Source organism: Akebia trifoliata, chromosome 15, assembly GCF_017979445.1.
Source record: "Akebia trifoliata isolate Shusen 1 chromosome 15, ASM1797944v1, whole genome shotgun sequence".
In the NCBI taxonomy this organism is placed as follows: domain Eukaryota; kingdom Viridiplantae; phylum Streptophyta; class Magnoliopsida; order Ranunculales; family Lardizabalaceae; genus Akebia; species Akebia trifoliata.
Genome location: NC_141389.1, coordinates 26,900,067 through 26,965,054, shown reverse-complemented (window position 1 = coordinate 26,965,054; position 64,988 = coordinate 26,900,067). Strand labels below are relative to the sequence as shown.

Sequence of the window (64,988 nt, the reverse complement as noted above, 5' to 3'; positions counted from 1 at the left end):
AGCTAATTATCATGGATATTTTTGGGTAAAGTCATAGTTTGACTTTGACTTTTTAGGTAGATGATTTTGACCAAGTCAAAGGAAGGCCGGGATGGTAAGTTGCTCGTAGGCAGACAATTCAATCGAGTGATCTCTGAGGCCATACTAGTGAGGCAGATATTCATTCGTCCGTCGCAGTTAAATTGATTAAAGTTTGTGAGTTTTATCAATGGATCATATCGTACCTGAGATCCAATAATTCCAGGTCTGGATCGATGTTTTAGATTCTGATAAGGATCCAATCTGATAATGTGTTAGAAAGTATATAAATTATATTATATATTTGTTGAGATATATAAAGTTTACCTAGATCGGACCTGATCCGATTGTTAATGGAATAGAACTGGATCTTAATATTTAGATTCGATAATGAACCCAATCTAATAAGGGTTTAATCCGATCCTTATTGGATCGGTACCAAATCGACCTCAATCCAATCCGAATCCGATCCATTGATAGTCCTACTGAGTTTAAAATCCGCCTGCACCTAATATTACTCATCACTAACCTACTTGCTTATCAAAAGAAAACTATATTACTATATGACAATTATTTATCAATTAAATCAATAAAAGATTGAGGGTTAATATTTTATTCTATAATTGCCATCCATATGGATCCAATTCAATTATTTACTCATTCAATGAGATGGAATTTGATCAAAGAAATGGAGCAAAAGTCAAGGCCAAAGGTCCCATCTTGACTTAGATATATGGATATGAAATGAAAATGATGATGTCATACATCTATTGCTCCACTCCCTTATCAATCAAATTCTTTCCTTTCCCCTTAAAATCAAAGATAAGTTGTCATGTTATATTATGATTTTTTTTTTATTTTTTTAATTTGTGTATCTTTTGCACTTCATAGAATTAAGAACATTTTTGAGAACTTCTATCCTACCTAAGTTAATCAGAGAAGTACCTTAACTACATCTCAATGTGGCATCCAGAAACACGATCAAATGCCACAGGGATGTATTGATAGAGATAAGGTGTATGTATTATAATAATGTGCATGAGATACATAAAATCAATGCTATGGTGTATCTCGTCGTATATCTTGCAATTCTTAAATTTACATCAATTTAAAATATTATATTTTATTGATTGATTATCTTTCCATATTCATGAATATTTTGAATTTATATAAATCTAATGGGATATGTACTCAAAATCTGAGAATTCTTAATGATTTCATTTTTCTTCATATATAACACTAAAATTCAAGAACTTTGAAGAAGAAAAAATCACAGTTGTATTTGAATTTTAAATTTGATAGTTCAACCGTCATCGATTTTGAAAGCCTTTGACTCAGTCAAACAATTCTATTTTTTTCCCCCCTAGAAATCAGATGTAGATCATATTGAGCTCTAGAGGGTTGAAGTGTTATTTTGGTGACGTGGATCCTATAAGCATTAATAAGAGTGGAAGCGAGGCCTAACTCGATATCATTTTCAAGCCAACAATATTATATGATCATAAAATTCATGGTCAAATATGCCAACATAACTGAATATGACATTTCTAAACTTGGAAATTTTAGAAAATATTATTAACTAATTTTATTTATGGGTTAAAAAATAACCATCTACTTATAGAAGTACAATTACTTAAGACACTTTTATGATGGGGATCATATAAAAATGTACAACCTCAACATATAAATACAAAATCGAGCAGTCGAGATATATATTTAGAATCGTACTAGAGTGACCTCATGATTGTACCTCATATCACACATCCTGATGTGAAAGTGTGTAGGAATTATATATATATTTCATATGAATAAAAAAAACATCTATGGTTCTTACACACTTTCACGTCAGAATGTGGGTTATGAGGTACAATCTTGAGGTCACTTCAGTATTATTCATATATTTATCATAATAATACATGTAAGAGTGATTTCTTTCCTTTGATCATTCGTGGATAACTAGATCTCTATCATTTTCAATTGTTTGCTTCATTTCTCTTGCCTAGGAAATTGGTATGGTACTTGCTAAAGAACCTTTTATGCCAAGATTAACTAAAGAAATAGAAGAATCTCATCAAAGAAAAAAAAAAAGCTCCCTCATACTTACCATTCGATTTCTATTTATAGAGATTTCTCTCACCCCTATATTAATTTGACAATTTCCTTGTACTATGCATCCTTCCCATAATGATCAGAATCTCTTTCGTGATAGATTCATTATTATCCAATTAGTGAATCTCCGATGAAAATTCTTAATCAATATTAGGGTTATCATTGGATTAGGTTCGAATTAGATCTAGGTCGATTTGGCATCCATCCAATCGGATCAGATCCGTGACTAATTAGATAAGTATCATATCGGACCTTTATCGAATCTGGTTTTTATTGTATCTCAAAATTAAGATCCAGATCCAAATTAACAATCGGATTGGGTCCGGTTCATACCACACCAATTTTATATATAAAATCTAAATAAACTTTATATATCTCAATAAATATTTAATATATGTTATATACTTTCTAACATATTATTGAATTGGGACATGGTTGATTTGTATCCGATCTAATAAGATATCAGATCGAATCCTTATAGTAATCCAAAACATTGATTTAGACTCAGAGTTGTCGTATTAAAATGGATTAGATTTCAGGCCTGAGCAGATTCATTGATAACCCTAGTCAATATCATATTTTTCTTGTGTAGGTACCTACCTAATAAAACTTTCTCATGTGAACGACTTCGACTTGATTGAAAATATTAGGATAAGCAAAACAAGTAAGATTAATACTTAAAACCTTTCAAGATAAAAAGAAGAAGAGATGAATAAATGATCTGGTACTTTTAGATGTGTGTAGTAAACAATGGAAATTAAAATAGATTTATTAAGTTCGTTGAAAGAAATATTTTAACTTTAAGGTTAAGTATCATAAGTAAGTGGGTGAAATGAGTCATTTCGGTGTGTGCAAATAGACCAACTCTAATATTATGGATTGTAGTAAGTGGGTGTTAAGCTTTTTTTCAACTTTAATCTTCTTGTATTCGGTTTGATAATGACTTTCAATTATTAATCCCCAACTCTTTTGAGTGTGCAATTGCACTCCGACATGTGTTCCTTTACTTTAATCATTCATGTTTGCATAATATTTTCAAATTGCATGTTTTGTCTTACTTATATAAGTTATGTTGAGAATTGCAATAATGGCTCTTTATAGATTTCATGAGAACTCCTTTGCATGCGACAATCACGTGTTAGTGTTTGGTTCATTGTTCTTCAGATCCTAAAGTTCAATCTATTAAAACAATTCCACAAATTTTACATAAAAAAAAATTAGGATTTTCAAATTCCAGGTTTTGAAATGATGGATGAAGATTTTATGGGTATAACGAAATACAAAATTCTTTGTTTCGAAACTTTTTTTTATGTTCTTAATTGATGCTACAAAGAGGAAACCCAAAGAGTACAATTGACTCTCCTTCTACTCTCCTGACATGGTATGTGCATAGAATCATAGATTTTTCCTCGAGATACACATGCATATATTTATGGAATGTGCAATTGTGTACCCCGAGAAAAAATCTATGATTATATATGCACATGCCACGTCAGGAGAGTAGTGGGGGAGTACGTCAAATGAGGAGTCAGAAAATCATGCCTCTTTTGTTTTTTAACCAAGGTGTTTAGACCTCCTAAAGCACTTGAATATTCCTTGAGTACATGCAATCCCCTCTTGGCTCCACACATATCGTGTAATTTCTAAGATAAATCCTTGAAAATGGCCTTTGAGGGGGATATTCAAACTCAAGACCTCTGATTCCTGAAACATGGACTTGGCAATTTAACCATAAAAAACTATCAAGAATAATCTTAACGGTCAAGAGAACATAATATAATATATTAATATAGATTTTATTATATTAAATAATTGTATTTTTTTTTTCTACTAACATTTTACTATCTACGAAAGAATTTAAAAAATAACGAGTCAAATGTGAAAGTAGGGAAAAATATTAATATTCCTCTTTATTATAAATATCATTTAACCAAGTCATTATGACTTGGTTTGTGACTAATCCAACAACTTGATCCAAAACTTTGCTTACACCATCAATTTTTTAATTAACAAGAGTATCTGAACTTAAGGAGCCAAGGGCCTGATCCAAGGGTACGTACTCGTGGGTGGTCTTAAGGAGCCACTGCTCATACTAGGTATCAAACACATAACCTACGAACTCTGATCACTTATTGGATTCAAAATTATCATTAAGTCAATTCCTTGGGATTCGTACACCATCATTTTTATGCGTTCATCGGTCATATTCTTCTAGATCAAGAATATGCTAAGAATCATCATCATAATCAGAATAATTGCCTTATTTAGGTCAAATTTGGCGTAGAAGACTTCCAAAAATGGAACCCCACAAATATAATAGACTTCAAAATTATCACATAATTAAGTATTCTCATTTCTCTCCATTATATATATAATAAAAATAATCTAATTCTATTACGACCAGGGAAATAAGAATTATTTTATTCTGGCCGACTTGTCCTATTAGCCAAACGGTCTTATTCCTTTTTGACTTTTTACCTTCCCTGTATTGGCGGTAGTTTTGTTTTTTGTTTTTTTAATTTTTTTAATTTTTTAAAATCTTTTTTAGGTTTTAATAATCAATAAAAAAGGGTTCACATTTAAATGCCGCCAATCATACCGCCCATGTGAACAAAACAAAGAAAAAAAGAAGCCATTGAAGTCAAACTTGTTGGTTCTCAGATTTCTAGAATAACTCGTCTGAGTTGACTCGTCTTGGAACGATTATCTTTCTTACTTAATGGATAAGGCTGTCATGTATCAATCCGTGTCAAGAGACAGAGATTTCAGCACTTAACAGAGACAGTTACAAAACTCCAAAACTCTGTTAGATTCGTAAATGTGAATGTGAATGCGAATGTGAATGAGGGGGACAGGTTTTAACGAATTTTTTTCCGTCTTTCTTTTGTTAAAGTTTGGCAACTCGACTCGGATGTTCAACGAGTTAAACTTATGGTATAAGAGTTGACTCAGTTAATTAACTAATATGAATGGGGAATTATAACCCACTCAATAGCTATGTTACTTGATGCATTGGTTGACTTTCTTCGAGATACACAAGAAAAAGATTTATGATTCTGTAATAGATAGGTCGGGGGACATATGGGGGCCGTCTGAAAAAAGAGCGTCAGATTATCAAGGTAAATACAAATAATAATAATAATAATAATAAATTCTAAATTATTTCTTTATACAAATGGGTCTTGTTCATATGTGTCCTAATGGCACTCGTTAAAGTGCAATAAATAAACTTTGGAAATTGGATTTTGTACTGAAAATTATTTTTTACCAAAATACTCTCAGATGCTTATTCTCAATGTGTATTTATTGCACTTTAACGTGTGCCCTAAACAATACATAATCTTGATTGTGTAAACACAAAATCCCACTGTCGGGATCACATGTTTTCTTATGATTCATTAGAACTCGATTGATAATTAAATATTTATATGCATAATTAAATAAATTTCTCATATAAAAAAATATTGTATCTTCACTCTTTGTTTCGTGGACTCAATAAAAAAATTAAAAGAATCAGAATGATTGGATTCACAAATTGGTTTGTATCAATTCTTTGTATTCAACGAACATAGTTGGAATCGTATTGCGTGTTGATTCGCTTCGTACTAGTTTACAAGTCATTCTATCAAAAAATAATCTAGCGTTACCGGTCTTAAATAGGTTCCAATAGACCTCAACCACCACTATATAATAAAAACAAATAACCAATAATTTATCAAAAAAATATAAAATAAATTATCTTATTATAAAATATAATTCATTGGGATCAAACTCTCAACCTATAAATAATAAAACAACCAAATGGTTGGGACTTTGTGTATCCCAATTATACACATCTTGATAATACTTATCTCGATGATAACAAGTTTCAACTGTTGGATTTTGTGACTTTGTGCTTAGATAGTCAATCGAATCCAATTTAAGTTCAATTTGTTTTGTGACTTAGAATATTTTCTAATCTGATTTGAAAACTTTCCGAGCCGACTCGCTAAATTGAGTCAAATCGAATGGATAAAATTCTAAAAAATGAAAGTTGTTAGGCTTAATAAGACAAAAGAAAAAAAAAATCTCTTATTAAAAAAATGCTTAAAGGTATGTTGACTAGGTCAAAGTCAATGCCTAAAACTTAACAAATATTCGAATTTCGATGGCTCGACCAATTTCAAGCAATTATGTGGTAGATGGGGATGGATCATCGACACTATTTCATGTTTCACGTTTCATGTTTGTGCCATGTTAGAGTCCTCCTGTCATCCTAAGGACCCACATAGTGAAGAAAGTCTTGGTATGAAGTATGAACACTAGGGCTGCAACTAAGGTGGGCTGGCCTCAAAGCAACTTGATTGATGAGTTGAGTCTGGGTTAGAATATCTCATCCCGATTTTAATTTAGATTGAGCTTGAGTTGAGGGTAAGAGCAACCCAATTCAATCTAAACCCGATGTTATATACTAATATATAAATATTTTTATATTATTATGATTTTTGGATAATTAGTTAATATTAATGTCAACTTTGGTTTAGTATGGTTTGTTTAAATATTCTCTCAATAATGGATTAGAAGAGTGTATGAATTTTATTTATTAATAATTTAATTTTTGATATTGTATTTTTTTTAATATAAAATTTATTCGCTAATCAAAATGAAATTAGGGTTATTCAACTCACCCAACCCGATCAAATCGTACAAAATTACATAATTCGGATTAACCCGAACTCAATTCGATTTTAGAAGATCAAGTTTGGATTAGTAAGCTTAGGCCCGATGGTTGGGATGAGTTGAGCTCGGGTTGAGGGTTTTACTACTTGAGTTGAGCCTGACTTAACCCTCTAACAAACCCAACTTACAGTCCTAATAAACACCCAACAACCATATACGACATCATCATCCTAAGGAGGACTATGCTCGTCAACGCTTAGAGAACTCTAATCATTTCTTCATGACTTTGCTTTGATTTGATTCTCATGATTTCATCTAACCCTAGTTTACAAGTTGAAGAATCATGGACTGTCTATTTTTAACGTTAGTTGGTAGACCGCTTTTCATGAGGTTAGAAGTTTTGAACTAAGCTGATTTTTTGTTGAGGATAATCTCCTCACCATAGAGATTATCCTCACAAAAAACTTTGTCTACCTAACGCTTTCCTATATATATTATTTTTATTATCTATTTAGGAGGATTTCAAAAACATGTACGAGACAAGATTTATGCTACATATGAGCAATTCTTATCAAGGTCTTCTTCTTATATCTCGAACTTTATACCATTGAGATACATCTAGGGGTGTCAATGCATACCCATTTAACTGAATCGAAATCGGAATCGAATCGAAAACCTCAGTTCCGATTCCCTTTTTATTGGAACCAATTAGAGTCGAGTCTAAAATGGAACCGAACCGATAGGAATCGACAAAGTTAGGTTCTATCCAATAGGTACCTAGAACCAATTTATTTACCCATTTATTTCTATATTATAGATTTTTTGAGGTGTTATTTTATTTCAAAATCAATACATGTTATATAATAGTATTCAATTTTTCGTATAAACTATCAATTGCAGCTTAAAACGAGCTATCTCTTCTAAAAAAAATTATTGTTTTTAAAGAAGATTAAAATTTATTTTTGAAAAAAAATCATTAACTTATATGTTTAGTATTTAGTATAACAAATATAACTAAGTTAATAATTTTGTAGATAATATGTTAATTTTTTAAAAGTAAAAAAGTTTATAATGATTTTAAATACATTTTTTCTTATTTGATTCTTGAAAATCGAAACCTATGAGTACCGGTGTTTTTTGGCGGTTCCAACTTTAGTTCCGTTTATCTTGGAAATGAAACTGATAAGAACCAGAATCAACAAAAATACAGTGGGTATAGTTCTAAGTGTCCAAGTAACCGAACAAGAACCGACCCATTGACACTCCTAGGTATAACTCTTTGATGCTCAAGTTAGAGGCACAAATCATACAATAATGAAAAAAAAAAAGGGAACATTACTAAAAGGACCCTTACAGAGGAATTTCTTTCTAATTAGTCCATGAGTTTTGTGCGATTGCTTGATAGTCCATTTAGTAAAAATTTTATTTCTTAATGGTCCCTCAACCTCATCTTAGGTTATAATGTTTTTGAAATGACCAAACTACCATTTTTTCATCTTCTTCACATACTTAGGTTTTCCAACAACGATTCCAATTATTTTTTACGCTTAAAAAAATAATCATGAATGATGAATAGAAATGACGAACTTCTAATTTATAACATTTAGATGTATTTTTTGATTTATTTTAACTATTTATAACAAAAAATGAAGAACGAAGTTGTGATACAAAATTTTTTATACAATGTCGAGCTCACCACTTTTTATTTATTGTCGAACTCTACAATAAAATTTTTGAATTCGACAATAAAAAGTGGTGAGCTCAACATTAGTAAAACCTGCTCATTTTTGTTTTTTTAAGTTTTTTTTTACTAAAATACATGGAAAATTTGACGAAAAACGTGAATGACTTCATTTCCCACGATTGAATGCCCTAATCATTCAAACTTGTCATTTTCATTCTAAAAAATTGGATTTTTAACATCTCAATCGAATTTCGAATATTCCATTATGTCATAATGGATTTAAGAAGGAAGAAGAAAATATTTTCAAGGATTTTTTTCAAACATTTTGAAGATGTATGTGAAAAATTAAGATTTTTTCACTTTTTTTTTTCTTTGTTTTTGGATGAAAATCGATCAAGAATGGTTCCTTTGAGATGAAATCATCTAAACAAGTCATTATCAAAGTTTTAGTCGATCTTTCTATGTATTTTAGTTGAAAAAACTCAAAAATTGAAAATGGGTGGGTTTTACCACTGTCAAGTTCACTACTTTTTATTTAAAAAATGGTGAACTCGACAGTAAATAAAAAGCATCGAGTTCAATAGTAAATAGAAAGTGTTGAACTCGACAATAAATAGTGGTAAGTTCGACAATAAATAAAAAAGTGGTCAGTTCACCAATAATGAAGAACCATTAAGAAATAAAAAAATTTACTAAATATCCTATCAAACAATCACGCAAAACTCAAGGACTATTTAAAAATAAATCCCTCCGTCTAGGTCCATTAAGTAAGAGTCATGATTTTCTAACTCCCCCCTAACTCTCCTGACGTGGCAAGTGCAAGAACCTTAGATTATTTCTTCATGATACACAACTGCACATCCTAAGGAAAAAAAATCTAAGATTCTTCCACATGCCACGTCACGAGTTTATCGAAGGGCGAGTTAGAAAATCATTATTTATTCTTTAAATAATTTTCCCAATAAAAAAATCTCTTGATCCATGTATTTGTAGTGTGTCTCTCTTTAGGAAGTTTCATTTTTCTCCCCATGTCTTTTACCGTTCCCATTTGATTAGTCTCATTCTTGGCAAGTTAGTAGGCGTTTGGATAGGATTCCTTGGCTACTTCTGACTTTTGCGGGGAGTTAGAAGTCGTTTGGATGCGTTTGGATGAACAACTCCTTCGAAGAGTTACTCCGCGCAAGAGCAAGAAATTACTCTTTGTGAAGAAGTCGAGAAAACCTATTTCTCAAAACTCATCTTGCGGGGAGTCAAAATCTAACGGTTCGTTTTACCAAAATACCCTTAACTTTATTAATTTTCTATGAAAATATTCCTAATTCATTTGCCCTTAATCAAATGAAAGAAACATTTATTAATATTAAAAAAAAAATTTAAATTTTGAGTATAATGGATTTAAACACATTATATAATATTTAATATTTAAAATATTATATTATATTATATTATATTATATTATATTATATTATATTTATAGTTAAACACATTATATTAATATTTAATATTTAAAATATTATATTATATTATATTAATATTTATTATATTATATTATATTAATTTATAGTTAAAATATCAAAAACAATATAGTTTGAAGGCATATTATGACACTAAAAGACAGTCTGTTAATTTTTTTTTTTAATTTTGAGTATAATGGATGTAAATACATTATATTAATATTTATTACATTATATTATATTAATATTTATAGTTAAAATATCAAAAACAATATAGTTTGAAGGCATATTATGACACTAAAAGATAGTCTGTCAATTTTTTTTTTAATATTATGTCATATTATGTCAAAAACAGTCTGTCAATTTTTTTTAAAAATTTTGAGTATAATGGATTTAAACATATTATATTAATATTTAATATTTAAAATATTATATTATATTATATTATATTAATATTTATAGTTAAAATATAAAAAACAGTATAGTTTGAAGGCATATTATGACATTAAAAGATAAAAAACAGTAACTGGTATAATATAAGGGTATTCTGGTCTTTTTTCTAGAAGTCATGAGAAGTCAGTATGGTTCCCAAACAGACTTCCAGCACAAAAGTACTTCTGCCAGTACTTCACAGAGTTGATTGCCAAACGCCCTTCCTGCACAGAATTACTTTTCCAGCTCCTCCATAGAGTATTTCAGCTCCTATTCTTTGGAAGAGTAGTTCTGCTCCTGGTATCCAAACATGCCCTTAGTTTTCTTAATGGGACTCTTTCCATCGTTTCTTTGATTTGAGACGTGGGACAAAGGGTTCCGTTCCCATAGATATCCATGCAATTGCGATGTTGACTAACAATTAGGTTCGATTCTCTGAATCAATGTGTCTTTATCAATCATTCTAATCTTGAGACGACATTGTTGTCCAATCAAAATGGGTTAAATTTTTTTTATCTATTCCCTTAATTTATACAGTAATAATGCATAAATATTGTATGATCTTTTAACAAACTTTTTTACTTCATTAAAATTTGACTTGAATTTGAAGAAAATCATTAATTTTAAGGAATTTTTTTAATATTGTTAATAATATTAGAATTTAAATCATTAATCATTTGGATAAATGTAAGGTTCTATCATCGAAAATGTTTACGAAATGGACCTCACCAGTTCAAGTACAAATAATTTCAATGATGCAACCGTACATTAATTGATTCTCACCACGACCACCGTCATCACAAAAAGATTAATATAGTGAAACATTACTAACTATATTTTAAAACAACCTTAAATTAATAATGTAAATAAATAGTTTATAAACTCAAATCAAGTTCTAATAAAGTATGTCAAAATCGATTGAAATTTCGTGAGGATTTTCTTCAAGGCCAAGGAAATTCACTGCATAGTTGGAGGTTTGGGCTCTCCATGCAAGTATATGGACGTAGGGATAATAGGATTAGGGAGTTATTGTATCTTATAAGAATAATGCTAAAGTGACCTCAAGGTTGTATTTCACATCTGAAAGTGTGTAGGAATTATAAATGCTTTTCTTTGAGCTACGCGTCAAAAAGCATCTATGGTTCTTACACACTTTCAGGTCAGGATGTGTGATATGAGGTACAATCTTGAGGTTACTCCAACACGACTCGTCCTCTCTCTCTCTCTCTCTCTCTCACACACACACACACACACACACACATTTGTGGATTAGGATCGGGGGACAACTATTTGTTATTGAATGTTATCGATTCTATAAGATTCAACAGCATCTAGTGATGTTATAAAAAGCATATATTGTGAAAAAAGGAATGGCATCGAGGCAGTGTTATTATAAAAACATTGTAACAAATAGTTGTCCCCCGATCCATATATAAATCAAGAAAGGGAAATAGAGAGTAAAAAAGGGACATAAGAGTTTTTTAAGAAGCTAATCATCTAAACCCATGATAGTTAATATATCCATGAAGCCATTTTCATCAAGTTTTGGGTTATTGCCCTTCTCCATTTCTCATGTGAGAGACTGGATTTTAAAAGAGTCGTGATGAATGCACACGGTTTTTAGTACACGGTTGATGCAACAAGGGCATGGAACCATAGATTATTTTTTTCGGGATACACATGAAAAAATCTACGATTCTGTGCCCTTGCCACGACACTGTGTGCATTCATCATTATTCTTCTTAAAATATACAAATATATGGAGTAAAGATGGTACCAACCCTTATTTGATGAAGAAATTGATTCCTTTTTCAACTATACCTTTTAGAGAAATTTACCAAAATGGAGCACAAATTTGAAGCTAAACATAATACCATCCTAGCAATTTTCATCCTCCAATTGTGAACTCTTTGCTGGTACTAATACACCATAATAATTGTATAATATAATGACTTGTACAACTATCAATGTATCACAATTGGATTGGATTGGGGTTGGTTAGAGATTGATTCGATAAGAATTGGATTGGATCCTTGTCATATCGGGTTTGGATCTGATCAAATCGAAATTGATAAAAACCTAAATAAACTTCACATATTTAAACAAAATTTATAATTTAATTTAAATATTCTTTCACATTTTAAAGTATAGGGTTGGGTCGGAGTTTATTGGAGCATAACATGGTTGATCCATAATCAAACAAATTGGATCCTTATCCAAATCCAAATAACCAAAAAATAAATATCGTTGACCAAATTCCTTATATAACTAACTATATATATAAACCTTAGGCCCATAGGCAAGGGTTCTTGTTTCTTTTCATCTTGGTAAGTTTTTCTAGAAACAGTGAAAGAGGAGAGGAGACTTTTGGGTTGGACGACAGACTTACATAGATGGTCCCAGGTCATCCAGTAGACCTTCTAGAGGGATAGAAAAATGTGATTCAGTCTTACTTGGTGTTCTTTTATTTTGGAGGCCACCCTGTCTTTCTCCTCATCATTTAAAATATATATCAAACACCACTGTAACACGCTTAGAATTTATTTATTTATGGTAGAACACAATCATTTTTAATTTATATATGAAGATTTGTTTTTAAATTAATCCAAATTAAATGAAACCAGCTCATACTTTGATCTTAATCGTCAATTTTATGGGGCACGATCATCGTAATAATTGAATGGTCAGAAATTTGTTCAAAGTTTTTTAGAGTCAGTGATAATCTGACTCCCCCCCTCCGACATACACCCCCATCACAGAATCATAGATGATTTAACTTGGGATACACAAGGAAAAGATTTATGATTCTACATATCCCGAAGCGAATGATTTATAGTTCTGTGATGGGGGCCTGTATGTCAGAGGGGGGGTGTCAAAAGATCATTATTTTTTCTTTAAAATATAATTTGACCGTCAGGTAAAGTCATTTAATACAAAATGAATACAGAAAGTGATGTGGGTTAAAATAATTTTTTTTTTTTTTTTTAAATCGAGGATTAGGTGAATACTATTTTGATATTCGACATAGTTTCAATACTATTTTGATATTCGACATAGTTTCAAAACCCACATTTACCTCCCCCCCCCCCAAATGACCTATCCTTTTCTTCAACTTTTCTCGTCCAAATTATTCATCTTCAAATCATTAACTATAGTTTGCCCCCACTACCAAAAAAATTCTGGCTCCACCCCTGGTCTTACAATTGTCTTATAATTTTTTTTTTTAATTTGATCGATTATGCATTTGTTACAAAGTACTCTAGAACCACAACAACTCTACTTTAACCATCATGATTTAATTATAAGGAGAAAACTTTCCTTAACCTCTTCATCCTTATATTTAATAGACTCAAGATGACGAAATTAATCACTTCAAAGTATTTTTAGACTATCAATTTTAATTAGGTTTTATCAAAAAAAAAAAAATTTAATTAGGAATTCCTCTTCTTAGGTGTCAGTGTCCAATTTATATTTCACATACTTAGTCTTGGTTATGCTTATCCTAAAATCCTTAACTCTAACAATTTTCTGTATAATTTATTTCTCTAGTGATTTCATCAACCATTACAAATAATGTATGTACTTCTCAAGTTGAATTCCATCCATCCACCCGCATCTCGAAATTCACAACAACCTCAACCCTCTTTCGATCACTAATAATGAGTATTGATGTGCTACCTGCCAAAGTAATTTTGATGCCAAAAGTAGATTACCATTATGTTAATTGGGATAATATAAATAAATAAAATGAGTTAAATCAATCAAAAATCCTCTCATATATAGACTTATCACCACTCTTTAGTGTTTTCTTTATTTTTCCTAATGGTATACCATTATCTTTTCCCTAGAAATACGGTGGTTGTTATTATCGTTTTATGAAATTTCACCATCAATCGTGGATTCATTCAATGTTATCTTTAATGTTTTGTTACAAATTCCATTCCCGTATTATATCTCGTGATGACTCTAGTGGCAGTTATCTTCCTTACTTTTCCTAATATTGCAAGTCTACGAATATCCTCATTCACACATAAAATTAACGACCGTCCTACTATTAATCCACACTTCCATTCCTTGGTAGTATATCCAATAACAATCCTTGAAATTTTTTATTTATTGCTTGCACAATTTGCTTAAATATGAACAATTACTTCATCTATAATTAAGTAAATAAATACAAACTAAAAGTCAATCCTTGTAACATTGTTCAATTGAACAAATGTTTGATTGGGCCATCAAAATAGACGTCAGAGATGTCCCATAAGTCAAATTGTAATTCTCCTCCATTACACACTAATATGTAATAGTCGTGATTTTCTGACTCGAAATTTTTCACTCAGTCTGTACTTAGCTGACATGATAAGGGCGCAAGAAAAACGATCAATAATTCTCTACCCTTGCCATGTCAGCAGAGTAGACCAAGTGAAAATTTTCGAGTCCAAAAATCATTAACATATATAATATTATTAAAAAAAAAAATTACGTTAATGATATAAACCATCAAAGTTAATTTATGTGTAATAATCAATCAACATTGAACACAGTTCTCGTGACCGTACAACTTTATGTCACGAAATTATTATAATAAAAAGATGTTGTAAAAGTTTTTAACGTAATGTAATTTTGATTCATTCCAAGAGGAAATATAAAATGTTGATCATATATACCTTCCCTATGTGTTGGTTATTGGAGATTCTAGAATTCTTTGGCCCCACCAATTATTTAAATACATGTAAAAATCAACTTGATGCCAATGTTAAGACGTGGCACTAACTCAAGGTATTAGCATTTAGTTGTTGGCAAAGACAATAAGCAATCTATAGCACCAAAAGTTCTAAATAGAGAAGAAAAAGAAAAATGATATTGTACTACAGGGAGTTGGGCAACTATTAAACTAGAAATCAAACCCGTCGGATACATCTACACTTCTTGATTGATAATATATGCCTATGGATTCAATTATTCCTTACCATGTGCTTGTTCAATTTGGTTTGACCAATTTCTTTTCACGAAGAAACCCCGAGGGCTTGGCTTAATGGCAATTTTGGATCGATAAAGAGTTAATGTATTTAGGTCGTGAGTTCGATACCCAGTATGAACATTAATTCCTCAGAGGCCACCACGAGGGTAGACTCTCACTTACTTGGGGTGTGTGTGTGTGTGTGTGTGTGTGTGATGTGCGAGCATTGCACATGCCCCGAGATTATTCTTTGGACAAGACTATCGTGAACTGGGTAAAGTGCAGATACAGGCCTGGTCCGGTCCGATATCTACAAGGATACCCGATTATCAAAAAAAAAATTTATATTCAATAAGAAACTTTAAAATAAGTATAGATTTGTATTAATCCTTAAGTGATTGTCTCAACGATAAAATTAGCAATAAAGGTTTGTTTCCTCTGATCGTATTTTTGAAATTAGATTATCTCTATACTTACTTTATTGCACGTTGGATAGAACTTAAAGTGAGTTAAACTCGGATCAAATTTGAGTATATTCATATTTAGATTTGATTTTTTTTTTTTTTTTTTTTTTTTTTTAAGATCCAAATTTGAATATGAATCCGACTAGAATTCTACTAAATAAAATCATGAGTATTGCTGGAGTGACCTCAAGATTAGATCTCATATAGCACATCTTGACGTGAGAGTGGATAGGAACCATATATTCTTTTCACTCGTATCTTGAGGAAAGCATCTATGGTTCCCATATGCTTTAATGGCCAAGGTGTGCAATGGGAAGTCCAATCTTAAGGTCACTTTAATAACATTATTCTAAAATCATATCTGAATCATTTAACTTTCGTTGAATCAAGGCCATCACTTTGTTCTAGTTTCTAAAACAATGTATAAAATCCATGCATGGTTCAAAGAATAATGTTGAAGCGACCTCGATTCACACTTTGCTAATGCTAAGGTGTATCCAAATCCATAGATGCTTTTCACGAAGATACGAGTGAAAAGCATGTGCACATCTCCCTTTCAACAAAGTGTGAATTGAGGTCATTCCAGCGAAATTCTTTCAAAATGAATAAGGCTGAACATTGTACTTCATATCACATCACCGTAGATTTTCTTCATTGAGATACAAGTGAAAAAGCATCTATGATTTCTACACACTTTCACATCAGAAAAGTGTGATATGAGGTACAATCTTGAAGTCACTGCAGCACGACACAAAATCGATTGACTTTAATCTCACCAAACTCTCATGAGAAGCCGCGGTGGCTGTATATCTAGCATACTCCATGAAGCAGTATCTGTAACTCAAAAAATTAGTTAAATCTGTTAGTTCGTTAGGACGTTTCGAATATAGCAAAACAATTGCTTCATCCCTCTTTTTTTTAATGTAAATTTAAAGTGTAAAATATAACAAATATCTGTTTGGGGCCATATTAGGGGCAATTTGGTCATTCTACTGTCGGCCACCCATTTTCCTTATTTTTTGCATCTAAAGGCGCCATCGTTGAAGCTTCTGCAAACACACACAGAGCTGATTCTAAGGGGAAAAAAAATAATAAATTAATTAAATTTCAATTTCAAAGATGCTGGCCGGAAAGATTGGACCGAATCGTAACTTTGACCAACAAATTAGGGTTTGAATTTGTTCTTCCATATTTAATAGACCTCACTCACACCTTAATCTTCATCTCTCTCTCTCTCTCTTCTCTTCTCTTCTCTTCTGTCGGTAGAACGTTTTCTTCATTGCCAACCAATCTGAAACACTAAGTTCATCTCTGGAAGATCTTTTAGGGATTTTGATTGGCTATTCTGAGATTTCTGATTTATGAATTGTGACGATTCGATTCTTGATGATTAGATGAAGAGAAAGAGTAAGATCTGAGGGAAATTCTGTAGAAAGATTGAAACTTTTTTCAGAATTCAGATTCAAGATTCAACCTTTTTGTGAAAAAAAAAGAAGAATTCAAGGATAAAGATTACAGTTTGAAGTCGGTAACAATGGCGGCGGCTTTAGCCGGAGACGATCTAATGAGATCGACGAGTAGTCGACGGAGTTGGTCTACGACGAGTAGGGCTAGAGCGAGTATTCGAGAGGTTTGGACAGCTCCACCAGATGTATTTCAGAGGAGTGGAAGGGAAGATGATGATGAAGAGGAGCTTAAATGGGCGGCAATCGAAAGATTGCCAACTTACGATCGAATGAGGAAGGGAATTCTGACACAAGTGATGGATAATGGTAGAATTCGTCGTGATGAGGTCGATGTTACGAAGCTCGGAATGCAAGACAAGAAGCAACTCATGGAGAGCATCCTCAAAGTCGTCGAGGAGGATAATGAACGCTTACTTCGCCGTCTCAGGGACAGAACCGATCGGTAAATTTAGCTAAATTCATCTGTTATATCTTTGTTTGTGTGTTTTAGTTATCTTGTTAAAGTAATTAATTTTTTGTTTTAAATAGGGTTGGAATTGAGGTTCCGAAGATTGAAGTTCGATTTGATCATTTATCGATAGAGGCGGATGCATATATTGGGAGCAGAGCACTTCCTACTCTGTACAATTCTACAATGAATTATATAGAGGTAATATATCTAATTATCAGTTCTTGATTAAGTAATAGATTCTAATTATATTGATACCTGTTTTCCCCTTTTGGTAAAACATCTTTATTATCTTTTAATAATGAAAAGATGCAAACTTTATTATCTTTAATTTTGATTTTGTCATTGAAATTTGGAAACAACCCATTCATCTTCTTTTTCGTTTTTCGTTCTTTGTGAATTTTGAAATCAACCCATTTAATTTATTTATTTTATCTTCATTTCTCATTTTTGCTTTTCGCTGCAAATTTGCAAAAGGTTTGTCGAAAATTTATATATATCTATATTGTTAGTCTAATTAATGATCTTTGAAACATAATATTCATGTTTGATTTTTGATAGTTTCTTTTTGTCAATGAATAATCTTTTTTCTTTGTTTCAATTTGTTATTTTTGATAGGATATTCTTGGTATGATGAAACTTTCCCCATCGAAAAGAAGGGTTAAGGAGATACTTCATGATGTGAATGGGGTAGTGAGACCTTCAAGGTGTGTTACAAACATCTAAAGTTGTTTCTTTTTTGCAACATTAGCAATCTGTTCTTCATGTTGATGCAATGTTTTAGTACAAATATGTTAAATCAGCTTTTCTAAAAAATCATTTTCGTGACGAATTTATGGATTTTGTAATTTTCAGGATGACACTACTACTTGGACCTCCGGGTTCGGGGAAAACAACACTATTGAAGGCACTTGCAGGGAAGCTTGATACAACTCTAAGGGTTTGTTCTTCCCTCTTTTTCTTTTCTCCTACATACATACACATACACATGTATGTGTCGTGTAGACTAGTTTTCAGTCTGTTACTAACTTGATAAGATAAACAGGTAAATGGGAAGGTCACGTATTGTGGTCATGAATTGACAGAATTTGTCCCTCAAAGAACATGTGCGTATATTAGCCAACATGATCTTCACTATGGTGAGATGACGGTCAGAGAGACGTTAGATTTCTCTGGACGCTGCTTAGGTGTTGGAACCCGATATCAAATGTTGGCAGAGTTGTCGAGGCGTGAGAAGGAAGCAGGAATTAAACCAGATCCTGAGATTGATGCATTCATGAAAGCCACAGCAATGGCTGGCCAGGAAACCAGTCTGGTTACAGATTATGTTCTCAAGGTTTGTTAATTTTTACCTATATCAGTATAGTTTCCTTCGTTTCTTATTTAATAAGCTGAGTTTAACGAGCCTGTTTGTAACGATTTTCGTTTATAGATACTTGGATTGGATATCTGTGCTGATATCATGGTGGGTGATGAGATGAGAAGGGGTATCTCTGGTGGACAAAAGAAGCGTGTGACTACTGGTATGTATAGTAACAAAATATTACATTTATTTATTTATTTAAAGTCTCGTTTAAAACGTGTTTTGTACCTCTAACGATTAAAACAATGAAAAAAAAACTCGACTTTTAAAAAAAAATATGTGTTTTTACATTTTAAACATGTTTTTTACATTAAAAAAAAATTAAGAAGAAAAAGAAACGGTCTAACAGTAATTGGTTTTTTCCAATTCAGGGGAAATGTTGGTTGGACCAGCGAAAGCTCTCTTCATGGATGAAATATCAACTGGGCTGGACAGTTCCACCACTTTTCAAATTGTCAAGTTTATGAGACAGATGGTTCATATCATGGAAGTAACCATGATCATCTCTCTTCTACAGCCCGCACCCGAGACATTTGAACTTTTCGACGACATTATTCTACTTTCAGAGGGCCAAATTGTCTTTCAAGGTCCACGTGAGAATATCCTCGAATTTTTCGAATTCACGGGTTTCAAATGTCCAGACAGGAAAGGAGTCGCAGACTTTCTGCAAGAAGTAACGTCTAAGAAGGATCAACCACAATACTGGTTCAAAAAGAACCAACCTTACAGATATGTCTCTGTAGCAGAGTTTTGCCAAGCCTTCAAATCTTTCCACATTGGTCAACAACTCTCTATGGATCTTCGAGTTCCTTACGATAAATCTAGAGCTCATCCTGCTGCATTAGTGACCGAAAAATATGGAATCTCAAATTGGGAACTCTTCAGGGCTTGCTTTGCAAGAGAGTGGCTTCTGATGAAGCGTAACTCTTTTGTATACATATTCAAAACTACCCAGATAACAATTATGTCGTTAATTGCCATGACGGTGTTCTTGAGAACAGAAATGAAGCATGGTCAATTAGAAGATGGAGGAAAATATTTTGGAGCACTGTTTTTCAGTTTGATCAATGTGATGTTTAATGGGATGGCAGAGCTTGCCATGACTGTTTTCAGGCTTCCTGTATTCTATAAACAAAGAGATTTTCTATTCTTCCCTGCTTGGGCTTTTGGTTTGCCAATTTGGGTCCTTAGGATTCCCATCTCATTTCTGGAATCAGGGATATGGATTATTCTTACATACTACACGATCGGGTTCGCTCCTTCTGCAAGCAGGTAATTGCCACTAAAAATATGATTCCATTTAAGTTGGAAGGTCTATTGTTTGATTTTCTTTTTCTTTTCTGACACATCTTCTATATATGTAGGTTTTTCCGACAGTTCTTGGCGTTCTTTGGTGTACATCAGATGGCTCTCTCTCTCTTTCGGTTCATTGCTGCCGCAGGTAGAACAATGGTTGTTGCAAATACGCTTGGTACATTTACCTTGCTAATGGTTTTTATCCTCGGAGGTTACATTGTCGCCAAAGGTTAGTATTTGATTCTTGTACTGATGTGTACTTGGATTCAGTTAATATTTGATGAAAAATATTGGATTCTAAGGAGCTTTTTCTTTCTGTGTCTGCAGATGATCTTCAACCATGGATGGTTTGGGGCTACTATGTTTCTCCTATGATGTATGGACAAAATGCCATAGCCATCAATGAATTTCTTGATGACAGATGGAACAAAGTAAGATCTCCTCGTAGTTTCACAATTATTATTTGTTTTCTTGATTGAATGCTAGCATCTACATCTAAACTATAACAAGCCTTCATCATCCAAGATTAATGCTATTTTGTTTTTCTTTGATACAGCCCGTCAACGACACTCTGACTCGTCAACCCACAGTTGGAAAGGCCCTTCTCAAGGGAAGAGGGTTGTTTGTGGATGAGTATTGGTATTGGATTTGTATTGGGGCTCTTATGGCGTTTTCTCTCTTATTCAATATTCTCTTTATTCTAGCATTGACTTACTTCAGTCGTAAGTGATCATTTCTCGTTTAATAAATCCAGCTTTTTTTTTTCCATCAAATTTTATTCAATATGTTAACCTTTCTCCTAAAATTTCTTTACAGCTGGCGGTGATTCTAAATCTGTAATTGTGGAAGAAGATGGTGATGAGGGGAGAAAGAAGAGGACATCTAATGGAGAAATCAGTTCAGCTTCTGCTGAAGGTTAGATATTGGTCTTGTTGTGATCTTTCACGCCATTGTATTTGATATTTGGAACGCCTTATAGATATTGCTTCAATGATTACAGGTATTGATATGGCAGTAAGGAGAGGTCCAGAGAATTCCGGTGGAGAACAAAATCCGAGAAGAGGAATGGTTTTGCCTTTCCAGCCTCTGTCACTCACATTCAATCATGTGAACTACTATGTCGATATGCCCGCTGTAAGTCACTTGTCTCAAGTATTTGGTGATCAATTCTTTGAGACTTTCAAGATATTCTTATAAAAGATTGATCGAAATTGTTTTATTATCAAATAATGGTTTCATTCTTACTTGGAGTACCTTAGGATCATTTTTTGTTAGTGGCCCACTTTGCACCATTGTCTTGCCTTACCACTACACTGTTGGGGGTCTACCATTTATCCAATTTTTTCCAAATTTATAATCTCATCATGTATTTTATTACTATAGAAGATTTTGAGTGTATAAGAAACATAATAAATATCATTACGTGGGTATGATTCACATTATTGCTCTTTTAGTTGTATCGAAATACTTGGATGTTTTCATGCATCAGAGAAGCTTAAATTCAGGTTTTCTTATACATTATTAGATGACATACATGACAATGGCATCCCATTATCGTTTTGAAATCCAATAAAATAAAAAACTTACGATGATTATTTTGCTTTTAATCAGGAAATGAAGAGCCAAGGAATTGATGAAACCCGTCTCCAATTGTTACGAAATGTTAGTGGTGCTTTTAGACCCGGTATTCTAACAGCTTTAGTTGGTGTCAGTGGTGCTGGAAAGACCACTTTAATGGATGTGCTAGCTGGAAGAAAGACTGGTGGGTACATTGAAGGAAGTATCAACGTTTCCGGTTACCCAAAGAACCAAACAACATTTGCTCGGGTTAGTGGTTATTGTGAACAAAACGATATCCATTCTCCACATGTTACTGTCTATGAATCTCTCTTGTACTCAGCCTGGCTTCGTCTTGCTCCCGAAGTAAAAGTAGAAACACGAAAGGTATAATTGCATTTACTTGAATATTGATCAGTTAGACTTAAAAGGGAAAGTTTGTTGATTGTGATTTTTTTTTTCTGTGTTTTAGATGTTTGTTGATGAAGTTATGGAGTTGGTAGAGCTTAAACCAATTAGAGATTCACTTGTTGGCCTTCCTGGAGTAGATGGTCTTTCAACTGAACAGAGAAAGAGACTCACAATAGCTGTAGAATTGGTTGCTAATCCATCAATCATCTTCATGGATGAGCCAACATCAGGACTTGATGCTAGGGCTGCAGCTATTGTTATGCGGACGGTGAGAAATACAGTCGATACTGGAAGAACTGTTGTTTGCACAATTCACCAACCGAGCATCGATATTTTTGAAGCCTTTGACGAGGTTTGTTTCCATTTTATAGAATTTTTTATTTTATTTTTTATGAAGTTAAATATCTATGATTATTAACTTGATGTCATTTTGATTGCAGCTACTGTTGATGAAGAGAGGAGGACAAGTGATTTATGGTGGACCTCTCGGTCGTCAATCTCACAAACTTATAGAATATTTTGAAGTGAGTATCCTTTTCTCATTTACATTGTTTGGTTGCATTGAATTCTTGGATTTCTATGGAGTTAAACATGCCCAATCGTTGATTTATTAGTTAAACTTGGACCAGAACGAATAGAAACATGTTAAAAACAAATTATTGAAGATATGGACTAGTAAATTTAGATAATTTTAAACAATTACAATAGTTTGCACAAACATATGGAAGGGTACCACCAATCGGGAGTCCACACCACATGGATTCTTTGAATATAAGTCTAACTTTGGATTAAACCTCTTACAGGCTCTCCCAGGGGTTCCAAAGATCAAAGATGGTTACAATCCTGCTACATGGATGTTGGAAGTCAGTGCTGCTTCTGTTGAAGCCCAACATGATATAGACTTTGCAGAAATTTACTCCAATTCCGCCCTCTATCAGTAAGTAGAATGTGATAATGTAATTAGAACGATTGTCTAACCGCATGTCTTTCCGATTATTGTCTTACTATTCTTTTGATGACTTTTTCAGGAGGACTCAGGAACTTATCAAAGAACTAAGCACCCCGGCCCCAGGTGCCAAGGACCTTTACTTCCCAACTCAGTACTCCCAAGGCTTTATTACTCAATGCATGGCTTGTTTCTGGAAACAACACTGGTCATACTGGAGGAATCCACAATATAATGCAATTCGATTCTTCATGACGATCATCATTGGAATTCTCTTTGGTGTCGTTTTTTGGGATAAAGGAGACCAAATGTAAGTGTCACAATCCTTTATTTTTCTATTGTTGCTGCTGATGTAGTTATTGCTAATAAATGGATAAAAGGTTAAAATCAATAAGCATTTTAGACGTAAATACCATCTATAAGTGGGATATAGGAGATGTGCTGCAAATGCAGGGTTGGATCCCAACTACAGGTCACAGCATATAAGAGACATACTATGTCAACCAACCAACTACTCCAAAAGACCAATCTGTTGGAGATGGGGAGAACTATGAATATTAGAGGGTCACGGGGCTTAACTGGGGTATGACACACCTGAGAGTGGTGAAAATATACACTCAACACTCCCCCTTATCCATAAGGGTGGAAAGAATCGAACCCGTGACCCTATACGAACCTAGCGCTCTGATACCATGTTAACCAACCAACTACTCCAAAAGACCGACCTCTTGGAGAGGGGGGAGAACTACTAATATAAGAGGGTGATGGGACTTAATTGCGGTATGACACACCCAAGAGTGGAGGAAAATATACACTCAATACTCCCCTTCATCCATGAGGGTGGAAAGAATCAAAACTATGACCTATACAATCCTAGCGGCTAGCGCTCTAATACCATGTTAACCAACCAACTACTCCAAACGACCGATCTCTTGCAGAGGGGGAGAACTATGAATATAAGAGAGTCATGGGCACCCGAGAGTGGAGGAAAATATACACTCAACATTCAAGGCTAGTTATATGGGTATTTCGAGCTATAAAAGAAGCCATAATCTCAATTCTTAGTAAACTTGAAATCAGAAGCATTAGTCTGCTCACTAGCTGAGACTTTCATATATCAATCTGAAGTTGATTAAATGTTTTTTTCTGTCAAAACAGGAACAAACAACAAGATCTGTTGAATCTGGTGGGAGCTATGTACGCTGCTGTTCTTTTCCTTGGAGCCACCAACGCATCTGCGGTACAATCTGTTGTGGCAATTGAGAGAACAGTTTTTTACCGTGAAAAAGCAGCAGGAATGTATTCACCATTGCCTTACGCGTTTGCTCAGGTAAGAGAAACTGATTGCTTTCAGTTCTTTTATTTCTTATAGTTAAACTGTATGAGTTGGTAAGCCAAATGGCGCATTATGTGGTCGTGTTCGTTCAATATGATCCGAATGACAAAGATTTGATGGTTACATGATCACATTATTCTCTAAATGGGATGGTTTCCATCTTTGTTTCTACGACATATTGTTTAAAGGAATTAATTCTGAATATCTTTGTTATGCAGGTGGCCATTGAGACGATTTACGTGACAATTCAAACCCTTATCTACACACTTCTCCTCTACTCTATGATTGGGTTTCATTGGAAACTCGATAAGTTCCTCTGGTTCTACTACTTCATAGTCATGTGCTTCATCTACTTCGTGATGTATGGAATGATGGTTGTCGCATTAACTCCAGGACACCAAATTGCTGCTATTGTTATGTCGTTCTTCTTGAGTTTCTGGAATCTGTTCTCTGGTTTCCTCATCCCTAGGCCGGTACGTAATATCAAATTCAAAAGTTAGCCTGTGTGCGGTTATATATAGAGAACCCATCACCAAAAAAATTAGTACACTTTTCTCTAAAACAATGGCCTAAAATTTACTAATTATCCAAAAAGATGCAGAGAGAGAGAAGTAGATGTTGAATATCATCCTTTGGGTCTATTTCGGATGTAGTTACCCATTTAATGGTCTATTCCGGATGTAGTTACAACCCATATAATGATAGAATCTATTTAAATGATCCCATTTCATGCATGATTCGTTGCTACTGGAATCTGACACTTTTCGACTCAACCTTTGCAGCTAATCCCAATATGGTGGAGGTGGTACTACTGGGCTTCTCCGGTTGCTTGGACTCTTTATGGTCTTGTGACTTCTCAGGTGGGCGACAAGACCAACCTAGTCGAAATCCCAGGGCGTCTAGAGCGTCCAACAGTGAAGGCATACCTGAAGGAAGCGTTTGGGTGGGAAGAAGACTTCCTCGGATACGTTGCCTTGGCCCACATTGGCTTTGTACTTCTGTTCTTCTTCGTCTTTGCTTACGGTATCAAGTACCTCAACTTCCAAAGAAGATAAATTGAAAGCTAGAAAGAAAAAAAAACCAACGTTCAATCCACAAAAAATGTGATTCAGAGATGAGTTTGTTGTATAATTAATTAGAGAGGGAAAGAAAGAAAAAAAGAAACAATTGCCTCTCGTTTTTTTTTTTTTTTTTTTCTGTATTTTTGCTTGGTTTTCTTTTGTTTTAAGTTATTCTTGTATTGTATTTCTTATGAAAACAGCTATTGTTTTGTATTTTTAGGGGATAAGCAGCTATTGTACCTTGTAAAATGAATAACAGACATATATGAGCAACTGTTGTTACATATAATGATTTGTTGTTTACAACTATTTTTAGCTCTCAAGATTCATTGAAGGCACTTCTCTTGACATAATTGCTCGTTGGGGGCGAGACTTTGATTACGATGTTAGTTTTTGACCAAAAAAAAAAAAAAATTCTCAAAATTGCTATTTTAGGCTGATATAAACTCAACCAATACAACAAAAACACCTACGTGTTTAGTGGTGGATTATGGGACCTTTTTGGAGGGGTCAATTAGCCATTTTACTAAAACTTTGGGGTGCCTTTCAAAACGGTACCCTTTGCGAGCCCAAATTAGTCATTTCCCCAAATGCCCACTTTTCGATAACTTTCACTCTGGTACCCTTCTTTTTGAGCTCAAATTAATTATTTGAGGTTTGAATCCGAGAAATTGTACTAGCTTTGATACTAAATGATACGAACCCAACCAATATATCAAAAGCAATTAGATGATAGTGGCGTGTACAGTTATCCTCTTAGGCTATGTTTAGATTGAGAGAAGTGGACATAAAAGAAACTCATTATCGTTGTGTTTGGATTGAGAGAAAGGAGAGAAGAGAAGAGAAAATAAATGAGTTTCTCTCCATTTCTCTTTATTGGATTGTTAAGTAGAGAGAGAAAATAAAAGAATTGGAGAGAAATCCTTTTAAAATATTTTATAATGCCAACTCTGCCCTTAGATCTCTTTTAAGATATTTTAAAATTCCAAAGTTGTCCCAAGTTCTCTCCTGTCAATCCAAACATGGTAGAGAGAAATTGAGTTTCCCTTCTCTTCTCTTCTCTTATCTTCACTTAACGAGTTTCTCTTATCTCCGCTTCTCTCAATCTAAACATAGTCGAGAGAAACTCGCTAAGAGAAGAGAAAAGAAGAGAAAATCAATTTCTCTCCATCATGTTTGGATTGACTAAAGAGAACTTGGACAACTTTGAAATTTTAAAATATCTTAAAAGAGATCTAGGGCAGAGTTGAAATTATAAGATATTTTATAAAGGGTTCTCTCTCCTCATCTCTCCACTTTTGAAGAGAAAGAAAACTCCCATTTTTTCTCTCCAATTCTTTTTTCTTCTCTCCTCACTTAACAGTCCAAATAGGAGAAATGGAGAGAAACTCATTTATTTTGTCTTCTCTTCTCTCAATCTAAACATAGTGTAGACACCCCAATTTAAACGGGTTTGACTCGAAAAGGGTTCAAAAAAGACGTATTTCATCCACACAAAAAATCGTTAATAGGTCTAAGGGGCCAAATCTTTAAAATTCGATTGTTTTTATTCAAAAGCCTTAAGACTTCCAATAGCCCAATAATCCATCGTAGGACTAATTTATCATCTAAACCCTACCACTTTCTTAACCCCATCATCTTTTCAACCTATCATCATTCTAACCCTAACCTAATCAAATCCAACCCAACCTCTAAACCCAATGAACCTAAACCAATCATAAATATAACCCAACCTAATTCATTATTCAATCCTAAGCCCAAGTTCCCTTTAGCCCAAGCTCATACCCATGTTCATGATCACAACCAATCAAGATTCATACAACCCTTGATCATCAACACATACTTTCTTATCCCTACATTATTCATTACTCAACTCCTATTTTTATAAACAACTCCAAAGAAATAAATGTTTATTCATTAAAGATCAAGAAAAATAAATTCAAGCTTCAAGGTGGGTGTAGGAAAATAATTATCTTTCTATTCTCTTTTCATCTCCATCTTTTCTCTCTCCCTTTTACTTTTCTTTTTTCTTTTGATTTTGGAAGTTTATCTCCCTTAAAATGTAAGTCTTTATGGTATAATCATCATGAGAACTTTCTCTTAATAAGGTGACCCCCATAATCTACCTGAAATAAAATCCCTCAAAGATTGAGGGTACAAGTTTTATTTCCACTATTTTCTCTTTTTAGGTTTTTTAAAATGAAAAATAATCAATGCATAAGTACCACCCCTAGTGGAGGGAATAAGGTGTCTAACACTTTTCATATTTCCAAAATGAACCCCCTTACCTAGATCTTAGGTAGAGTAGTGTCAAATCTGTACGAGAGACACTACAAACAAAAGCAATTTTTCAAAACTATCTTTCGGATGTTCATTCATACCCTATTCTAAAAAGGAATGGTACCGACTCCAAGTCTAAGTAGAGATTGATTTTCAACGAAAAATTCATGTCTACACATAGCATTAGTAAATTTTTTATTTCTTAATGTCCCTTATTATTGGCGAACTCACTGCTTTTTTATTTAGTGTCGAGTTCACAATTTTTATTGTCGAACTCATCACTATTTACTATCAAACTTGACACTTTTTATATACTTTCAAGTTCACAACTTTTTAAATAAAAAGTGGTGAACTCGACACTTGTAAAAATCCACTCCTTTTCAATTTTCAACTTTTTTTAAACTCAACTACATGGAAAGATCGACTAAGAACTTGAGATAACGACTTGTTTTAGTTGATTTCAACCTAAAAGAACCATTCTTGATTGATTTTCAACCAAAAACTAAGAAAAAAGGTGAGGAAAAAACCCCATAAATTTGACTTCTTGTTCCTTCTTAAATCCTTTTCGACGGGATGGAATCTCCAAAACTCGATTAAGTTGCCAAAAATCTTAGATGAAAATGATGAATTCAAACAATCAAGGCATTCAATCGTGAGAAATGTGAGAGATGAGGTTCAAGGACCGTTAAGGAAAGAAAAGTTTACTAAATGGGCTTTATTACAAGACCAACCAAAACTTAGACTATTTAGAAAAAAAAATCCCTCCACCACGAGAGTTCTTTAAGTAGTTTTCCCTTAACATTAAGCTTATCTTTGCTATTATAACGAGAGAAAGCACAAATTCACTTTCAATAATATTTTAAATTACATAAATACCTTTTTGCATTAAATTAAATGGTACAAACTAATGTTTTTAAAGAAGTAATAGTTGAACAAAAATGGAAAAAAAAATAATAATAATAGAAGTACAAAAATGCAGAAAAATACTACTTTAGATTTCAAAATAAGTTTTCTTTTTAAAACTAAAAACAGAATTTATAGATGCTACAATCTTTAAAATTTTAACTTTCATGTTGTTTGTTTAACCAAATGTTTCAGTATAGACAGTTTCAATTTTTCTCCTAACCAAAACATTTCCTCCAATGAGATTTTTAAATTATTACAATCACAATTATATATCAAATAAAAGAACTTAAATATATAAAAACAATCAAAATCGATTCCAACCAATCCCATTTATGAGTCTTGAAACCATGCACACAAACCATATCAGAAAAAAATAATAATAATAAGAAAAGAGTTGTTCAAAAAAAAAAAAAAATAGTCTCAAACCATAAAACAAAGTTCTTGAATATAAAAATTCAAACTAGATTCAGATGCTAACACTACTGGTCTCAGAAACAGAACCTAGCCGAATTTCATGGAGAACGCTTGTTGGAGAATTAGAAGTCGATGAACGCAGCACCTCAGCAAGTGGACCACCCATAGAACTCACATGATGAGTACCCCAATTCAGTTGAGGACGTTCCTGTCCAATGTTCCCTTCTCGAGATTCGGGTTCATCGCCATTGCCACCTGTCGATAGTTTCAAGGAGAAATCCGAAGATGGGTTCCCCGGCATTGAGATGGAGAGGTGGGTAGCATTGCCGCCAACACCATTGGATTTGTGATGGGACGTCGGGCAGTCATCAAAGAAATGGCGAAGGAGCTGGCTTTCGGATCTGCCTTCGATAGAAGCTTCGTCATTTTGGGTCTCGAAAAGGCCACCATTTCTAGTTTTACTCTCCAAGGATCTACAGAAGATGAGCACCAAAGAACGAAAGGTCAATATATGTCCCCTAGAAGTAAACAACTACATTCAGTCTAGCAGAGAATAAGATGCATGAGATACATTATATCATTGCCAATGCCAACGTATTTTATCATAAATAGTACCTTGGGTGGTAGAAGTAGTACATATGTAGTATACATTAATTAATTATTTCAAAATGAGAAAGTAATAGCGATAAGGATATATAACCTAAAATAGGTGTTTTAGGTTAGGATTCCGGAATGTGTAGGAACGTGCACAACCAGAGTGGAGGATTGAAACCATACCCCGACACCTCACAATACATGCCACGTAAGCCATAATCCAATACATTAATGCCTCAAATATCTCCCTTTTATAATGAGTTGCAATCCCGAACGGTGTCATGTTCCTAAAACAACGTACAGTGTCTATGTGGAACTTTTTCATTTGAGTTTAAACACATCGGGATGTGTGCCACATGTAAAACGACTTGGTTAGGAGCCTCAGTGTTTTAAATTCCAACAAAAATGTGCCATGCAGACACCATACCTATAATCTAGGAACGGGACACCATTCAAGATCCTGATTCTTAATAATTTGCTCCATTTGTGGCTTACGTGGCATGTATTAAGGTGTGGAAGGAGGGTTTCTATACCTTGGTTGATGTAATCTCTACTGTCTGTGTAGCGTTTCCTTCACACAACATTGCAGTTCGAGCTAGGCCATTCCCCAGAGACACGACATTAGACAAAATTGAATGGAGAAACAGAATTCATTCAGCCGTCCACATTTTTGGGATGAGACTTTTGATACAACAATACTAAGGTAGTGATATTGGGGTAGCAGAAAAGTGGACTACGATGGTAGGACCAACCGATCATTTTGGTGGTCACACCCATTTGCTTCTAACCCATCTCGAGCCCACAATACACTTTTCACACCGTCCTGCTTCACTAACGGTTGACTGTAGTAGTGGGTCGTCAAGTTGTCTACTCTTGCTCAGTCGAAACGCTAGGGTTTCGAAGATCTTGACCAATGGTCCTACTACTAGAAGCTCTACCAATTATAGTTACAGCTGGGACGCTAGACTTTCCCCAAGAAATTAAAGAAACAGAACAAAGCAAGCCACCTTTAAATTAAGAGTCGTGCTGGAGTAACATCGAAATGTACATCATGGGGGACATTTCTGACATGGATGAGTGTCAGAACAATAGATGCTTTTCATCGATATCTCAGTCGTATCTCGATGAAAAGCATCTATGATTCTGACACATCCACGTCAGAAATGTCCCCCCACGATGTACATGTTAATGTTACTTCAGCTTAATCCTTATATTAAATATAGATCAACAAGGTGCTAGAATTAGAGGAATCTCTAGATTCCAAAGATTCCCTTTTATAGTTAAAGATTTGGGTCATTAATTACCATTGTTCAAGGTTTTAAATATCGTATCGATTGAGTGTTTTGGTTAATGAAACAACCAATATGGCATCGGCCGATACATTCTGATATTTTAAACCTTGCCAATGTAACATCATCCATTCAACCCTTCTCCCTCCACAAGCAAGCAAAGAAGATAAAATCTTCCAATCAATAGATAAGCATCCGAATTTCTTCATGTATAAATGAAAATTAAAAAGTCAAAAAATACCTTTGACTGAGCTGAAGGAGATCGATTGAAGGCGATAATCCAGATAGAGGAAAATGCATCCCACCAGACACCGCTGTTAAGGGTAAAGCCGCAACGGGGTTGGCGGTATTGAGGCCAACTTCAGCTAGTGTGGGGATTTCCACAGGCTTTCTTGAACGGCTTCGGCCTCGGTGGACATGGCGCTCACAGTACTTCTGGCCGACCACGACATCCCTTGAACACCTCCACTTCTTCCCATCAGTTCTTCTACATCTGCCGGGCTCAGGATCCACAGCACTTCTACCCCAATAACCGGATTGTAACACTGAGAAAACATATTGGAACCCACATTGACATAAGCAAAAAATTAAAGTTTAGTCAGAAAGGCAAGGAAGTTCATAATTGTTAGGAACCCAAACTAATATGACAAAAGGCCTAGACCTGTTGGAAAGCGTCAAAAGGGCCCAGACCCACGTTTCTAAATTTAGAGAAGATGCTTACCCCCGATCCAATTTGAACTCCAACCAAACCCTCCTCTAAAACACTATTCCTTCACTAGAAAAAGTTGAAAAAATGAAGGGGACAAAAATGGTATTTAAAATATGTTTCCATGATAAGAGAAGGTCAAAATGACATTTATGGAAAAAGATGGATAAAATAGGTATTAAAATAAGGTGAACAATGATTTAGAGACTTTGATCAGTGATCTCTATATTTGGAGACGTGAACAATGATTTAGAGGGGGTTTCTCTAGAATAGAGACCAGTCCGAGTTAGGTTCGTATGTCTCTATCTCTAAATTTAGACTTTTAGAGACTAGTTGGTGTTGTTCTTAGACATGTAACAAACCACCAGACGTCCACAACAGCTTACACTTCTTCTTGTAGGCCATAGCCCTTGGGCACTCCTCGGGTGACTCAATCCCAAGCCGTGGGATTGGCTCTGATACCAAATGTTATGAACCTAAGCCTTCGAATCGTGGGGTTGGCTCTCGTAACAAATGTTAAGAACCTAAACCAATATGACAAAAGGCCTAGTCCTATAGGAATGCATCAAATTTAAGCCTTTAACCACTTAGGCATTTAACAATAACCTCCAACATAGAGTGAAAAAAAATCTACAAAAAATTGAAAGAAAACCCATTTCAAGTATGCCTTTAGATGCCTCTATTACAATACTTACAGAGATTATCTATGGTTAAGATTTGTTTTCTACGTAAACCCTATTAGGGTTTCACTAATCATCATCAAGAAAATAAATAGAATTTCAGATTCTCTTCATATCCAAAACGATCTCAAAAAGAAATTTTTGAGCAGATAAATTTCATTGAAGAGGGAAAAAAAATATAGAGGTGCATAAAGAAACTAAGGGCGTCAAGTTCAAACAAGATCAAGAAGAACCCACTTCAGATATACTTCATGATTAGAGGACTAGAAGATAATCAAGGGAAAAGGAACAAATGAACAAAATTAGAAACCTAATCAGTTTAACAAACCACAAAACCAATCCACATTTTAAGAAACAATGGAAAAAAAAACTTTGTTTTATCCAACATAAGTAATCAGATCCAGGAACACTAATAAACACTAAATCAAGCAGGAATCATATATTGTCTGAGAGAAAGGAAGAAAAACTCTAATTCCTAATAAACCCATTATTCAGATATCTTATACATCAACAAAAACCAGAATGAAAAAATATATATATGAGAAACAAAAGAACCCATTTCATAAAACATTGATGAGATATTAAAAGATTAAAATGGTTATAATAATATAAAAAAAACTCAAACTTACTAGTTGGCTGGTAAGGGTGATACTGTTGGTATGGGTAATGGAGATAACATGCAGGAGTATTTAAAAAACTTTTCTTGATGCGTTGAAGAAGCTCAGCAGGAACATCAGCCCCAGCTATCATATATTTGAAGATCAAAGCTTGCAGTTCAAGCTCTTGCCACTGAACAAAAGTAAAAGGACATCCCATCCCTACAAAACAACTCACAAAGCAAGAAAAAGGAAGAAAAATGAAAACCCATCAAAGAAAAGAAAAAAAAAATGAGAGAAAAGATACAAAAGATGCAAACTTGGAAACAAAACAGAAGCAAAGAACCTTTCTGAAATCTGAATGCAGAATGAAACTTTCTGTTACAACAGATAGTGAGAGAAGAAAGAAGAAATCTTACTGGGAAACCTGTTAGTGATATTAGTTGAATCTGGAAATGCTGACAGATTGCTGAACCTAGTGTTGGGTTCAGGTACAAACAATGGAAGAGCAAACTCAGACAGAGATGGTGGTGGTGGTTGATGATGATGGGTTGGTTCAACGAGTAGTCTTGGGATCTTTGCAGATGTTGGAATCTCTGACTGATGCTGATCTCTCCATTGTTTCAGATTACAGTCCATAAAGAGAAAGAGAGAGAGAGAGAGTTAGTTGGGTTTTAATGGGTTTTAATGGATTCTGAATATGAAAGCCTGCTAAGTTTGTTTGTGAGCAGTAGAGAAGCTCTGTAGCAGTTGAGAAGAAAAGACAGTCAGAATCAGACAAGACAGTAGAGATTAAAGTGCACAAGAAAAGAGACTTAAAAAATATGGAAAAACAACACACACAGAGAGAGAGAGGGAGAGGGGTAGGCTTTCCTTGTCTGTGTTTTGTAACTCTACTTTGGAAATCAAGTCATAATTACAAGAGAGAGAAAGACATGAAATACTTGTGAGTTGTGTCTCGGGAGCTTGAACGTAGACAACCAAAGAAAAGAGAGATAGAGAATGGCTTGAGTGGCTTTAATTAGCCTAGCTGAAGGTTGCTGTCCAGTGGGATCCACAAGTTCCGATCTGTACAAATGTGTCCCACCTAATTCATTTGCTTTGGACCCACCAAGAGGAAAAGAAAGTAAAATAAAAACAATAAATAAAACTGCTATTGGCACCCCAACTTTTACTTATTACGCACCAATTAAAAATTTTGAAAAGTAGAAATTAGCCTTCCATTTTTGCTGAATATGACGAAATTCCAAGTCCGGTGCACAATTTATTTGAATTCCCATAATATGTTTTCATGCCAGTTCGTTGGTAGTATTCTAATTCAAAGTGATGAACTCTCTGACAATTATCAACAATTTCATCGTTAAAAATAAGGATATTTGTATTTAAATTTATCAGCAAGATCGTCACTTTAAAATTAAGGAAATATTTGTTCTTTAAATCTATCAATGAGTTTGTCACTTTTTTATCAATGAGATTATTACTTTAAATTTGAATACCTACCAATGAACTCACTGAAAAACATATTTTGAGACTTAAAATGTACAATTTATCGAAATTGTAATTTTTGCAAAAGTTGTGCAAGTCTTGAGAATAAGTAAAGAAATTGGTTGCCAATTTGACTTTTTTATTTTTTGCTAAATTTGAGTCAAACTTTTGTAATGTTAGAAAAGGGTGATTTGATATTTGATAATGTGATAAACAACTTAAAAAATTAGGGTGCCAATAGCAGTCTCTAATAAATTGTTGTAGTCAATCCATGGGAATATGGGATGAGGAATCTATGGATTGTCAACTTTGAATTTAGTTTGATTAGTTTACGACATATCCACATGGTCCACCAACCAAGTTTCAAGAGAATAATTTAAGTATATCGTTTAAGATGCTAGATGCTAGATGCTAGAAGAAAATAAGTGGTGATTAAATTATAATTTCAATTCTTATTTCTTATCTGCTCTTTAATTCATAATGGGATTTATACGACGAGTCGTGATACAGAACAGTGTCTTGTTTCTAAAGCAATGTTAGGTGTCTACGTTGCACATTTTTATTAGAGTTCAGACACATCGAGTTGCATGCACAACTTGGTTAAGAGCTCAAGATGTTTTAAATTCCAACAAAAATGTACCATGTAGACACCTTACCTTTATTATAGGAACTAGGCACCGTTATGGATCCTTACTCTTACATGAATGTCATGTTCATTAATTACATTATAGAAGTGAGGGAGTGTCAATAAGTTGTCTCCAATTAAAGCTATAAATAAACCAGAATTATAATTATTAAATTTTATTGACTCTGATTCCTACTGGTTTCGATTCTCAAAATAATGGAATCAAAATTGGAATCATAAAAAAATTATCTTTTTATTGATTTTAGTTTCAAGAAATTCGAATCAAATCAATTTCATTAAAGGCGATCAAAAATCAAGATTTTTTTATTGGATTTAAATGAGTAACTATTGACACCCCAAAACACGAATACTTTTTCACATAACAATCTATTCATTCTAATAATGTGAAAAAAAAAATTTATTTTTTAAAATTAATAATATCATATAATATATTAACCCAAGATTTTAACTAATTTGACCCTGAATTCATTTGATGAAATCACCTATTCAGTCAATTTACTAAACTGTCGAATCAACTTATCGACTTAATGAGTTAATTCAAAATATAATCTCCAAACCGGGTTGATAACTTGAATTTTTTTTTTATTTTATGATATTAATCTTTCTATGGAAAATAAGAAAGTAAATATTTTAATTTTAAAAATAAAAACATATGTATAATATTTATAAATTTGATATATTTTTAGAGAATTGCAATTGGCACCCCAAGTTCTACTTATTATACCTCAATTTATTAAATTATTTATTGCAATTGGCACTCCAAGTAACGATTAAAACACACTCTTCAAACATTACAAGGGTTTGCGTCAAATTATAATATAAACATTATAACACTCGATCAAACGATTTCAACAGTTGTTTACCATTACAATTAGGTTTATATAATATCCTAAACTCAAAAGAAGAAGAAAAACAAAAAAAAAGTGAGAGAGCTTATATTGGCACCCCAATTTTTACTTATTCTCAATCATTTAATTATTATTTTTTATATTTAATTGGGATGTAACAAGTAAAAGTTGTGGTGGCAATAGTATCGCTCTACTTTTATTTGACTTATCGAGTCTCTCAAGTTTAAAATTATCAAAGTCAATTCAGGTTGGACAAGTCGTTGCTCATTTTAGCTAATCAACGGAGTTAAGCCAATTTCAACCGAGCCAAGCCGACTTGAGAATCCAGGCTTGGGAGCCAAGCTAAGGCTCTCCTCTGCTGCGTTCAATTATGACTAAGTTTGGACAGAAAAGCCCTTTTATTTTTCCTTTTTTTTTCAAAAAAAAATTTACCAAAAATGTTCCTCCCATTTCTCTCATATCCAAATTCGGACCAACGGACAGGTCTCGATTCGATAAATAAGATTGGAATTCAATTATTTCTTTAGATTGGGATTACAAAACATTAATTAGAATTATAGAGAAAGGATCGGACTATGATATGAAATTCAAAGGTCAAGATTTATATGTATCCTCAAAAGCACACATCTCGGTAATGTTTATCTCAAGAATAAATCTCGATCGTTGGAATTTATGCTTAAATGATCGGGATCATATTTTTTTTTTTACCTAGTGATTTTTTGACATACTCTCTAGACGTGGCATGTGCATAAGACGATAGATTATTTTTTCTTCTGGATACACAATTGCACATATTTATGGGGATGTGTAATTGTGCATTTCGAGAAAATCTATGATTCTATTCACATGCCTTGTCGAGAGAGTACGGTGGAGTATGTCACGACTCTTGAAGATGATACCCATCCTAATATTAATAAGAATGTGATTTGTTGTATTATAATGCACTTTGATTATAGTGCATCATACCTAATTCTCTAACATGATAAGCCTTTATTACCATTTCTTCCAATGTACTTAGCATTAGAGTGTAATCGATAAAAACTTCCTCCCAAATCGATGAACGAGACAACAACAAGAACACGAGGAAACCCAATTGTTTGTGAATACGCCGAGTGTTGATACCACGACCTAGTTTCATTTTCGTGGTTAATAATCACTAATCTACTTGCCTACCTAGAAAAAATGGTTGTTAAGAGTAAATACTTGTTTTTTTTTTTTTTTCTAATTTTGAAATTAGTAAATATTATCAAACCTTGTTCCAATTATCTAAAAAAAATGTTAAATGATTTTATATTTGTCGTCTTGATCAAATTCCTAAAAAAAAAAAAGTGAACGAATCATATTCTTTTATTCAACTAAAAATTGTAAATAGTACCGAGTGAGTTTTTGACGTTCATTATTAGTGTTGTAGAAATTACATGGATGAGAATACAAGTTCGTGAATCATTTCGCATTAAAAATAAGGGTTTCTTAACAAATAATTTTTTTTTTTTCTATAAGCAAAAACAAATTAACAGGTGAAGGTGAGTATAAAATCAAAGTTATCGTATCATTACTTGTAGACCTTAACTAACTCAATAAATTCTAACACATGCTTTTCTAGAAATGTGTAACATTGAAATTGACATCGTTTCACATATCGATATGCACAGAACCAGAGATGCTTCTTATTCGTGTCTCGATGAAAAACGTCTATAATTTTATACACATATTCATATCAGCAATGTGTGAAACGTTGTTAATTTTAATGTTACTTGAGCATTTTCCATTTTAATTTATGCAAAATGTGCCTTTTAAAGCATTCTAAATACTTAACAAATTATATAATTAAATTAATAGTTTTATTAGTCAATGTCATGTAAGTTCTTATTTAGGGGTGTAAGCTAAAATTAATGAAAATATAGGTTGGGTGCATAATTTATAATCTTTAGATAGATTTGTTATAGATGAAAAGAGTTGGACGAAGGGTAATATGGTAAATAAGAGGAGGCAATGAGCAAGTTGAAGAAAAAGAGAGAGACAGACATCTGAGATGTGAGATGTGTCAGATGTGGGGCTTTGAACCCCACATGACATGACCAACTACCGCTCGTGATGATGATGATGATTGATCCTCACTTCGAGGTTACTACTACACGCCCCCACTATCTTTCCCATATTTACATTTACTCCTTTCAAGTTTCAAATTTACACGATTATCCCTCAATTAAGTTATTAATTTCAAAGATCGTCACTATAAAAAAAATTATATTTTAATTCAAAAATAAGAATATTCGTACATTTATCACCTCAAAATTTTTATTGAATGAGATTACGACCAAATCTCAATATAGTAAGATTAAGAAAGAGTGGTAACTCAAGTCTGGACATGATCCCACACGCGAAATATCTGATAACATTATATATCTTTTTGACAAGATAAATTGAATCTGTCTGTATAATCTATCTTGATGGATGGAATAATGAGTAACAAATAAATGGATAGTGCGAATTCAAGAAATATATAATCATGGACTCCAAAGATTGTGAAAAGAAGTTAACAAAGAAAATTTGTCTATTTAATATTAAATAAAAATAGACTTATAAATAAGGAATGCGGGTCTTAATCAAATAACTTTTGGATGATTATCTGAACTTATTTTTAACTTAAGCATCAGAAACTCTTTGAAAATTGATTATTAGTGATCTTGGGTTGTTTGTGATTAACAAAAAAATTTAGTCCACAAGTAAAATGAGCATCGATCAAAGAGTCATGGGAGGTCTAGAGAATTTGATATGTTATCTCACGAAATTTGAAGTCCAGATAATTCGATTTAAGAATGGGATATTTTTCTAAATCGAGGATAAGGGTATTATATTTTTCTATTAAGGTTGTCCACATAACACAATTGATATGGTGGACAACTAGAAATTGAATCTGTATTAATCTGTGAGATAATAAGTTGAAAAAATTGAATTTATCCTCATTCTAATGTTGTTTTCAATTGGTCGATGATGCAATCATCAATTTTAGACGACAAACATCTTAAAAATTGTCCATCTTTGTCTGTGTCCCTCTCACTCACACACATACACACACACACACACACACACACATTGTTACTCAATTATTATGCATGTTTTAATGAATATTTCCACATGAAGATCAAAATCTTGAGGACTCGTAAAACTTTCGGAACTTGATGGTGAACCACAAAATTCTTCCCAACTATTAAGATATTTCAATAGTGGGTATGCTTTAATGTTACTAGCAAGAAGCGAGTGGAATGCATGTGATGTTTAATTGGTAAAATTACCATCAATTGCTTGGAAACATATAAATTATTTGATCAAATTGTGAACATGGATAGATTTTGGTATCTATTCTAGATTGCTTATTAAACTCTATTGTTTGGAATCCAACCTCATATCAATAGATCCCCTGTGAAAAATTCACAAGTTGAATTAGTAAATAAGAAAATGTTCGATTTAATTATTCAATTAAAAATTCAAATTTGATTTGACTCCTATTAATGGAATTCACTTTGATTAGTGAACTCGATATATGGGTAGCGGACATAAGATGAGATATTTGGTTTTAAAAACCATATTTTAGCAAGTCCAAGTAGATCATGAGCCTAAGTGGGAGTAATGTTATTGAATTCGTTCCTATTATGCAGAAGTACGAATCAGTAGGAAGTAAACAAATTCATGGTTCGATTTGTACTAGATTAGTAAAAAACTATGAACTTATATACATCTATTTTGATCACTATTAAAGATACCCTTACGTTTTTGTGGAGTTCATTTTTGTCACCAAATTTAGTGGGACCAACATAAAACATCGTCAATTTTTAGTGAAGTTGGAGGATTGTCATAAAGAAAGGTTGGGTAGGCAATAACTAAGCGAACCATTGAGCTTAGTCTACAGTCGATTTAGTTCTAATGTTAAACCACCTGAATCAGAGTAGTAGCGGGACTTGGAGCTCGACCATCGGTAAGCCACATTAATTGGAAGAAAATTTCAAGTTAAAATCATTGAGCTTAGTGTACAGCCCAGTTAACCTCTACCATTTTATTGACTTAATCTTCGAAGGACATTTGACTAGTACCACACCAGGACCTCATCCTTATTTTTTCATCAATTAACTATTCAAATGTTCGAATCCAGCCTAAACATCACAAATAATAGAAGTAAATTTAGAGGACCGAAGATTTCAAGAAAATTTGAAGATCACAACTAATCTTGAGGTGAAAACTACAAAAAGCCTCTACAATTTTCATATTGATAACATGTTCATGTGTGCCAAGTCTTCATCTCTGACATTAACATAAATGACATAAATTCCTGCTACAAAATAACCTATACAAACCAAATTTGTTTTAGAGTGGCAAATCATGAACTCAAATTACATTCGAGTAAATCAACGTACAAAGTAAAAAAATTTCATCCTCAAATTATTAGCCTCTACAATAAATTTTAACATATTAAACTAAAAACTTCACCTTATGTTATATTGAATGAATCCAAGGGGTCTTTTAACCAAGAAGTTGAATATGTGGGTATTATGTCATTTATATTAATCTTTCAGAAAAGACCCAAGTCAAGATACCATCAGTTGAAAACACAGACATATCTTCAATGCTGACCAAAATGTCTTTTTTTTAATTTATTTTTTTAAGTTTTAGTTTCAATTTTAAAAGGGTATGTTGCTTCATGCAAGAAAACTTACTGACACGTTCTGAATGAGTCAGAATACACAGAAAAGATGCCAGAAGAGACAGCTACTCACGTGGGCCCCAAGCTTTTACTTTCGCACGCGGTACAGTTAATAACACGTGTCATCACGTGAATGTTTTTCTTTATATTACGTTATAGTGAGGACTGAGGAAGACATCCTCTTTAGGTTCACACGTTAAAGAGTAGGAGTAGGAACCACCCTTAGTCATGGGTGAGTCTGTTTGTATTGAAGGCTGAGATGAGAGGATATTCCTAGTGATTTCCAAATCAATGGAATCTTAGATTCTTGGTTTTGATCTGTAAGAAATATGTACTTTTGTTCAAAATCTCAGCCGTACGTTTGATGGAGCCTCTCGTTTGAGTTTTGAAGAGTACATCAACGACCCTTTTATGAACTTTTATTTTAGAAAGAAATGGAGAATAATTGGAGGAGATCTGAAATGGGTCCACTAGATCTCACTGAGATCGATAAAATATCCAAAATAGGTCCACTAAGTCTGGTAGAGCCGTAGAGGTACATAAAACATCTCTAACATGTCAAAAAAAAGCTAAAATGGATTCCCTATAACTGAACTAGAGTTTTTCTAGACTACTAAAATTGAAGCAATAATAAAATTAAAAGGGTATTATTAAAAAAAATTAAAAATTAAAAATTTTAAAAAGAGAATTGTGATTGTCACACCAATTTTTACTAAAGCCACACCAATCATGTGCAATCTTTGATCATTTATATAGGAATTGGTGCGACAATGGTAACGCTCTAAAAAAAAGGAAAAAAAATGAGTTGAAAGGATTACGAGTTATACGGCAGACATGGTACGAGTATAGAACCATAGATCCTTTTCTTCGGGATACTCAAGGAAAAAGATGTGGTTTTGTGCCCTTGCTACGTTAGCTGCGACCACGTCTGATTTATTGCATGCATATGTTTGTTCTATTGAAAATGACTAATGATAAAATGACACGTTAAATTCTATGTGATTTGTAAAGGATTGACGTGGCAACTGCATAGAATCATAGATATTTTTCCTTATGTATCTTGAAGAAAAAGATCTATGGTTCTGTGAAGTTGCCACATCAACAACATACGTTCAATAAAGTTATAAATATTTTTGGAAAGAAGAAGAAGAGAAAAGGTAAAACTTATTATACTCAGATATACTTGTTTATGAGATATAAATCTTGAGACAAAGTGAGTCGGACCATCATTGTGTTTTATTATGTAGATACTTAGAATATACTTATAATAATGTTTATAAGATTTTATAACAATGGATTGATTCTCTCTAAAATTTGAAAAGTGCACATTGTCGACAAGGATTTATATCTTCACCATCTATAATTACATTGTCTTCTTTCAACTTGTAACTTGATTCATGTTTTGGAATCATTTTCCAAGTGTTGATCCATTATATATTCGAGGAAATATGATTGAGGGGGTAAATCTCGAGGAGTTGATGGCAAAACAGCTCTTATTGAAGAGAGTTGCAATTCATATCGTACACATCTATGGAACCCCCGAACTTGTCCACGTTAGGGAGTCGATCGAGTATACCACTTGGTGAGTCGTATTATCAGGACTCATAAAACAAAGCTTGTAAAACTTAAATTAATATATTAATTTAATATTTTTTAAATTACCAAAATGGTATTGAATTCAACTTTTAGTATCTAATTAATTTCAATTTTCAAAAATTGATACCAAAGTTAAATGTATTATTCTTTTACAAATACGTAATTTTAAAGATATGAGTCTTAACTTCCCCCAATTTCACACTGTTATAACTGTTGTAACAATAATACCCACCAAACTTACACTAGTAGGATGGTTTACAGGGTTCATATATAACTACTTGATTTTCTTCAAAATTTTACAACAGATCTATACCGGATCGTATACATCTAGAGAGGAGGGTTAAAATCCCACTCTTGCACCTTAGATCTTGCCACATAGATCTCTCATTAAGCGTGCATTAGAAAAAAATGATTCTTAGACATCTATGCAACAAGATTTAAGGGTGGTAGATTGGCGCTTTATACATTGCAGACTGTTCTAACACCCACTCAGCGCCAAGACGCAGAGTTAGAGATACTAACCAAACTCATTCTTGAGGTACACTTGCTCTGATACCATGTTAAAGACCATGTGCCATCATCTCGCTTTATATATTGCACATCCCAATAGTACCAAGGCAATCTGGGACTATTCTAACATAACGTACTAAATCATATACTTCTACGCTCAATCACACGTGATTATTATGTTAGTATCTCTGCATGCATGACTGCATAACATGTTTACTGGAAAGGAAAATCAATGTGACCCATAATATGTATTAAGATCTTTATGGGTTAGGTTTGGGTCTCATTAAGCTATCTCAAATCCCAACTTGGTAATTTACATCAGCTCCAAGCCCAATACATATAGTAGTTTTAATCAATTGGGGTATTTGATTTGACAGAGGCCCTAGTCAAGCCCAAACCTAATCAACTCTAGTTGGTTATGAAGTAAGCCCAATAAAAAGTCTGTAGTAGTTGCAACCGAAGCCCAGGCCCATATTTATTGGGCCTAAAAGTCCACCAAACCATGGTGAATCACACCCACTATATACCTTTCTACTTTAGTCTCAGAGATTCTCTGATTTTTTTTTTTTTAAATTCGTAAAGTTCTCCAAATAAGGGACTAGCCAACTAGATCGATGAATCAACAAATTAATTGGTGATTTATTGACTAATCATAGAATGTGGTAATATTTTTATCCTTCACCCTCAATATTTTTTCTTCAAACGTTCAAATGTCAAACAACAAGATGGGGTTCTAGGGAGGTTGAAGATTATGAAGTTTGATAAAGAAGCCCAAAAACATCGATATTCCCTGAAAATTTTCCAGTTTTTTAAGAAAAATTCTCGAATTTATCCAAATTAACAGAATTGTACCCCCAGCAAATATTACCCGAATTGAACTTTGTTACTATGTCTTCTACATCCACTAGATGCCCAAATATCAAGCCAACTTAAGAGATTTTCTATGGTGAAACCAACCTAATGAGGTGAACTTGACCATTGAAATTCAGTATTTCCTCCTTTTGGGGGGGCCTTCTTGACCATTTTTTCCTGGACTGCAAGGAGTGGACTCTGAAAATATCTCCAACCTAGTTGAATCTTCCGGATGATCACACTAAACTGTAATGACCCAAATTGCTTAGGCCCATTGATTCAATGGGCCGGGCTAGGTAGTTATTGAATGGGTCAGTTTGATTCAACTCTTGTTATTTGTGGATGTATGATTGTGCATTTTCATAGAAAAATCATTTTCTCCATGAAAAAAAATCCTGCCTTGGCACGGAAAATGATTGTAGCTTTTTTTTGTGGTCAAGAGGGCACCACGTCAACAAGATACCAAAATCACTTGTGAGTTCAATAGCCATCCATTTTCAAAGCTCTTGATGTAGTTAATATATATATGGTTGGCATTCGGAGGCCCTAAAGAGAGCCAAACGTAGTGCCAAATATTTTTTCAATGTACGGGTTAGAAGTTTCGGAAAGGGCTGATTTTTGATGAGAATGATCTCTATGGTAAAAATCAGTCCATTCTAAAACTTCAAACCCCTATTTTGAAAAATGTTTGATTCTCTTTAGGGCATTCGAATCCTTTATATATATATATATATATATATATTCAAATCTTGTTTAGAAAATGAGACTACATAGTTGAGGTTGTATTTTGTGTCAACGTGACATTGTCTCGATTTTTGAAAAAGTACCACAGGGAACTACATAAAAAAGGTATTGTAGAGGATGCAATGAAACACAAACAAGCATTTTCTAAGAAGACCCGATGTTTAAGACTATTTTTTCTAGAATTTTTTTATTTATTATTTCATTCCAAAAAAGATTCTTTCCGGTTATGACATAATTGTTGTGTAAATGTCTTGTATTTTGTTGGCATTACATTTGAGTTGCATCGGTGTAGGGAGTAGTGCCCCCTTTCTAGGGGCGTAGGAGTGGAGTCCCTGCACCAATTTTTTTAGGATTACAAAAAATGTTATTGTATGATATTTTCTTAAGGATTTTCTATTTTCGGGAGATAATCATATTTTAGTAATTCTCGATCTTATAAATAGAGATTTGTACGGTTGTAAGACTTGAAAGAAAATAATGATTATTCTTTTTCTAATCCATGGAAGTAGGCACACAACTGAACCACGTAAATCCTAAAGATAACACATCCTTTAAAATGAGTTAAGATTGAGTGATAAATTCACAAATAACAACACACTTGTCGGCAACTCAGTGACGACATGCATAATCATCAACACTACTCATCATTTGATGGCCTCACTTGAGTGTATCCTACGATCATTATCGATTTAAAGGAACGATCGCAACCGTACAATCTAATGATAATATTTTAATGGACCCCCACATAAAGAAATGAAAAGAGAAAAAAAGGAGATACCTTTAACTTGTTATAATGGAAGTCTAGCACTCCTTTGACCTAATCTTACCAGATAAATAATAATAATAATAATTAAGAGAAAAAGAGGGGAATCTTTCTTTGAAGTAGTCCTTGTTGGAAAGGTTAAAGTTGGCTGATCAAATTGCTTCCTTTTCTCCTAATCTGCCTTGACCCCTACGGTTCTCATTCCTCTCTGTGTAGGTAAGCCCTTACTGTCTACTCCACAACCAAGGCATCTGGCTTAAGCATCCCTCTTCAAATAAAAAAAAAATGAAGATTTACCAGCACTCCTTAGGGACCTTTCAACAAAATAGTATTTTACATTCCATCAAAATCAATAAACAATAAATAAATTTAAAATAAAAAATAAAAAAAATAAACTCACTTTTTTCTTTGTGAGTTTATTATATTGCCAACCCATTTTGTTGTTGTTGTTGTTGTGTAAATTGTCTTGTATTCTTTTGCATTACGCAAAATTAAGCCTCAAGTCCGATTTTTTTTTAAGGGATATGAAAAGGGCAATTATGTAATATTTTCTTAAGAATTTTCTATTTTTAGAGAAGATTTACATGTTTTTGTAATTCCCGATTTTATAAATAAATATCTCTAGGACTGTAAAATGTACGAGAAAATTGTGATTGTTCTTGTTCTGTAAATCCTTGTGCTTTATGTGATTTTGTCTCTTTGCTTTTTCAAAATTTTCACATTTTTATCACACACTAAACAAGGAAATTAAATATAGAAAATCATTTTATTTTTTAATTAATGACCACAACAACATTTTTTGTGTCTTCCTCTTCTCAAAAGAAAAAAAAAAAATTATTGTATTTGACTGAGAAATGCCTTTGTTACTAAATTCATTCCTATAGATCAAACTGAGAACTAGTGCGTAATGAATCAGTTTGTCGTACGATTTGTATTGAGTCTCTAAGAAACCATCGAATCATCCCGTTATGCAGAATTTCATCTTTGGGTTTTGCCAAACACCAAATAATAAAGATACAACATTTTCTTTTCGAGAAATATCATTATGCCTCTTCATTCTATAAGAAATGCATATTTATAAATAATAATAAAAAATTCTTCTGTTTAACTCTTAATTATTTTTTTAACATTATAGTTGTACTTATAACTTATAACTTGCATGATTGAATTAGCCAAATTGTTTGTTTAAAACTTTTTATTTATTGATTACTATAACCTTATTTTGTGTGCCATGGTTTTGGTGTGTATTAAAAAATTTGGTGCGGCAATGATAATCGTCGATTTTTTGTTGCTGGTTGGCAAGTTAAGGAGTTGCCACCTATGAGGGAGCCGCCATGTTGCGATGCATTATAACATCAAAATTCATTCCCTCACTGTCCCTATGTCCAACTAGCCTTACTAAGAGTCATCCACCCTCAAAAAAGACCTCGAGATTCTAAAAAATAAATTCTTGAGATTTGTAACAAATATCAAGATCTTGTTTTACGCATCTCAAAGTCTTTTTGACTGTGGATGAAACCTAGTAAAACCTTCTTCCTCACTATCTTAGTAAGGAAAGGGTTTCTCATACATTTTTATGTGTGTTTGTGTCAGTTAACCCCACAAGTGTGGGGTTAACCGTAGTAATTAGTTGAAACTGCCAATATACCAACTTAGGAAAATAACAATCTTACTAACCAAAGGAGGCCCCCCATTTAGATCCTTCTCCAAGCTTTCATAAAATAATAAATGTAAAATAATAAAAAAAGAGAAATTAATAATAATAATAAAAAATCAACTCATATCTTCTTTAAATTACATATTTACATTCTTTTTGTTGTTGAAGTCAAATATGTTTTTGAGTAATGGTGGAGAAAATCAAGGCTTTTTTCAAAGCATCTCTCCATTCAACAAGATAAAACCTACCCTCTTTTAATAAAGTTTGTAGGCATTTTGGTAAATTCACTCTATTCTTTTTGTATTATTTGGTCCTAAAGAAAGCTGATTGGCTCTTTGAAACATTTCAAACCAATATTGTTTATAAGCACACTTGTAATAGGAGAAAGAAAGTCATCATTCCAAAGCAAAAGCAAAAGAAAGAAGAACAAAGAAGAAAAGAAAGAAATAAAAGATAGAATTCCAAATAAGAGAAGGGTTTGTTTGTTTGTTTGTTTGTTTGTTTGTTGTTGTAGAGGAAAAAATGCAGACATTAGAGCAACAACAGCCACAGATTCAGAAGGTTATTAAGAGCTCGGGAAGTATGAATTATAGTGGGTGCCTATCAACAATGGAAGATAAGGATGATATGTCGAGATCCGCTCTTACGACGTTTCGAGTTAAGGAAGAAGAGATTGAGAAGAAGAAGATGGAAGTGAAGGAGAAGGTTCAAGCTCAATTGGGTCGCGTCGAAGAAGAAACGAAACGTTTGGCCGATATTAGAGAAGTAAGTTTTTTTTTTTAATTTCTATGATATATACTTATATACATCAACATGACTATGGTACCTAGATCACACAAAATATTTATAATAATTAACTCTGGGTTTTGTGTCCCCTAAAGTGTATTAATTTTTTATTTATAAACATACAATCTATTTTCACCCAAAAGAGGGGAGAGAAATCCCGCGAACCCATGACTCAAATAACATGAAATTAAATCCTGACAGTTGAAACACGAAATCCAATGGTCAGAATAAAATACGTATTTCAAGGATACATCATGTAATCCTTATGATAAATATCAACCCTTGTATTTGTGTTTAATGGTTGGAATTATACTTGGCTTATTATAAGTTTGGTTAATATTTGTGAGTATTGATATCATAATCTGAGTTCAAAACCCACCTTCACCTATTAATTACTGATCATTAACGAACTTTAGCAACTTATTAACCAAGCTTACAACTTAATCTTCCTTAAAATTTTCTATCTTTGTATTGGATATTTTCCAAATTGATAAGTTATTTTATTTTTATTTTAATAAAAATGTATCAATTTTATACTGTAAGAAATTTTATATTACAAAAAATAAATGTTACAAATTTCGTGATATATATATTATTTATTGGATTTTGAACATGAAGACTCATATCCTCAACTTTTGTACCATTTGTTGTATTTATATCTGTAGCTTGGCATAGTGGATTATATTAATCATTTTTTAAGAAATTTCGTAAATCTTATTCCGATATCTACTAATAAGTTGTATTTTTATTTTATAACTACAATACTTGCATGGAAACATTAATAGTCCCAATTTCTAATTACTTGGAAGAAATTCAATTATAATAGGAGCTTGAAGCACTAGCAGATCCGACGAGGAAGGAAGTCGCTATAGTGCGTAAGAAGATTGACATAATTAATAAAGAGTTAAAACCTCTCGGACAGAGCTTCCAAAAGAAGGTGAGCCATTAACTACTACTATTGTTTTTTTTTTTTTTATAATGATGGGGTTCCGGGCTTATAGGCCCGACTAGCAGGGGCGAGGCAATTGACCTCTTAAAGCACCATATCTCACCCAAATCTCTTTGGTACATGCAATACCCCACAAAACACACATACTGGGAGAGTAGGGATAAATCTTTGTGAGTGGCCAACGAAAGGGCTTGAACTCAAGATCTCTTCCTTTTTGGAGGGATGTCTTGGCCACTGTGCTAAACAACCGTTAGTTTACCACTACTATTGTTGTTGTTTCTTTAATTCTTGTTATTTCCTTTAATTTCTTGAGAAAAAATGAATTTTATGAGAAAATGTTTCCCTTGTTTGATTAGTTTTGTGAAGAAATAAAATTTTGCCATTCTGAAGAAAAATTCAGATGCCCATGGATTTTGTTTGGCAATTACTTTCCTATCTTTCAGCAAAATAATACTTTCAGGAAAATGAATTTTTGGCAAAATTTCACAATTGAACGTTAAATTCTCCCATTCCTACGAGAAAATCATTTCCCCCATGGCATCAGTTAGGAAAAAAATTGTTTCTAGGAAAATGGTTTTCTAACTTAAATGCATAATCAAACACATTAAAATTTTGCACTTTAGACACCATGTTTATTTATCTTTGGTAATTAATTTTAATCAAATGGTCACATTGAGAAATCCAAATTAACATAATGAGAGTGGGTTTTTTGGTTGATCAAAGGAGAAAGAATACAAAGAAGCCCTTGAGGCCTTCAACGAGAAGAACAAGGAGAAAGCTCAACTAATTACCAAATTAATGGAGGTAAATCTTGATCTTCTTAATAAATAAAATTTAATGGTCTCTTTATTCTCGTTTCTAACTTTTGTGGAATTTTTTTTTTTCTTAATTTTTTTTTAATTTTAAAAATCTTATTTGATCTTGTGAGCAGTTAGTAAGTGAAAGTGAGAGATTGAGGATGAAAAAGCTGGAGGAGCTAAGCAAAACTATTGATTCCCTAAACTAAGATGTGCTAATGGTGATAAGTGACTAGGCTTGCTTGTTCTGTTTCATAGCACTTTTTTTTTTCTTTCTTTTTTTCTTTTGTGTGTATTGAAACTTGTGTATTATATGGTTGGTTTGTGTTATTTTATTTCATTAAGGTTTGATTTAGAGAGGAAATAACCTTTAAATGGGTTTGTAACTGATCTTATTTCATGACTTTGGACCTCCTCTTTCTTGCTTTTTCATCACTTGTATCTCTATTAATTGTTCTTGATTCCCTTATCTACTTAATTGATTTTTTTTTAACCAAGTGGATTATCTTATTTTTTTGGAGTAGTGGGTATTGTTAAACTTCATTAGTTGGATTATTAATCAGGATTGTGTAGGTCTATTTGTTTGTTAATTTTTATGTTATAACTCAAAAGAACGTTGATGGAAATAATAAAAGTAGATACGATCGATCATTCTCAATATTAAAAACTTGGCTTTGGACAGAATAAAATGAAGAAACAACATTTGTTTAGCTGATCCCAAATCTTTCAAATAATGCATTGTTATTGTTCTTGTTGTTTATAAGCAACCAACAAGTGTATCTTATGATTGGAGGATAATAACAAGGATACTATTCTATTCTTTGTTTTCAAAAAATTGGGATATATGTTAATGCAAATATCCTACCCAAAATGTTAATACTGTTATGTAGTTTTAGTTTTTCATTCATAATTATCTTTTAGTAGTATATGCACATGAGATGGAACTTCTATTTTTTTGAATATTTTACAATAAGATTTGTTAGGATAGACTATTTGTATTTACCCACCAAGGGGTTAGTTGAGATAGCAAGGGCAACTAGGTATGTTTTTCAGGTCACACCTTCGAGTCTCTATACGTCCCTTCACATAAAGTGGTATATTTAACTATTGTCACATGCAGGTAGGTGGCATGTGTAGCCTGTCAAAGTTAAAAAAAAAAAAAGAAAAAGATTAGACTATTTGTATTTGAAAAAAAAATGAAAGTTTATTTCGTATACACTCTTAAAAATATGATTATTATTTTTTATGCCTTTAATTAAGGGTTTTGACAACTATTTAATGATAGTTTAGTATAATCTTTTGAGACTTATTTTATTTTAGAGGCGTGATAATCTAACACCCCCTACGCCACATGACAGAACCATAGATCATTTGCCTCAGGATACATAAGAAAAATATTCACAACTTTGTGTATCCCAAGGCAAATGATATGTGGTTGAGTGATGGGGACGTTAGAAAATCATTATTCTCTATTTTATTTGTAATTTTATGAAAGGAAGATAGCTTTTGGTTGCTTATGCCCCATGCTCAAGTCATATGTAGGGGATTTATACTTGAAAAGTTGGATCTTATTTACGTTATTAATTCAAGCCAGCTATTTAATAACTTTACTATGTAACGAGAGAAAGGTGGTGTTATTTAACAAAATCCACATTAAGTGATTTTTATTTTAAATCGTAAAAATGTCCTTGTAGCTTAGCTTATATTCTTGACTAAGGTGAGCTTCTTTATCTCCAAAAGTGAAGAGTAACGGAGAGAAATCCTTTTAAAATATTTTATAATTCCAACTACGCTCCTAGAACTGTTTTAAGATTTTTTAAAATTTCAAAGTTATCCTAAGTTCTTTCCTGTCAATCCAAATATGATCAAGAAAAAATGAGTTTATCTTCTCTTCTCTTAATGAGTTTCTTTTCTCTCCACTTCTTCCAATCCAAATATAGTCATAATCTACTCAAACTTATAATCAATCCATTATCTTTTTTTGGATCATTTCAACTTGCCTTTGAGAAAAATCCTTTTTTTTTTTTTTTATTTAAAATTTTTAAATACCCTTAATTACACTGTCTTCTACTCCAAAATACATATCTTAATAAAGTCTGAAAGATGAAATAGATAAAAGCTTAGGATTGAAGATTACTGAGTCTGGGAAGAAAAATCTAAGGTTTTTTTTGTTACATGTGGAAGATGGCAGCATTTAAGTCATTTTTCATTAATATATTAGAGGAGACTAAGGTCAAGGGGTATGTTATTTGTATGAAACATAAGGGGACTTTCTCAAATATTCTAAAAAATATCAAGGGGTATGTTGTTTTTATCTCTGAAACTATTTTAAGAGCTAGATTCGTTCGACCAACTGTGTTGAAGTTTGGTGAGAGAGAGAGAGAGAGAGAGAGATGGAAACTGTTGAATCTCAAGAGAGCTTAAACCCTAAAAATCCAATAAAAATCCCTAACAAACCAAAAGTGGTGATTGTGATGGGGGCTTCTGGTTCTGGAAAATCACGGCTCGCCATCGATCTCGCCTCGCACTTCTCCATCGAGATCATCAATGCCGACTCCATGCAGGTTTCATTCTTCACCTCTCCAATCCCTAAAATCAAATCTAAAATTTCAAATTTCACCTATTTTTCTGAATCTCTGTTGTTTTAGGTCTACAAAGGACTCGATATCCTCACTAATAAGGTCCCCTTCCAAGACCAGAAAGGTTCACCATCTCTCATTCTCCTTATTTTGATTTTAGGTTTTGGATTGTTGGTGATGATTCATGATTTTATTGTAGGTGTGCCGCATCATCTTTTGGGGACCGTTAGCCCAAACGTCGAATTCACGTCGAAGGATTTTCGTGATTCCGCAATTCAGGTCGCTACTTTTCTCTGTTTTACAGTAGTTATTGTTAATTTCAGTTATATAAATTGGAGACTAAAAGAAATAGTTTAGATTACAATACAATTTAGGGTTTAAGGTCGGGTTTTTTAGTGCTGCTATTGGCACCCAAACTTTTACTTATTACACCTCAATGAAAAATAAAGAAAATAAGTGCATAGTTGATACCAAGTAAAAGTTGGGGTGCCGATGGAAGCTCTCTCTCTCTCTTTGGGGCTAGATTTTTTTTTTTTTTTTTTTTTGGGTTTAGGATTTTATATGAGGCTAATCATAATTGTAAACAACTACTGAAATTGTTGAAATGAATGTTATACCGTTTTTTAATGTTGAGAGTATTATTTGAGTCAAACCTTTGTAATGTTTGAAGTGTGATTAATCTTTAATTGAGGTGTGATAAATAATTTAAGAAATTGGGGCTCTAGTAGGAGCTCTTTTTTTTTTTTTTTTGTTCTTCTTAATTAATTAAGGTTCCACTGTGATTTTATATTCAATGTGTGGGTGACGTGTGTGCTTGTTTTATCACTCATTTCAGTAATAATTTGAAAATTTCAGATTGTAGAGGATATTTTATCCCGAAACCACTTGCCCGTCATTGTTGGTGGTACGAATTACTATATCCAGGTATCATTATTGGTCTCTCTAGAGTTGCAATTTTACTATTTATTCTGAATTGGAATTTCCGTTTATACATTTTATCTTTTTGATATTGTGTTTAGGCGCTTGTGAGTCCATTCCTTTTAGATGATTCGATTGAAGACATGGATGATTGTTGCTTGAATGGCTCACCTGGTGAATAACTCTTTGTTTTGTTTTTTTTTTCCCTTTTACTATGACTCACTACTGTGGTTGTGATTCTTTTAGTAAATTTATGTCGATCATATATTTGGCAGGAGATAAGCAACCGGATTATAAATTTGAGTTGTTGAGTGATGGGTCCAATGTTAGCTATGAACGTCTTAAAGAGATTGATCCAGATGCAGCGAACAGGATTCATCCAAATGACTATAGAAAAGTAAGGGTTTTGATTAATTCAGTATAGTTTTTACATTTTCCCCTAAAATAAAAGTATAGTTTCGTGCGTGTTCACATTTAAGTTTATATGATTGAGAATGCTAACTAATAATAAAGCTGGATGTTCTCCTCTAATTCAGTATATGATAGAATTCTTTATATTTAAGGAGTACGTTGTTTTGGTTGGGTGGACTGATGGAAGCTGTTCTCCCTCTATCACACACATGGCCACACATGCCATGGGTTTCATGACATTTATTTATTTATTTTTGATCCATGTGTTTTGTGACATTTATCTGTTTTTTTATTGTCTTTGATAAGGAGGTTCTTTTTTCTCCTTTTTATGATGTTTGTGACTAAATGAATAAAGAGTAATGATTTTCTGAGGCCCCCTCTGACACACGCCCCCATCACAGAACCATAGATCAGTTGCCTCGGGATACACATAACCATAAATCTTTTTCTTGTGAATCCCGAGGCAAATGATCTACGGTTCTGTGATGGGGGAGTAGGATGGCGTGTGTCAGTGGAGGGTGTCATATTATCACGACTCATGAATAAAAGATCTCCTAGCTTTCTATATGTTAATATTTAATTTTTGCCCCCTCTTTTTGTTTTAGTTGGGCTGCTATTATCCTGATAAGAATAGTTTAGAATACAGTGACAACCTCTGTCTTTTTTTATTTTATTTTTATTTTTCTAAACTTAAAATAATGAAGATAGGAAACCCATTTCATGCAAGTAATTTGTGCGGGGGGATGGAACACCTAAAATTTTCTACTGAGACAATTTAATCTCCCTTGACCTGCTCTTATTGTGTACCCAATATTCTGTAGCGTGTAATATATTCTAATTTTAAAAATGTAGAATGTCTAAGGTAAGTATGAAGTTGTAGAATGTCTAGCTACGTGATTTGTACCTGATAACATGATTATAGAAACTTATGCATGATGGTCTATGGTAATTTGATTATTTAAAACGCGGTTGCTGCTTCATGCAGGTAAATCAGTACCTTAGCTTGTACGCACGCTCAGGTGTCCTTCCAAGCAAACTTTTCCAAGGAAAGACATCAGAGGTTTGAACACATCAAAGATTACATTTGTGATTTCTTTTAGTCTGGGCGTTCCTTCTAAACTTTATGAATTTTAACTGTGAGTGAAAAATCAAAGAAAGTATTAAAATGTAGGTCATGCTAGATTTGATTCTCTGATGTAGTTTCTTTCTAGTTTCTGTAGTCCTGATCAACCATTATATTCTGAGAACTCACATCAGACCCTTATCATTGCTTCACAAAGTACTGGGTTTCTATTTTTTTTTTTTTTTGAACAATTTTTTTTAAATTTTTTTTCAAACTCTTTAGTGCTGGAAATTTATGTAAAACCTTCAATATAAAGGGTCACTTAAAAAATTTAGACCAAGTCTCTCTATAGTGTGTCATGCGTCCCTAAAACTAATATAACCATTGGGACAAATTGGGCTGATGGTGTGTGTGTTGAAGAGGGTTGGTCCAACCCTTTCATGCAGTCTGCAAGCATCAAAGTTGGACTCGAAACTTATAGTGATAATCATTTTTTTTTGTCAGGTTTGCATGAAATGCACAAACAAGCTCTTTGATTGCTATCACTTCCATTTTTAACTTTCTACAATTCTCTTGGTTTCTTGCAAAGTCTTTCCATTTTTTCTTTTACAATATTTTGTTTATACATTTGTTGGAAAGTAATGCTGTGATATTTATATGAAGGTGGTCTGTGTGGCAATACCACAAACCTGGGATCAAAAGCACTTTTTCACTCTTAAACCTATCAAAGGAAAAAATATATATATATATATAGGGTCCCGTTCGGCACCCTAAGTTTTACCACACACTTTAACAAACGCGTTTTGTCCTACAGGGTTAGAAGTTTCGGAATGAGCTGATTTTTGGTGAGGATGATCTCTATGGTGAGGAGATCATCCTCACCAAAAATCAGCTCATTCCAAAACTTCTAACCCCAGCAAAATTGATTTACAAAAAATGGATGGTCCACGATTTTTCAACGTGTAAACATGGGGCCAAACATTCGGAATGAGCTGATTTTTGGGAGGATGATCTTCTAATCATAGAGATCATCCTCACCAAAAATCAGCCCATTCCAAAACTTCTAACCCATGTAGGACAAAAAACGTTTGTTAAAGTGTGTGGTAAAACTTAGGGTGCTGAACATTTCCCATATATATATATATATATATTTGACTGTTCATCTAACTATGTGAGGCCCCCTTTTTCAAACTATTTTTTCTAAAACACTGTAAAATCGGCCTCAACCAAGTACGACCACCATTTCAAAGAGTATCGGAAAAGTTCACCTACACAGACTGGTTATTATTTTCTGAATCATTTATCTTTTAAAAATTCCCTTACTCAAACTTGGAAAAATTGTAGTAAATGTTGAACCAAGTCCAATGTTCTCTATCATGGATTACAACAGTGGCACATACAACATTACCATCATTTGCCATTTTATTACTGTTTGTAAAATAATGGTACATGTGGCAGGGCAGAAATGGGGTCGAGCAGATAACTTCAGATATGATTGCTGTTTTTTATGTGTGGATGCTTCTCTCCCAGTGCTGGACAAATACGTCGAGGAAAGAGTAGACTGCATGATTAGTGCTGGTTTACTGAATGAAGTCTATGACATTTACAGCCTGAATTCAGATTATACCCGAGGCCTGAGACAGGCTATTGGCGTCAGGGAGTTTGAGGATTTTCTGAGATTTTGCCTCTCCAACAAAGATATATTTTGTCCTCCTTTCAAACATGAAGATTATAACTCCTTTATGGAGACAGGTATCCCAGTGTCAACAAAGGACGATGCATTGTTGAAAGAGAATTTGACAGCAATTCTTAATTCCGATGGCAGTGCCCACAAAGGTTTGCTAAATGAAGCCATCAACAAACTAAAGGCAAACACCAGAAGACTTGTTCGTCGTCAGGTAAATTTTACTCAATTGACTTCTCTTTATGGTCTCCTCCGACATACATACCTTGTGAAAAATATTTGAAGGTTTAGTTGAGAAGCTTACTTTGCAATGATTGAACTTCAGAATATGGTGGTGTTACATATGAAATCTTAACTGTTAAAATTCCTTAATTGTTTGCCAGAAGAGGAGGCTTAATCGATTGAAGACATTTTTTGGATGGGACTTGCACTATGTTGATGCAACTGAAGCCTTGTTAGGTATGCTTTAAGAGTCCTCGACGACAACATATTCTAAATCAACATCTAAATATGAACTTTCATTGAGAAAGCTTAATCGACTGAAGACATTTTTCTTAAAATAATGCTCTTGACATTCTGCACAGATCTTAATAAATTTCTAAAAAGTTAATACATCATAGAAAAAAGAATAAATTAAGCATGTTTGCCCATCTTTTGTTATGGTTAAACCTTAACAATATATGTTTTCGAGTCAAACACCTTATATTTTATATCATAAATGCATTATTGATTCAACATTTACAAAAGCATAAATCATGTAGCAATCTTAATTTATCAGCCAAATCAAAGTCAAGTATCGAAGTACCAAGATAACAACAATAGCCAAGTAAAATCCATTTCCCACGATGACTCCAATCCGTATTGAATCCTAAAACAATGATTATGCTTCATGTTTTTTAAAGAGGGAATAAAACTGGGATTTTGTGTTTTATTCCCTTGAAGATTTTGTGTTTGATTATTTTGCAATAAATCAGGGCAAAACTTTTGATTCAAAGATTCAAACAGAAATGAGCCAACCATCACAAAATCTTCAAAGTGGTGTAAACAGGGGTTTAAATTTTCTGATTTGATTTTTGTTTTTTTTGTTTTTTTAAAAATAGTTTGATAAAGTTGTATAAGAAAGTTGTTTTAGGCATATTATAAATATTAGAAGGGGTAAATTTAGGGAAAATAAAAAATATAAAAAATGAAAATTAGGCTTAACCCTTGAGGATCTCTATTGAGAAACACTTTCCTTACTGAGTAAAATTGAGCTCAAATGGGATTATTATCAAATTGGCAATCCAACACCACAGCCTTCTAGATTTCATGGAAAAACTCAGATCCAAAAGAGAAAAAACTTTTTTTGGGGCTTGATTGAACTTCCACTGAACTCCCAAATTTAAAAGTAAAATTTACTTTTTTTTTTTGGGACAATGACCGCAAAGACTTATCTTTTGAAAATATGTACCAAAAAGTCCTTTCTAAAAAAATATGGACTCTTTAGTACCACATTATCAAATATTAGTCTAAAGGGAATTTTGAAGTGAAAATACTATAATTACCCTTTGAATGATTTTTGAAGTTTAAAGAAACATGTTTTTTTGAGAAAATTAGAGTTACTTCTATGTTTTATAATTAATGACACGCCCCTTAACTATGGGATCTCTTATAGATCAATTTAAAAAAAAAAAAACTTGTTTCACTTACCAAAACTAGTAATCTTTAAGTCAAATAGATAATGATGACCACACCAATGATGATGATGGAGATGAGTATGATCATCATCAAATTGATTTGTTTTATGTATATTAGATTTATTAAAATATATAAGTAATTTTAAATAATTAAAACATAATTTTAAAACTCGACTTGAATGTTGATTGAATTGATTCAACTCAAAAATTAGCAAGTCAACACAAATGAGTCAAATAAAGTTATATTGAATTTGGTTTTTAATAAATAAAATATTTATTTTTATTTTTCACAAAAATATTAATAACTAAATAAATTGGTCAAGTTTTTTATTTGACTCCTTATATTTTTGGATCAAATACATTGTAAAGTTGTTAAAAGGGTATTTCAAGTGTTTTTCTTAAAAAAATCTTTAAAAAATCCTTAATAGACTAATATTTTATTAAGTGGGACTTAAATGGTCTGAATTATTTACTAGGGGACTATACGGTTCATAAAATCTCAATAAAGAGTCCTTTAGAGTCGTTCTCCTTTTTTTTTCAAAGTTCTCAAAATTTTGTCCTCTACATCCCTGTGGCGGATAATGTGTTTGGGTCCCACAAGGTGAGCTCAATGACCCTTAGTAAGATAAGTTAGTAAAGCTAGACTCAACTCTATCTGCTCTTGGTCTCAAAGCATGCCTTCTCTAAATTTACTTAAGAGCCTCCCTCTGACATAAGCCCCCACAGAACCATAGATCATTTGTCTCGGGATACACTAGATGGTTTTGTGTATCCCTGTGATGGAGGTGTATGTTAGAGGGGGGCGTCAGAAAATCATTATTCATTTTCTTATAGTTGATTTCACACTAAATTTAATTAAATACACCCTCATTGCAGGTAACTCCAATGATTCATGGCCAAGACTAGTAGTTGAACCCTCGGTTAATATTATCAATTCATTCTTGTTGTGTGATGATGGGAGCTCATTTCCTGAGTCAGAGATGGCCAGTGGCACGCACAGACAGATATTAGTTCCAAGAGACTTATGGACTCAATATGTTTGTGAGGTTAGCAATGCTTGGAAACTTGGACATGATTGCTAAAATCTTGGTTTCATTCTGCTTTAACAGACAATGTTGTACAATGAACAACATTAGTTTTTAATATATGTTGGATGTTTGTGACTTCTCTTGATAGGCTTGTGGGAATCGGATCCTTCGTGGGTCCCATGAATGGGAACAACACAAACATGGGCGTGGGCATCGTAAGCGTATCCTCCATTTGAAGAAGTCTAAACAGTTCTTGCTTGATATAGAGCAGCAGCAGCAGCAGCAACAATAGTTTGCAGTTTAGAATAAACATACATCTGCATCATAACACAGCTCCCCAGTAATTCATATTTGCAGGGCATGAAACCAATTGATGGGGCAACCCCCAATTAATTTGGGACTGTAAAATTATAGGATGAATGTTTGTTAGCTATTAAAATTTGCATTTTCAGGCCTCTCCACACGTAAAGTTGTTGATCCCCCCCAAAAAATAAATAATGTTATTGAAGTTCTCAAATTAATTGATGGTATTTTAATGTACAGGATCATCTTTATGGGATCCCCATCAAATGTTCGATCATTTACTGCAGAGTGGTGATCCTATGTGCTGATTTAGGCCAGTAGTGGGGATGATCCTGCCACTTTTAATGCTTGATCCAACCTTCTTTTTTTATTGTTATTTTTTTTTTTAATTTCTCCAGAATGAGATAGATTTTCTATTTTTTATGAGGAAAATAATGCTTATTTGAAAATTTATTTCATGCAAAAATATTTTCCAGAACTTAATGAAGGAAACCAAAATGGGCTTTAATTAAAATTATTTTTCAGATAAAAAGAGAGGCATGTGAGTCTTTTTTGGATAGGTAAAGAGTTGGTGATAAACAAATGAAGTTGGGTTAAAGAGGGCTTAAACCTAGGACGTGGGGAATAACACTACACACCTCTTATCACTTAGCTAAGTTGGCACTTCCATGTGAGGCTTTTTGATCCAAAGGCAATGAGCAATGTTGTTAAATAGTATATGCCATGGCATGTGATTAGGCATATGCTATGCACATATGTGATGGCAAAAGAAAAAAAGTTTTTCTTAAAAAAATAAATGAAGAAAAAGAAGGAAAAAATATGCAAATATTATGACAACCATAGAAAAATATTCTTATGACCTTTTATTCCTAATGTGATTGTAATTTACAATATATATATATATGGGAAATATTTAACACCCTAAGCTTTGTCGTACACTTTAACAAACGTGTTTTGTCCTACACGGGTTAGAAGTTTTGGAATAGGCTGATTTTTGGTGAGGATGATCTTCTAATTGTCCTACATGGGTTAGAAGTTTTGGAATAGGCTGATTTTTGGTGAGGATGATCTCTATGATTAGAAGTTCATCCTCACTAGAGATCATCCTCACCAAAAATCAGCCTATTCCAAAACTTCTAACCCATGTAGGACAAAACACGTTTGTTAAAGTGTAGGGTAAAGCTTAGGGTGACGAGCGGGACCCTATATATATAGCAAGCATGCAAGTAGTGAGCTTTTGAGTGTACCTAAGCATGATTTTGAGGGTATTAGAGAGAATGTGGGCCTTTAGATGCTTAGAAAGTGATAGGAAAGGGAGGGGAGGGAATGTGGTGTTTGAAGAAGAAAACATAAAAATAGTTTCCAACAATCAGATTTCGACTATTGGATAAGTATGCCATTGTATACTCCAATATGCGATAGCATGTGTCTATAACACGTTTTCGCATATGCCATTGTGGCATATGCGAAAATGCATTTGATAACAATGACAATGAGATATTTCTTCTTAATTCATTGATGAGTAATAATGTGTACATGGTTGGAACAACAATTCACAAATTTTTTTTTTTCTAATACATCGGTCTTCATTTTATTAGCTTACTCTACTTTGCTTACGATTTCTCCATTTTGTTTTGTTTTGTTTGGAGTGTGTTTCCGACCTTTGAAAATTTGTAATCTCCAACAATATTTATGGACAGCTGAAATGAGAGAATATTCCTAGGGATTCCCAATTGTAAGATGTTCTCTTTTATTTCTTTTAGTACGACAGCAACTTATGATTGAGTTGAGATCCCATTCGGTATCCCATTTCCATGGATAGGATAGGTGTCTACCTAGCACAATTTGATTAGGAAATAAACACATAGGGCTGCATGATCGGCTTGATAAGGAGCCTGAGGAACGAGACATCGTATTGGATCTAGAGTCACTATGATTTATGTCTGACATGTCAAACAACAAATTATGACTGGTTTAATAAAATATGAGTCATGCTAGAGTAACATTGAAATGTACATCATGGGGGACATTTTTGACATGATGTGAGTTAGAATCATAGATGCTTTTCATTGAGATATCGTTGTCGACAACAAATTTTACAAATCTACTTTAACACTTGTGAAACAAGATCGCAAATGATTTTATTGCTTTGAATGAAAAGGAGATATATATTTCAATGTTATCCTCTGATTAATAGTCAAGTACAAAAATAAAGATGAGGTATGTAGTTTTATTCTCTTCGGGCTTCGCGCATGATCGGTCAAGAAAGTTACTTTGATGGTGACTTTGTTTATGCTTGATTTTCTGTAGAAGCTTCTCTTGATTTTCTTTTCTTCGGACTTTGTACTTTATCGTCTAAGAATGATTTTTTGACTTCTAAAAAAGGACTTTGAGTTTGATTTTCTATAGAAGTTTATGTAGATTTTCTTCTCTTAGGACTTCGCACTTTATCGGTTGAGAAGGATTTCTTGGCTTTTGAAGAAGTGTTTTAGGCTTGATTTTCTATAGAGGTTTATTATAGATTTTCTTTTCTTCGAGCTTTGCATTTTATCAATTGAAGAGGATTTCTTAACTTTTAGAGCAAGACTTTAGGTTTAATCTTTATTTTTATTGGAGTTTGAGTCTCTTAAAAAACTTTGCTTTATCTCTGTAGGAGGGCTTGAGAGTTTCTTCTTCTTTAGAGGAAGAACTTTTATCTTTTGAGATAAAATAATCCCGATCCCCCTCCCTGATCCTTCTCAATTGAAAGAGACTTTGGTATTTATAGACTCGAAGATAATTTAACTTACCAATTATGCCTGACTTAAAAAACTCTGTTTGATTTATTTAGAGGTTAAATTAGTCTAAATTCAATTTTAAGGATTCTTTGAATTGTTATTGGGCTAAACTCATTTATTTAGGTGTAAGACTGTAGACACCCCATTTTTGCACTCGCCTGATTAATCAACTCGTCAATCCGATAGCAACGATTCCCAATGATGGATGTCTATTCCAATGCTTTATTTTGTTACCAGATATGTTTCAGAAATCCGGATGAGGTATCTCGAACTGACAAAACTTTAGAAACCACGCTACGCTAGGAAAATACGACCTCAGAAACATAGAAATCATCATCTCGCAAACCAAAAAGAAGCTTCACGATAAAAATCACTAAAAATGACCAAATTACCAAAATACCCCTAACATCAAAAAAACCCTAGAACCTACATTAAGCTTAGGAAAACTCATTCAAAACACATAAAACAACAAATCGAAACCAAATAAACCACTTTGCCAGTTTTCACAAAATTCGATAAAATTACGAAAATACCCCTCATAAAATTCACGATCATTTAACACAAAAAATTTCATAAATGAAAAAAACCAACATTCCCATTGAATTCCTTACGAAAATTGATTCCAAAACATCCTGAAACATTGAAAAACGGCTTAAAACGTAAAAAATCATCTCCGAGGGCAAAACGGTAATTTTACAACTTTAATAATTAAAAATTTTGAAATTAATAAACAAATCATTAAATAATGTAAAGTGAAACATTAAAGTCAATCAAGTAAGACTAAAGTCAATCTTAAAGTCAATCAAGTAAGACTAAAGTCAAGATATTAAAAGTCAACCAAGAAAGACTAAAGTCAAAGTATTAAAGTCAATCTCATAAGACTAAAGTCAAAATCCTAAATCCAAACCCTAACCTAAACTAATCAAGTCAATCTCATAAGACTAAATTCAAAATCCTAAATCAAAACCCTAATCTAAACTAATCAAGTCAATCTCATAAGACTAAAGTCAAAACCCTAAATTAAAACCCTAAAGACTAAATCCATCTCATAAGACCAAAGTCAAAACCCTAATTAAAACTCTAAAAGAAACCCTAATCAAACCCTAATGCTTCTAAAAAACTTTATAAAAAGGAGCATCCACACATTATTTTCGTATATAAAAACAAAAATCCTAGAAAAAGTAGGTGAAAAAGTCTCCACAACCTCCCCAAAACCCTAATTTTGAAGCCTCAACTCCTTACCTAACACCCATGCTTTGATTTTAGCCTAAAAAACACCTAAAAGCCTTTAAAAAACACCCCAAAATCCACAACAAATTCAAAGCACCCAGATCCAAGAATGAGATACCTTACCTCGGAGATCAGAAATCAGATTCGGAGACAGAACGAAGTAAGGAGTACGGTACAAGGAGCATTTTCACCAGATCTGAGGGAATAGAACCTTTGCAGATCGAAGGTAAGGTTTTTGTTATTTTGTTATTTAGGTATTGTCATTAGCGATGTAGTTATATTTGGGATAAGTAGAGACCAGCATTGGCCGGGCGGGGTTGGTGCATAACACCTTCTAACCCCGTAATGTGATCCCCGGATTCAATTTTTTCTGTAGTAGATTAGTTTTTTATCCATTTTAGAGTCAGTTTGGTTCCTAGACCGTAATAACTAGGTGGCGACTCCCAAACCTCAAGGGTCAAAAGCGGATCCGCGCACCCCACGGATTGAGGGCGCTTTCAAAGACCCAATACTTAACGTGAACCACTTAACTTTGTTTTAATCATAGGCTTTATCTCAGTTAAACTTGGATCTAAAGTATAGGGAGCTCATTCCCAATCAATGAGCCTCAGTTTATATGTGTAAGTCCAATTATGATGTTAGAGACTTTATTTAGATTTATAAAATTTATGAGAGTCTTCTTAAAATTTAGATGCCCACAATCACATTATCCATAAAATATATAGCCATTTTAGTAATTTTCCCAAGAAATGTATTCTAAGAGTATCTCTCTCAATAACCATCCACCCTTCAACACCAAGTATTGCTTGTTTCACCTATTTGAAAACAATTTTCCTATTTAAAATATCATTCCCATCAGCCTGAAATAACTGAGGCAAATCCTTTAATTCAAAACACTTTACAAGATAGAGTAAAATGATGAAATAAGATTAAGTAATTAGGCAAATAAGACAGGCCTAAGTAAAATAATGACTTTTATGTTTGACCATTAATTTTGAGTAAAGTTTAACTATTTATTTTATTAGTCATTTCAAACATGATTAAAATGATAATCGCGGTTTTCTGACTCTTCTTCTGACATACTCTCCCCAATGTGGCATGGACCGTATCTATAGATTTTTTCTCTCAGGATACACAACTTTACATCCCCATAAACATATGCAATTGTGTATCTGAAGGAAAAATCTATGGTTATAACACATGCCACGTCATGGGGCGTATGTCAGAGGGGAGCGTCAGAAATCATTATGCATAATAATATTATTATTTGGTAGTGTAACAAAACAACCTAGGGCTTTTAACGATGATTAATTTTTTATTTATTTATTACAATGGCACTACTAAAATGTGTCATCACAAATCTTTACGAGAGAAGGGTAAGTATGTTGATGCAAATTCATGATAATTAATCTTTTTATGTTACAAAAATATTCTTGCATTATTAAATTTAACAACGATATACATTATAAAAGAGTCGTAGTAATAAGACGGCCCCATCACAAAATTGAACCGTAGATCATTTGCCTCAAGATACACAAGATTGGTGATTATGTGTATCCCAAGGCAAATGATCTACAGTTATGTGATGAGAGCGTAGTGGGGTGTGTGTCAGAGGAGGGCATCAGAAAATAATTACTCATTATAAAACTAGCTAAGTTATCTATTTGAAAATTATAAAATAACTCTTAAATATATTTTACAGACATCCTTGAAATTCCTATTACAATTGCTGCTATGTACCATTCCAAAACTAGCTAATTCATTTCCACCTAATTAACAGCAACATCATCACTAAACACATCAAATCCGATGAAATCTGATGTGTTTTTCCTCTTCTACACATGCGCAAATCATCCAT

The 64,988-nt window shown here is 33.2% G+C and overlaps 4 protein-coding genes across 4 annotated transcripts; 3 read left to right on the top strand and 1 right to left on the bottom strand.

Moving 5' to 3' along the window:
- The first annotated feature begins 16,853 nt into the window (after positions 1 to 16,853).
- Positions 16,854 to 25,973, top strand: LOC147384914 (pleiotropic drug resistance protein 2-like). The gene is made up of 20 exons (XM_086426366.1): positions 16,854 to 17,688; positions 17,775 to 17,895; positions 18,313 to 18,401; positions 18,550 to 18,634; positions 18,740 to 19,030; positions 19,127 to 19,217; positions 19,429 to 20,329; positions 20,422 to 20,582; positions 20,681 to 20,784; positions 20,910 to 21,075; positions 21,170 to 21,268; positions 21,354 to 21,487; positions 21,965 to 22,297; positions 22,383 to 22,673; positions 22,762 to 22,845; positions 23,125 to 23,258; positions 23,350 to 23,577; positions 24,426 to 24,597; positions 24,822 to 25,076; positions 25,386 to 25,973. The coding sequence occupies exons 1-20, from the start codon at positions 17,315 to 17,317 to the stop codon at positions 25,656 to 25,658; spliced, it is 4,386 nt and encodes a 1,461-aa protein (XP_086282492.1). The 5' UTR covers positions 16,854 to 17,314; the 3' UTR covers positions 25,659 to 25,973.
- A 3,220-nt stretch (positions 25,974 to 29,193) lies between these two features.
- On the bottom strand, positions 29,194 to 34,044 carry LOC147384913 (growth-regulating factor 3-like). The gene is made up of 4 exons (XM_086426778.1): positions 33,549 to 34,044; positions 33,163 to 33,351; positions 31,389 to 31,692; positions 29,194 to 29,737 (listed from the first exon to the last, which is right to left on the bottom strand). Exons 1-4 carry the CDS (start codon positions 33,766 to 33,768, stop codon positions 29,317 to 29,319), a joined length of 1,134 nt encoding a protein of 377 aa, XP_086282904.1. The 5' UTR covers positions 33,769 to 34,044; the 3' UTR covers positions 29,194 to 29,316.
- A 13,304-nt stretch (positions 34,045 to 47,348) lies between these two features.
- LOC147384912 (uncharacterized) lies at positions 47,349 to 49,922 on the top strand. The gene is made up of 4 exons (XM_086424721.1): positions 47,349 to 47,694; positions 48,542 to 48,652; positions 49,388 to 49,468; positions 49,596 to 49,922. Exons 1-4 carry the CDS (start codon positions 47,452 to 47,454, stop codon positions 49,668 to 49,670), a joined length of 510 nt encoding a protein of 169 aa, XP_086280847.1. The 5' UTR covers positions 47,349 to 47,451; the 3' UTR covers positions 49,671 to 49,922.
- Positions 49,923 to 51,645: 1,723 nt separating this feature from the next.
- IPT2 (tRNAisopentenyltransferase 2) lies at positions 51,646 to 59,337 on the top strand. The gene is made up of 11 exons (XM_086426526.1): positions 51,646 to 52,025; positions 52,110 to 52,164; positions 52,240 to 52,319; positions 52,896 to 52,964; positions 53,060 to 53,132; positions 53,234 to 53,355; positions 54,355 to 54,429; positions 55,896 to 56,330; positions 56,500 to 56,575; positions 58,669 to 58,838; positions 58,969 to 59,337. The coding sequence occupies exons 1-11, from the start codon at positions 51,855 to 51,857 to the stop codon at positions 59,110 to 59,112; spliced, it is 1,470 nt and encodes a 489-aa protein (XP_086282652.1). The 5' UTR covers positions 51,646 to 51,854; the 3' UTR covers positions 59,113 to 59,337.
- Positions 59,338 to 64,988: the final 5,651 nt, after the last annotated feature.

What these genes read in the sequence shown, in the direction of transcription:
- LOC147384913 (XM_086426778.1), bottom strand. Translation starts at nt 33,768, where the DNA reads ATGGACTGTAATCTGAAACAATGGAGAGATCAGCATCAGTCAGAGATT. An exon ending in TATCACTAACAGGTTTCCCA is followed by an intron (nt 33,352 to 33,548) that starts GTAAGATTTCTT and finishes GTTGTTTTGTAG; the next exon opens with GGATGGGATGTCCTTTTACT. An exon ending in TCACCCTTACCAGCCAACTA is followed by an intron (nt 31,693 to 33,162) that starts GTAAGTTTGAGT and finishes ATGTTTTCTCAG; the next exon opens with TGTTACAATCCGGTTATTGG.
- LOC147384912 (XM_086424721.1), top strand. Translation starts at nt 47,452, where the DNA reads ATGCAGACATTAGAGCAACAACAGCCACAGATTCAGAAGGTTATTAAG. An exon ending in GTTTGGCCGATATTAGAGAA is followed by an intron (nt 47,695 to 48,541) that starts GTAAGTTTTTTT and finishes CAATTATAATAG; the next exon opens with GAGCTTGAAGCACTAGCAGA. An exon ending in GACAGAGCTTCCAAAAGAAG is followed by an intron (nt 48,653 to 49,387) that starts GTGAGCCATTAA and finishes GGTTGATCAAAG; the next exon opens with GAGAAAGAATACAAAGAAGC.
- LOC147384914 (XM_086426366.1), top strand. Translation starts at nt 17,315, where the DNA reads ATGGCGGCGGCTTTAGCCGGAGACGATCTAATGAGATCGACGAGTAGT. An exon ending in TTCGCTCCTTCTGCAAGCAG is followed by an intron (nt 20,330 to 20,421) that starts GTAATTGCCACT and finishes CTATATATGTAG; the next exon opens with GTTTTTCCGACAGTTCTTGG. An exon ending in ACTATGTCGATATGCCCGCT is followed by an intron (nt 21,488 to 21,964) that starts GTAAGTCACTTG and finishes GCTTTTAATCAG; the next exon opens with GAAATGAAGAGCCAAGGAAT.
- IPT2 (XM_086426526.1), top strand. Translation starts at nt 51,855, where the DNA reads ATGGAAACTGTTGAATCTCAAGAGAGCTTAAACCCTAAAAATCCAATA. An exon ending in ATCCAAATGACTATAGAAAA is followed by an intron (nt 53,356 to 54,354) that starts GTAAGGGTTTTG and finishes TGCTTCATGCAG; the next exon opens with GTAAATCAGTACCTTAGCTT. An exon ending in GGACTCAATATGTTTGTGAG is followed by an intron (nt 58,839 to 58,968) that starts GTTAGCAATGCT and finishes TTCTCTTGATAG; the next exon opens with GCTTGTGGGAATCGGATCCT.